At 37.6% G+C, this 72,089-nt stretch overlaps 3 protein-coding genes across 4 annotated transcripts; all 3 read right to left on the bottom strand.

Annotated features, from left to right (window-relative positions):
* Positions 1-2,947: 2,947 nt before the first annotated feature.
* Positions 2,948-4,273, bottom strand: LOC127452131 (hemoglobin embryonic subunit alpha-like). The gene is made up of 3 exons (XM_051717355.1): positions 3,569-4,273; positions 3,241-3,448; positions 2,948-3,142 (listed from the first exon to the last, which is right to left on the bottom strand). The coding sequence occupies exons 1-3, from the start codon at positions 3,661-3,663 to the stop codon at positions 3,014-3,016; spliced, it is 432 nt and encodes a 143-aa protein (XP_051573315.1). The 5' UTR covers positions 3,664-4,273; the 3' UTR covers positions 2,948-3,013.
* Positions 4,274-13,797: 9,524 nt separating this feature from the next.
* On the bottom strand, positions 13,798-15,062 carry LOC127452132 (hemoglobin embryonic subunit alpha-like). Its single transcript, XM_051717356.1, has 3 exons — positions 14,445-15,062; positions 14,155-14,362; positions 13,798-13,963 (listed from the first exon to the last, which is right to left on the bottom strand). Exons 1-3 carry the CDS (start codon positions 14,537-14,539, stop codon positions 13,835-13,837), a joined length of 432 nt encoding a protein of 143 aa, XP_051573316.1. The 5' UTR covers positions 14,540-15,062; the 3' UTR covers positions 13,798-13,834.
* A 7,769-nt stretch (positions 15,063-22,831) lies between these two features.
* On the bottom strand, positions 22,832-71,561 carry LOC127452091 (KN motif and ankyrin repeat domain-containing protein 2-like). 2 transcript variants are annotated; one of them, XM_051717270.1, is made up of 13 exons: positions 71,470-71,561; positions 45,025-45,124; positions 37,587-37,649; positions 35,967-37,355; positions 34,656-34,868; positions 34,411-34,516; positions 32,821-33,549; positions 32,618-32,705; positions 29,737-29,956; positions 29,037-29,179; positions 26,300-26,500; positions 24,905-25,003; positions 22,832-24,793 (listed from the first exon to the last, which is right to left on the bottom strand). In XM_051717270.1, the coding sequence occupies exons 3-13, from the start codon at positions 37,630-37,632 to the stop codon at positions 24,737-24,739; spliced, it is 3,291 nt and encodes a 1,096-aa protein (XP_051573230.1). In that variant the 5' UTR covers positions 37,633-37,649; positions 45,025-45,124; positions 71,470-71,561; the 3' UTR covers positions 22,832-24,736. The 2 variants fall into 2 exon arrangements, with proteins under 2 accessions (XP_051573230.1, XP_051573231.1); XM_051717271.1 differs by lacking the exons at positions 45,025-45,124; positions 71,470-71,561 and adding an exon at positions 44,112-44,263.
* Between the last annotated feature and the right edge of the window lie 528 nt (positions 71,562-72,089).

Raw genomic sequence — 72,089 nt, 5'->3', positions numbered from 1 at the left:
AGTCTCTAACTTTGATAAAATATTCACATCTACTACAAATGAAAGCAGTTAAAAAAATTACAAAGAGTGCTGTTGTTACAACCTACACAACTAACGGGGTGAGTTCAGTGGCGTATCCAGGACATTTTTACTGGGGTGGCCAAAATGGGGCACAGACCTAGTGTGGGGTGGCGATACCGGGAGAACCTTTATGAATGGCACATGATCAAAATGTGTAAATATCGCATTGCTTTGCTTCAACATCTACACATGTAGAATAAATGAATTCTTAAACTCATGTTAGCATTCACTGAATTGTTTGTATTCAATATCAGACTGTTGTTTTGACATTTGACAGTTTTCTATTCCTGTTCTATTTCAACCTGTTACAGTTTCTGGGAATCCCTGGTTATTTTAACATAACATCCATTTTTAAATCAGTAATTGTTTAGGAAAAGTCAGTTCCACATTTTTAAGAGCTATTCTCATTGTAGAGAATTAATCTGCGTATAACATCAGGTATAGTGTATAATCATAAAAAGATACAAGTACAGGTGATAACTGATTGAGGCACAATTCAATCAATCATTCAATCAATTATTTATTCATTCATTAGCTTTAACTGCACTGTCCAGCAGAAATATTGTTAAATTGGGTACAAATCAGTGTGTGAAATTGGTTATGAGGGCTTATAGGTGTCTGTCTGGAAACCCCAAAATTGCAGATTGAGCTCTGAATACAGTAAAAAACAAAACTCTATTTACAGTGTCTACTCAGGTTTATTTTCCACATGTTCTGATAGCTTCAATTACTTTGAATATTACCAAATAAAATAGTTAGTCAAATCCTTTGCGGCATTTAAGTGCAATTTGCCCTGCCTCTGCATATTTAAAATGTCAAATAAAGTATAAAAACTTTGAAGATTTTATTGGACTGACTGACCAATAATACACATAAAGAGCTCATAAATAACTCATGTAAAGATTTAAAGTACAGTCACAGCACAAACCCTTCCATTTCACACACAGGTTAGCCATATATATATAACTTTAGCTATTGAACATATACATCTGTAAAACGCTTTACACACCTCCGGCATTAAATCAGAAAACATGGCATTTCATATTTCATGTCAGTATAAAGATAACCTGCTGAATGTGGTGTAGGGTCTAGCTTACTCTTTAACCTAGCTACTGTAACAATGAAAAATTTTTTTCACATTCACATGGAAATTCGGGATAAATTAAACGTTAGATTAGATGAACATACCTCTCAAATAACAGTTTTCTTTTTGACCACAAATCGATGTCGTCAACTCATTGGATGTTGGAGGTAGACGCTAGCTCGTGTCAGCTTCGTGCTTCTGACTGACCGTTATACTCCAGACCTGGCGCCCACTGCCCACGACCTGCGGCACCTGCCTGGCCACCCGCAGCCTGCCCCTCCCCCACTGATCAAAGATCAGCTCACACAGCTTCAGTCCCACCACTACTATAATGGTCAGAAATATAAAACTGACCCTGGGTCAGTGTGGCTCTAAATCAACAAATGACCTGAGATGTCATCTTTGATTGACAGGTGTTTCTATTGGTTCTTCGTTCTTGTGTTGATGAACATGATGAACTACCAATCAGTTCTGGGGTGGCCACAGGGTGGCCAATGAGATTTCAGGGGTGGCCCAGGCCACCACAGGCCACCCCCTAACATCGCCACTGGGTGAGTTATAACAAAAGAAAACCGAGATAATTAGATTTTAAGCATGAATGTATTTACTGTTATAAATAATACTTTTAAATATAGTAGGCTTTATGAAAAGTTTGGATGGGTGTTATAACCAATATTTTCTGAAAATAGTAAGATTTAAATAAATAGTTTAAATTAGACTTATATGCTTAACTTTGCCCATTATTAACTTTGTCAGTTAATGCTAATTGTGTTTGAAATATATGAATATGTTTACTAAGATTTTACGGTTCATAATCCTCGTTATGTTTATGTAATATTTCTCTTTTTTTTTTCTTAAGTAACAATATGTGCATTATTTAAAGATTAATCAACAAGTTTGATGGACATTTTTGTAGCCTATCATTGCAATGCTTAAATCGTAAAGATACACTAAAATGTTTTTGAATGTAGCCAATATCAAATAAAACAAGAAAACCTGCTAATTCAGATGATAGTACAAGTTCTGCTATTCAACATTAATTAACATCTAATCAAATTATAAAGTACACGTAACGTGAATTATAGCCTACTTTCTTGCCTCAAAATGTTTTTGTCTTATGTATATATATATATATTTATATAATTTTTTTTTTTTTTTACAGAGACTTACAATGTCCACTGTCACCTCATAAGGGTGCTGGTCATATAAGATAGTGATTTAACCCCTGTACTTAATTTCTAAGACTGGTGGCGATACAGCTCACCCGGTTATCCAATGAAATAATAAACATAACATAATATGGCTAGGCCTGTACAAGATTGAGAGGAGGAATCAACCGGAAATCGTTATATTAAGATTTTCACTCTGAATTTTCACAATTCAAAATATATAGCCTACTGTTTAAATAATATTCCATTTATAATAATATTCATTTAGATTTGCATTCGTCGCTTCTTTTTAAAGTGGAAGAATAGCTATGATATTTATTTGAGTTTATTTGTTTGTATGTTTTAAACACCAGCCGTCAAATGATACTAAAACTGCTCAAAATTAGTATCCACACTAAAAAAAAACTAACATTTTCATGTTCATTTGACTGTTAGTTGTGCTGAATGAATAGAAAAATGTTTGTATTCTGATGTGAGACTGTGCCATATAGCTAATTTCCCTGACGTTATGACAATATGGAGATTATTTAGAACATAATTTATCGACACCTATATGGTTTTTTTATTTGCAAAAGGTATGCATTAAAGACATGCAGTCAAGTTGATATTTTCCATAATCATTTTTATTGCATCATCATAAGACAGACTGTTCATGCTGGCATTCGTCTGAGGCGTCTGAAGTGAAAACACAAGCGTGTGCTCATCGGTACTTCTCAGACAGAGCCAAAGCCAAAGCAGAGAGGAACTTGTCCATAGACACATGAGCCTCTGGAGTGAATTCGGTGGGGAACATAACAGCCAGAACCACTAGAATGTTGTGGGACAAAATCTATGGAGGAAAAGGGAAAACAAACAAGGTTACCGCGGTCACGAATATTGAACAAAAATCGGAAGTAAACATAGGAGAAACATACATTGCCAACATACCTTGAAATTTGCAGGGTCAACCCGCAGCTGGAAAGCATGCAGCTCGCTGAGGCTTAGGAGCCCACCAGTGAGGTCATCGATTTTGCTGATAGCCTCACCAACACCACCCATTACAACCGATCCGTGCTTCCTCACAGGGGCCGAGCCGGGGCTCAGGTCCTTCCAGTGAGAGAAGTAGGTTTTGGTCTGGGGATAGACCACCAACATCCTGGACAGACACAATTTAATACATTTCAGATAAATGCCGGAAGAAAAAAAAAAGAAAAAAAAAAAAAAACCATATCAGCAAATCACACCACTAAATGAGACATATTAACAATCACCTTACCTGGAAAGAGCATCCTGACCAATTTCATCAGCCTTTCCTGAGATCTTGGCCCAAAGAGCTTTGACGGTAGCTTTGTCTTTGGCGGTGAGACTCATTGTGGAAGGATGACTTTACAGCAAACCTCTGTGAGCTGGCAGCAAGGGGATTGGCTTTTTTATACAGCAGCTAGACAGAAGATAAACCCAAGACCCTCCTTGAACCCCAAAAATTGACATCAAATTTTGGGCGATTGCCAGTAACATCAACTTCCTTATCTTGTGATAGCCAATAAAACTTTTTTAAAACAGGCTTTGCTGTTTTTAACGTTTCCTCAACATGAATACACTGACAAAGTGGCAACCTGCAATTGTTACCTCAACTATTTCTATTAGATTTAACCCGGAAAAATACTTTCATCGGTGTAACCTAATTTGTCAGGTAAATTTAGTCAGATTAAATAACACGTGAAGTAATTTTTTAGGTCACCTGACAAAACCATTTTTTTACAAGTAGCAATGAATTTATTAAATAATATAATGCGGTATTCTCATAAAGTTTTTTTTTAATTTATTTCCGTATACCTAATATTTAAGTAGAAAATGCTCCTTGACAATTAGAAATTATCACTTTTTTCAGAAAGAGACATTTCAAACATTAACTACATTATTTTTCTTCATTAATAGCACTTTCAAACAGCACTCTTGATAAGTGTTTTGTTTTTCTTTCTTTCTTTTTTCTTTCTTTCTTCTTTGTGTGTTTTGTTTAAACTTCTAAAATAGTTACTTGGTTTTATCAGATGATTTCAGATGTACTTTTCTTGTTCAACATTGTATAATTCTAGTCACGCCTTGCTGAAAAAATGGGTGTACTATCTTTGCATTTTCCTGTTATCAAAAGAGGTTTTGTGGGCGGTCACTCAAGTAGATAATTCTGGTGTATAGAAAATAGCTTTTTGTAACATGATAGTTGTGTGAACTTTTATCTGTTATGTAACAAAAGTCATATTGCTTTCTAGTCCAGATACATTGGTTTATTTCAAACTCAATCAAACACACATGAACAAAATCAAGGCTCGATTGAAAATAATAGGAAGGAGGTTTGGAGGTATTGAATTAAACTCGGCAGAATGGTTGATCTCCGGGAATTAGATCGAGCACTACAGCGTAAACACTTGCTATTGAACAGACCTATCAGTAAGCTCCTTTTCCAGTCCAAGTCAATTTTGGCACATTAAAGTTCCTCGTATTAAGGCACTGATAAGTACAAAGTGAACAGTGAATTTTCAGATCGGATTAACGTCATTTGAGCAAATTTCGAACATATGTTTCGTTGGATTACAAGATGTCAGCTCTGACCAGTCTGGGCCTCGTTTCCCAGTAGCGATTGATTTTAGCGGTTAAGAGCTTTTTCTACGAGCGATTTTACGAACGTTCGTAATTTTTTACGTTAAATCATGTTTACCTGCACTTAACATGAATGATCGTGGACGCACTTTAAGTGCTACTTAAGAGAGTCGCTGTCCATAAGTGAAGTGCTGAAATGTGAATGTATAGTGCTGCGCGTCATTGCAACTTCATTATATTTGTGCGTAACTTTACAATAATTTATAATTTACCTCGCTAAAATTTGTTTTAAAATATTTTCTTAAATATCCGACCTAATTAATTGCATATTTACATATTGTTTTTAAAATAATTTTGTGCAGAACGATCTTTTTCTTTTCCACAATCTGCTTTCATAATCAGGCATGCATGTGTAATATTTAGTTTTCACAAATTTGTCTCGATATAAAAGCTTCCGGGATTAGTGAAGACAGCGGAGGCCCTGTGCATGATCCTGCTAATAACAAGCATTCAGTGAATATAACGAGCATCACCGTGTTATCACACAGCGCAAAGAAGATGCGCTTTATGGACATTCACCAATAAAGTGGAGGTCTGCTCTTTACTCCCAAAAGTTATAAAGGTGACAGCAATGCTGCATGTGTGATGACACAACTTGTAGTACTGGCGAGAGAGCCTTTAGGTGTCAAGAGAGGAAGAGGAGACGAGGATAAAAGCGTCTGCCAAATGAATAAATGTAAATGTAGCATTATGAGCAAATATACACTGGTGATGAGTTTCTAGAGAAAGCTGTTTCTTTTTTGCCATTTTTGATCTAATATTGACCTTAAGACACACCAGTCTATTGCATACTGTGGCAACTCAAAAACAAACACAAAGACAATTTTAAGCTCCATTTAACAAACCGAATAGCTTTCAGCAGTGTTTGATATAATGGCAAGTGATTTTCTAGATTATCAATTTAGCATGATTACTCAAGGATAAGGTGTTGGAGTGATGGCTGCTGGAAATGGGGCCTGTCTAGATTTGATCAAAAATTACTTTATTCAAATAGTAATGGTGCTGTTTTTTAGTAATGAAGTAATCAGTAATTTAGTAATCAGTAATGTCCTGACTATACTTTGTGATCAGCTGAATGCCACTTAAAATTAAAGTACCAATTTCCTTCTGAAACAGCAAAATCTGTACATTATTCCAAACTTTTGGCCGCCAGTGTATACGGACGATTTTCGTGCACGGCAGCAAGTTAATGACTTTTTTCTTTTCTCTCTAATATTTTTTTCTGATTAACACATTTTATTGATTCTCACAATTGACACAGAAAAGCAAAACATATATTCACAGAATCAACATTTAACCCCCATTATACTCTCCACTGCCCCTCCCCGAGAGCCCTCCACAAAGGCGAAATAGCTGCCCCACTTTTTATTTATTTTGAATCTAAGTTGCCTAGCCTTCTACATGACATTTCCTCGAATGTCGCCATCTCTGTGCACCACTCCTGAAATGAGAGCGTTCCAGCCGACTTTCATTTCCTAAGAATGATCTGTCTGTCTACCATAACACTGGCTAGGACCCAATTGTTTATGTATGTATTAATGACCGCCCCATCGCCTTTCTCTCTCTAATATTAATATATACAGTTGTCTGCATCAGTCATGCCACAACTTTGTTGTTACCAGCTAGTCCAACTAGTCCACACAAATAAATGTATTTGTTCACTGGATGTTTTTTATTTTTGGCACAACTCTGAGTAAACTCTAGAGACAGTTGTGCGTGAAAATACCAGGAGATAAGCAGTAACAGAAATACTCAAACCAGCCCGTCGGGCACCAACAATCGTGTCACAGTCGAAATCACTGAGATCAATTTTTCCCCCATTCTGATGGTGGATGTGAACATTAACTTAAGCTGCATGATTGTATGCATTGCACTGCTGCCACATGATTGGCTGATTAGATAATCGCATGAATAAGTAGGTATACCTAATCAAGTGCTCACTGTACAGTGTATACTGTATGTGCCTATTCACTCCATGATGTTGTTGTTATTTCTCTATCCACAGCTTCTTGATGACTGCCTGACTTTTGTTGTGGGCTTGCCAACTCGTTCGTGCCTTCACTCCAGATATTCAAGCCACATGCCAGAAGTTTCTGACTGTCATAATTTCTGCACTTGGAAGACAGTACGATTAACATCTGATCTTTTTGTTTTTAAATTTATGTAGCAATGTGTATGTAATGTACATATTCCGATTAATAAAAGCCAAAACAAATTTGATTAACTGAATGTTGTTGTTCTAATACATATAGGCTTAAAATGCGGAAAAAAGTAAATCGCTGCTTCAAAGCCAAACAAAATGTGCATGTTGATTTAGTTGACCTTTTGCTTAGTTCTCTGTTCCATGTTGATCAGAGGAACTTGTATAAGCAATAGGCTACTATCACACAAAGACAAAATGCAGTTCATAGTCATATGAGAATATCTTTAGTTTACCAGAGTGATTAATGGATAGATAAGGAACGTCCATTTATCTACGACCTGCTTGTTTCAGCACTGGACAGCTCCATACACAACCTGTTGGATGATATGAAACACTCTCAGTTAACATAGGAAACAAATGCTTCAAAGGAGCCAGGGGTGAAATAACCAGTCAGTAGAGTGTGTAAACATGATAGGAAGCTGTTGTGTGTGGCAGAAGCAATTAATTGTTGCATACAGTGCAACCGGAAAGTATTCATAGCACTTCACTTTTTCCACTTTTTATGTTACAGCCTTATTCCAAAATGGATTAAATTCATTATTTTCCTCAAAATTCTACAAACAGTACCCCATAATGACAACATGAAAGAAGTTTGTTTGAAATCTTTGCAAATTAATAAAAAATAAAACAAACAAACAAACAAACAAAAAAAAAATCACATGTACATAAGTATTCACAGCCTTTGCTCAATACTTTGTTGAAGCACCTTTGGCACCAATTACAGCCTCAAGTCTTTTTGAGTATGATGCTACAAGCTTGGCATACCTATTTTTGGGCAGTTTATTCCCATTCTTCTTTGCAGGACCTCTCAAGTTCCATCAGGTTGGATGGGGAGCATCGGTGCACAGCCATTTTCAGATCTCTCCAGAGATGTTCAATCGGGTTCAAGTCTGGGCTCTGGCTGGGTCACTCAAGGACATTCACAGAGTTGTCCCGGAGCCACTCCTTTGTTATCTTGGCTGTGTGCTTAGGGTCGTTGTCCTGTTGGAAGATGAACCTTCACCCCAGTCTGAGGTCCAGAGCGCTCTGGAGCAGGTTTTCATCAAGGATGTCTCTGTACATTGCTGCATTCATCTTTCCCTCGATCCTGACTTGTCTCCCAGTTCCTGCCGCTGAAAAACATCCCCACAGCATGATGCTGCCACCACCATGCTTCACTGTAGGGATGGTATTGGCCAGGTGATGAGCGGTGCCTGGTTTCCTCCAGACATGATGCTTGCCATTCAGGCCAAAGAGTTCAATCTTTGTTTCATCAGACCAGAGAATTTTGTTTCTCATGGTCTGAGAGTCCTTCAGGTGCCTTTTGCAAAGTCCAGGCGGGCTGTCATGTGCCTTTTACTGAGGAGTGGCTTCTGTCTGGCCACTCTACCATACAGGCCTGATTGGTGGAGTGCTGCAGAGATGGTTGTTCTTCTGGAAGGTTCTCCTCTCTCCACAGAGAAATGCTGGAGCTTTGTCAGAGTGACCATCGGGTTCTTGGTCACCTCACCTTGGCTCTTCTCCCCGATCACTCAGTTTGGCTGGGCGGCCACCTCTAGGAAGAGTCCTGGTGGTTCCCAACTTCTTCCATTTACGGATGATGGAGGCCACTGTGCTCATTGGGACCTTCAATGCTGCAGAAATATTTCTGTAGTCTCGGAGGACTACAGACAATTCCTTGGACTTCATGGCTTGGTTTGTGCTCTGATATGCACTGTTAACTGTGGGACCTTATATAGACAGGAGTGTGCCTTTCCAAATGTCCAATCAACTGAATTTACCACAGGTGGACTCCAATCAAGTTGTAGAACATCTCAAGGATGATCAGTGGAAACAGGATGCACCTGAGCTCAATTTTGAGTGTCATGGCAAAGGCTGTGAATACTAATGTACGTGATTTTTTTTTTTTTTTCGTTTTTTATTTTTAATAAATTTGCAAAGATTTCAAACAAACTTCTTTCATGTTGTCATTATGGGGTATTGTTTGTAGAATTTCGAGGAAAATAATGAATTTAATCCATTTTGGAATAAGGCTGTAAAATAACAAAATGTGGAAAAAGGGAAGCACTGTGAATACTTTCCGGATGCACTGTATTAGATGGAAATGATGTCCGGCGACATCATTGGCTGTAGTGAAAGTCGTAGGGATTCAAACGAGTGCAGTTGCACCATATCATACCAATTAGCCAAATTTAGAAAAGTCGTACGAGTCCTGACGATTTCGCCTTGAGAGCGTGTTTGTTTTCTCCCTTAGTTCGGTTCGTTTAGGCATATATGAGCACAGATATGCTCTCGGATCCGCACCAAAACAATAGGTTCGAGACCACCTAGAAGAGATGCTCTCAGACCAATTGCAAATGAACCCTGGAACGGTTGGCTTGTGGCGAGAATGCAATCCGACCCAAGGAACCAACAAACCAAACAATTTCCCTATAAAAAACCATGAACATAACTGATGGATCTTTGGAGAAGTAATCTGTAGGTCAGCACTTCACTGTAATTCATCATCAAAACGCATATATAGCCTTTTAGCGACCATATTAGATATATATGTTTAAAATAGGAGCTGTTTTATAATTGCTGAGATCATTTCCATATGATCGCTTCTCTTGATAGCGGCAGAACACGGGTAGGACGGAACTTTTCGACAGATAAAAAACAACAACATAATTTTCCGATTTCTCTCTGCTGTGTGTGTGTGTGTGTGTGTGTGTGTGTGTGTGTGCGTGTGTGTGTGTGTGTGTGTGTGTGTGTGTGTGTGTGTGTGTGTGCGAGCTCTGTGACCGTGAAAACAGGCACTTTTCAATGCAGAAATAATGCAAAAGCTACTAATGACGAATAAAAATAGTCATGATGCAGTCTCCGCAGTCTGCGCAAATTTACAAGACACGTAATACAGTATAACGTTATATTAGCCTTCATTGATAAGCATAATTGTAATGGCAATAGAAAGACGACATGTTCTTATTAAACAGATTATTTAAGAAGACATGTGAGTAATGTGACCACGCAATTTAAAAATTAAATAAATATGCCTTAATAAATAATTAAAATATGGATAACAGAGGAGATTAGAGCAAGAGTGTGCAATGAGTGATTCCCTCTCTCTCTTCCTCCTCCTCTTCCTCCAATGGATGTTTCAAATAGGCTCGCCTATAGTCTTTTTACAAGCCAGTAACAAATTGCATGATGCATAATGTCAGTAAGGCTACAAGTACACACTACAAGTACTTTGAACTCTAACCAGATTATATATTAATATTTAGACAGGTCCATGAGTAGTTCAATACTGATGCTCCTCATTTTAATCCTGTTCTGTGTGCATTTGTTCAGTTTCCAGCCAAAGGAACAAAACTTTAGGCTGCGAGAGCCCCTTATGAATCACATAGGGTACATTCACGTTACATGCATTTATTGTCACTTTCATTAATCATGATTGAGCATCAGTACATCTGAAACTCCGTTTTACTAAAGCCATAATTATTTCTTTAATTAAATTCTGTAATAGTTAGGTAATACATTTCACACCTCAACACGTAACAAACAACTTCCATGTTTGTTAGTATGTCCAACACACTATCATGGCGAAATCGTCAGGATTCGTACGACTTTTCTAAATTTGGCTAATTCGTAATATATTGTGGGACTGCACTCTTTTGCATCCCTAGGACTTTCATTCCACATTATTTTCAAGTTGAGAATACAAACACCTGGACATACTGGCCAAAGTGATCAGCACCTTTGGAGACAGCTCCAAGTTCAAGTTTATAATGAGCGATCTACTACATGCTGGTTTTGGCAAACAGGCCTTAGTCCATCGTAAAATAACGAGCAAAGATTATCGTAAAAGCTGCAACATTATCGGGAAACCCAGCCTTGGTTCGTTTTGATATTTTGCCATGTGAAAGCGAACCGAACCAAGAGGAAATGCAACATTGTAACAGTTTTAGCCCCTATTTCGGAACAAATCGAGCTACAGGTCTGAAATTACATTTATTTTGAAGAAACACTGCATAGTCATTTTTATTATGCCACTGATCTGATTTTACAGTATACTGATCATGAACTAAACAATGGGAAATTAGTTTTGCATAGCAGCCAAACAAATGTTTACTCAACATCGGCCTCCAGACGTAAATGTACAAAATGAAAAACATATATTGAAGTAACATTTAAAACACATACAAATGTAATATGTGTTAAGAGACGTTGTTTTGTCAAGCCATATGTTATACTCTTCTTAATGTCATAAAACACTTTTTAAATAATCAAACTAACCTTCGCCTCCACATCAGTTGCTGGGAAGAATGAGCAAATATAACTTTCTAACAGTGTGTAAGTAAAATTATAATGTAGTGGAAGATGGATCGACTCACAATTAATGGGTTTGAATACTTAGTAGCCTAATTGTATTCCCTTACTAGCCTAATAGTTTTAATACTTATCAGTAGTCACTTTAAAACAAGTTTTTTTTCAATCACTGCAGAACAAAATTTTCATTTTATCAAACGGCTAATTGTTTTCTCGCTCTGAAATGTCAGTTAATATGTTTCTCATAAGTGTAATCACATGACAGTGACGTCACTTGGTCATCTTTAGTTTTAGACTCGTTTGAACAATGAAGGTTAAGAAGATTAACAAATTTACCTGTCATATGGATGAATATGGTGTCAAGATGCCGATTCCACAAATATGCATTTTGCATGCAGTTAAAACAATTTGTGTCAGAGGCTGTTGAGGAGATGTATTGTGTCAGCCTTTCAGAATGGTTAACCAGAGAAGTAACCTCCTATCTAATAATCTCTTACAATCTTGGCACAGTATGTGTCTAATTCTGCAAAGCAATCCTTCCCCACCCTTTTAAATAAGGCATAACAAGATACATAACAAGATAGTCTCGACTCGGCAGTTACATAATATAGGCAAATGCGCGCGCGCACACACACACACACACACACACACACACACAAACACAAACATTAGTAGCTAACTTTTACTATTTGAAGAATCATTTCATTAATTACATATCATTTGATAGAATGAAACTGATAGAATTCTATTCATAATTGATAATTTACTGAACAAAAAACAGTTGTCTCGACTAAACTTTTGCATTTAATGAACAAACAAATTCAAACGGACTAAACAAAGCAATTTTACTGAAGACATTTATGAATAGAAGTTGTTGAGAGAATGCAAAAATCTGACTGCATCATGTTTTTAACTTTGCTCAACATTTCCTTTTATACAGTGTGCAGGAGTGAAACAACCTAATGGACTGAGGCTTAAATATACGAAACTTATAGATAATTAGGCAAATATAGCTGCACGTGGATGAAGAATACCCATACTGTGCAGAATAATAATAATAATAATAATAATAATAATAATAATAATAATAATAAAAACGTAATTCCACAAAAAGCAGTTGTGTCCTATGTGCACTGTCCACCTATAATTAGCTATATGAACACTGATGGTTTTAAACAACCTGGGCACTTTGGCCAAAATGGAAGGGAATTAGGCTCCATATAGCTGTTGTGTGTGAGGGAAGCAAGTAATTGTCGCATATTAGATGGACATCAGCGACGTCATTGGTTGTAGTGAAAGTCCTATGAATCCATACTAGTGCAGCCTATGATATCATACGAATTAGACAAATTTAGAAAAGTCGTATGAATCCTTACGATTTTGTTGAGAGTGTGTAGCCATATTTTACATTTTTCGTGCCATATTTCGTGCTTTCTCCCAAGATTGAGGATTTGGGGAGGGGCTTTTTAGAAAAAGGTTTTATGATCAGGTTAAATTCTATAATGATAAAGTGCTATTAAAATACAACAACTGGCGTCTGAAAGCCCCTCTAAAACTGTTCACATAAAGGTTTGTTGAATTCTCCACCAGTTTTGGATTCAGACAATCTGCATATACTCGATTTATAATGAATGGACCACAGTTTTTTGAACCCAACTATTGGTTTTATAAGAGCAGTAGGCTTGATGAATTGTAAACACGATGGTCTCCTTTAAAACGAAGCACTGATAAAAATGATGTGTTGAAATTATGTAAAATATATATATGTAGCATTTTTAGCTGATATAATGCCTAACAATTAAGTCATTAAACAATTGATTCCTTCAAGAAGTGCTGATAGAGCTGCACTCCAGAAACACATAGTTGCATGTGCGATCATATACCGAAGGGAACACTAATCACCATAATGGTGACTTTAGACAACCAATTATACTAAAAAAGATCTAAAAATCTCTCTGAAGTTGCTTTTGACCATACAAACGTGCTTAAATTATTCAAGAGCAAGGGCTTATGGGTATTCCCCACAACCTCAGTCCTGTACTTGATCATTTGAGTTAGTTGTAGCCTACTTAAAATCTTAATTTGATGGATTTTTTTTTAGACAAACAAGTTCAAAGAACTCACAATTATTCTTTTACTTTTAATACACATCAATGCAAATTAAGTAAAGCTAAAACTGTTTCTGAGTAGAAGCTATTTATTTTCTTACCCTATGGTTGTTGAGCCTATGAAATTGTTTTGGTAGTGTCAAAAGTGTCCTATATGTCACAGGTGTTTTGGTGTGTAGAAACACAACAAAGAGATTGCTTGATTTCATGAATTTCATTTTATTATTTTCATCCTCTTTAAGGCGAGTACAGTGTCGCATCAGAGATGAACACAGAGTCCACTTTAGCGGTACTTCTCAGAGAGGGCCAGGCTGACCAGAGCGAGGAACTTGTCCACAGAAACATGCACTTCAGGAGTGAAGTCATCAGGAAACATCATGGCGAGCACCACAAGGATATTGTGATTGATGATCTAACGAAAAACAAAAGTCGTCCGTTAAAAGAAAATACTCAACAACTTTCATAGTTCGAGTTCATACAAGTTCTAATAAAAACGATAATTTGATTTTATACGCGAATGTGTCTAGATTACATGTAATGAAATAAATAAATAAAATTATGTATATTGTAATAATAATAATAATTAAAAAAAAAAACCCGTACCTTGAAGTTAGCGGGGTCCACACGCAGCATGTATGCGTGCAGCTCGCTGAGAGTGAGCAGACCGGCCTTGAGATCATCGATCAGACCGACAGCGGTGAGGACTCCGGTCATTACTGTCAGCCCATGTTTTCTCACCTGAGGTGAGCCAGGGCTCAGGTCTGCCCAGTGGGAGAAGTACGTCTTCGTTTGAGGGTAAACCGACAGAGTCCTGAAAGGATTCAGAACAAAAGAGAAATAAGTTACTTTGTCATACATATCCATTTATTGATCGACAATTAAACAAACGTTACCTTGACAGAGCCTCGTTGCCGATGTCCTCAGCCTTAGAGCCAACTTTGCCAAAGAAGGTCTTCACCGCCTCTTTGTCTTTTGCAGAAAGACTCATGGTTAATCAGGTAGCTGTTAACTGCGTGCCAAAAAACTCAAGCAATCTGTGTTTTTTTGGCAGGGCCTTTTAAAGCTGAGCAGGATAATGTTTTGAATACAAATGTTGACTCCACCTTCCCAAGCTGGGGACCACTGGGGGTTGGGTCTTGTATCTAACAAGATAAGCAAGACGCATCTGGCTGTTTGATGTAAATCGTAAGAGCACTTTATGTAATTATTATTAAAAACTTTAAGAACAAGACAACTGTCCATTTCAGTGTCCTTGCTAGAATGATTCCAGAGCCTTCAGCTGTTTCGTTTATTCATGAATTTTAGACGAAACTTATCATTAAACTGGTTATAATATTTTGTACATTTTGTAAATTCTGTTGGGATTGACCTCCTCACTGTTTGGAGTACATTGTTTGCTGTACTTGTAAAAACAATAGCATTTTCAAAATTAACCTATTATTTTATTTTCAAGTGTTTTTGGTCGTTTCATTTGACTTTCATCAAGACAGTATTTAGGCTTTAACCCACTGCAAAATTCACACATTACCATAAAATATTAATACATCAACTATGCTAATAAAATTTGTTATGATTTACATGTGCTGTACGTTAATGTTTGTTTGTTTGTTTGTTTGTTCTGGCCAAAGGTACATTGTTGTTTTTTTTTTTTTGTTTTTTTTGTGAGAGTGAAAAACTTTCAAATTCACAAAAAACAAGTCATCAAAACATTACGACAAAAATATCTATTAAGCTGTTAAGACAAAAAAAAAAAAAAAAAAAAATTATATTTATATACACTATATTGCCAAAAGTATTCGCTCACCCATCAAATAATTGAATTGTTCCAATCACTTCAAAGGCCGCAGGTGTATAAAATGAAGCACCTAGGCATGCAGACTGCTTCTACAAACATTTGTGAAAGAATGGGCTGCTCTCAGGAGCTCAGTGAATTCCAGCGTGGTATTGTGATAGGATGCCACCTGTGCAACAAGTCCAGTCGTGAAATTTCCTCGCTACTAAATATTCCACAGTCAACTGTCAGTGGTATTATAACAAAGTGGAAGCGATTGGGAATGACAGCAACTCAGCCACGAAGTGGCAGGCCACAGAAAATGACAGAGCGGGGTCAGCGGATGCTGAGGCGCATAGTGCGCAGAGGTCGCCAACTTTCTGCAGAGTCAATCGCTACAGACCTCCAAAATTCATGTAGCCTTCAGATTAGCTCAAGAACAGTGCGTAGAGAGCTTCATGGAATGGGTTCCCATGGCCGAGCAGCTGCATCCAAGCCATACATCACCAAGCGCAATGCAAAGCGTCGGATGCAGTGGTGTAAAGCATGCCGCCACTGGACTCTAGAGCAGTGGAGACACGTTCTCTGGAGTGACGAATCACGCTTCTCCATCTGGCAATCTGATGGACGAGTCTGGGTTTGGCGGTTGCCAGGAGAACGGTACTTGTCTGACTGCATTGTGCCAACTGTGAAGTTTGGTGGAGGGGGGATTATGGTGTGGGGTTGTTTTTCAGGAGCTGGGCTTGGCCCCTTAGTTCCAGTGAAAGGAACTCTGAATGCTTCAGCATACCAAGAGATTTTGGACAATTCCATGCTCCCAACTTTGTGGGAACAGTTTGGGGATGGCCCCTTCCTGTTCCAACATGACTGCGCACCAGTGCACAAAGCAAGGTCCATAAAGACATGGATGAGCGAGTTTGGTGTGGAAGAACTTGACTGGCCTGCACAGAGTCCTGACCTCAACCCGACAGAGCACCTTTGGGATGAATTAGAGCGAAGACTGCGAGCCAGGCCTTCTCGTCCAACATCAGTGTCTGACCTCACAAATGCGCTTCTGGAAGAATGGTCAAAAATTCCCATAAACACACTCCTAAACCTTGTGGAAAGCCTTCCCAGAAGAGTTGAAGCTGTTATAGCTGCAAAGGGTGGGCCGACGTCATATTAAACCCTGTGGATTAAGAATGGGATGTCACTTAAGTTCATATGTGTCTAAAGGCAGATGAGCGAATACTTTTGGCAATATAGTGTATATATATATATATATATATATATATATATATATATATATATATATATATATATATATATTTGCACAGCAGTGAAACACTTTCTTAAGATGTATTACATTCATACAAGTTCATACTGTTGTCAGTGAAAAAGTAGATATGACATCAAGGAACTTTTCCTTAGGAGCTTAATGGAGAAGCTATATAATACAAGAAATGCTAACCAATGTAGCCTTTAAAATCGTGTAGGAAGCTACAAATAATATATTTTCTGCCTCATTTTATAAACAGAATACACATAGGATCAAAAAAAGGATGTTGTCAACCCGATCTCATGAAAAGTCCTACATAATTTACGAGTTGGCTATTTCCTATGGTCTTGCACAATGTTGATGCGTAAACTCGTGCAAATTCCCGGATGTCTAATGCGGAAGTAAGCGCGAGTTCCGCGCACCAGGTGTTAAGGGCATACTTATTAATATTATGCCCTTACCCAGTCAGTAGAATGTGTAAACATGATAGGAAGCTGTTGTGTGTGACAGAAGCAAGTAATTGTTGCATATTAGATGGCTGTATTTGTCGTAGGAATTCAAAAGAGTGCAGTGGCCTGAAATCATATGAATTAGGCAAATTTAGAAAGGTCGTACGAATCCTGACGATTTTGCCGTGAGCGTGTTTTGAATGTTGTTGTGTACACTCTGTGGGGTTTTGAAGATTGGAGCAGCAAAAATAGTTAACCTTGTATAAATTGTCATGTAAACATTTAGCTTAATGCTAAGCTAAAATGTTATTTCTTGCCTTTACATGTATTTGTTTATATTTTGCGATTATATTTTATAATGAATTCAATGACGAAAATTCACGATGGAGCATAACTTGTTTTCTCTAGTAAGACCTTTGATATTAGAGCAATGATGTACTGCAAAAATGAGAATTTAAATATTGTTTTTCTGTAAAAATATCTAGGGCTGGTTTGAGTATTTCTGTAACTGCTGATCTCCTGGGATTTTCACGCACAACAGTCTCTAGAATTTACTCTGAATGGTGCCAGAAACAAAAAACATCCAGTGAGCGGCAGTTCTGTGGACTGAAATGCCTTGCTGATGAGAGAGATCAACAGAGAATGGTCAGACTGGTTCGAACTGACAAAGTCTATGGTAACTCAGATAACCGCTCTGTACAATTGTGGTGAGAAGAATAGCTATTCTAAAATAAAATATAATAAAAATGCTATTCTGAGATGCGGGTTGGCGCTGTTTTGATAGCACGAGGGGGACCTACACAATATTAGGCAGGTTTCAATGTTGTGACTGATCGGTATATATATATATATATATACTGTATATATATATATATATATATATATATAATTATTATTATTATTTTTGTAAACCAAACTTAAGGTATTCAAGGCTTTCTAATGAATTCAGCAGTTCAATGGCATTTTTCTCAATTAACTAAAAAATAACTGCACTTTATTAAAAAATATTGAAAATAGGTTGGGTCTTCGTAAATTTAGCTTTGTGTGTAAAGAAAATCCCAAACAATATGTGTTTACATTCTTGCATAGGCATTTCAATAAGTCTTAAACCGCTTCATAACATCCTTCATAAAAACCTGAACATCTGGTCATGAAAAAAATGCTGTACATGTATGGCGAATGATGAATTTACACTTCTTGTTTGCATAAAATAAATAAATAACAGAACAAATATATGTATGTTATTCAGGATAGCAAGGCTATAGTCATATTTGTGTTTGGGGACAATCTAACCCAGCATGAACACACACACACACACACACACAAAATAGACCAAAACTAAACCACTAGACCACCACATATACAGAAGTTTCAGTGAGTATTATCATGTGACAATTATTTGCATTTACTAACATTTTATACCTGAGGTCTCAAAAGTACAAAAGTAATGTACCTAAAATTGTTTTTAAAAGTGAGGGGAAAAGTCACATGATACGTCACAGTTAAGCCTGTTTTGAGCTGGGGCTTGAGGTCTCTCGAACCCCAAACAGAACATAGAGATTAAGATTGCTTGTATAGCTCTGATGGCACTAAACCCCTTGTTTAAATAATGGTGCAGTGATTTGAAATCATATATTAACATTTAATTACAGACTTCACAGACTGCCTGGATGTGATAAAACTACTGGCATTAATATTTGGTCAAACATGCCTTTATTTCTGTAGAGAAAAGGGTTGGATTTCAAGCCTTATCTACTGGAAACATGAACACATTTTATCAAGTTCAGCAGGAGTTCCACCCATTGCTGGCACTGATCCTGATAACGACAAATTTGACAAGGGGTAGTAAGTCCTGCTAGATGTCAAGATGTTTGATTATGAATGGGGTGTAACTTAGATGGCAAGCTGTGCTATACTAGTACATGTTACGTTCATACATGTCGTTTCTAAACTTTTTTTTTTAGATGAATTAGTACTTTGCATTAATGTTCATAAACTGCAAACAATTCAAACTATATATATATATATATATATATATATATATATATATATATATATATAGCAAACAATTCAAACTATATGTGTATATATATATATATATATATATATATATATATATATATATATATATATATATATATATATATACCCAATTGCACTCAAATTTTTGATTTACAAAGGTAAGCTTTTCTGATGACCCAGAATTTGTAAAGACATCTATATCAGTTGAGTGACACATTCAAAGTCATAGTGTGAATATATGACCTAATATTTCTAAATAGCAGGATTTTTTAAAAATACAGCCATGTCATAATAATTCACCCCTGAATGTAGCTGTTTCTTAAATATGTAAGGCTACACGATTAATTGTTTTAAAACAAAATTAAGTCATCAATCTGCAATGGCACTTATTTAAGTTTTAAACTTTAAGTTTAGCGTTGTAAGCAAAAATGTATTACGATGCAAAAAATGCAATTAAAAATAAGCTGTCTCAAAAGCTAATAGAGGAGATTATTTCATTACACAAGAAAAGACTATGGCTAAAAGTAAATTTCCAAGGAACTTAAATTTCCAATAGACAAAGTTGGCAGCACCATTCATACATTTTAAAAATATGGTACAACAGCAACCTTCTTGGGGTGTGGAAGAAAGCAAACCTTCACCAAGCGAAATGTTGACTTGAACATTCAAAAAGTAATTAGGAAAGACCTGTGGAGTCCCGGAAGAAGGTTTTATAGACGTATGACACTAAACTGAAATTTAGTTTTAGACCCATGGCTCAGCAGTATGTCTGGAGTAAGATGACAATGTGATGACAAGAAGGACACCATCCACACAGTCAAGCATGGAGGTGGGTCAATCCAGTTATGGGGGTGTTTTGCGGCTGCAGGAAATGGCTATCCTGACTATATGACTGACACCATGGATTCTTTCAGGTATCAGGCCATTTTGGCATGAAAAATGTGATGCCTTCAGTGTGTAAATTGAAGCTCGGTGATCACTGGAATTTCCAGCAAGACAATAACACCAGGGATACATCCAAGTTGTCTAAAATCTGGTTCAGGGATAGGTCGTGGAATGTCCTGGAATGGCCCTTTCAGTCCATCATTAAACTCCCATTGAAAATCTTTGTTGGGATTTCAAGGAAGCAGTGGCAGCACAGAAACCAAAGAATGTCAATGAGCTGGAAGCTTTTGCTTATGAGAAATGTGTAAAAATTACAATAGAACACTTACCTAAAACATTTATTTGCTGTTATTAAGGATAAAGGACGCTCCACAAATGATTGACTTTGGGGGTTGAATATTTTTGACGACATTTGTGGAGAGAATTATTTATTATTTATTTTAAAATTTGGGTAAACTGAACTCTTTGTTCTCAAAATCACTCAAATGTGTATTAAAAACTTACTTGGACTGTTTACTGAGGTTTTAGTAATGTGTTTTAATTCACATCACCAGAATGTATTGCTGGTCAGGGGGGTTGAATAATTTTGATTGCAACTGTATATATATATATATATATATATATGAAACCTCTTCAAAATGTTTAATCTATGTTCTAAATATGTAAAGATCTGACCATGGCCTTTATCAACTTTAAAGTATAGTACAGTATTTTTTGTGTAATGTAAACTGGTGTGGATTTTTGATATTGTGTGTAATTGATATACATTTTACTTAGCAAACGTTTCTGAGAATATAAAGTAGCAAATACTGGTTTTGTAATGACACTTAAAATAGCTACTCTCATGATGTAAAAGTCTTTGAAATCCATTACATTTATCTTTGAATTGACATGCTGCTGCTCTGCTCCACTGCCTCTTCTCATTTTCGTAAACCAAATATAAAAGTTTTTTGGAAAACTCAGTTGTTCTCTAAAATGCGTGGTGTGATGAAAATAACAACAAGGATTCTTTGTCAAATAAATTCAAATAAAAAATTGACAGAAATACCAAATGCCAATTATTAAAGTTCTTAGAAAAAAACTGCAAAGCAGAATTTTCCTGATTGTTACATTTTTCTTACATTTACTGGGAGAAATTCAAAAAGTCTCAGCTGGGGATAAACCCAAAATGTAACATTTCAAAATGTAATTAAAGAGGCACAGTAAAAAGTTTCCATTTATTATATTATCTTACATCCATCCTTTAAAACTAGAATGATTGTTTTTATGAGTAGTTGTGGTATAATGTGCCACACTACATTTGCTCATTTCTTTATCATTATTACACATGCAGCTTTATGACCTCATGGTATATTTGTACTTTTAAAATTAATTTGTCACAATTTAGGACCATTTAAAATGAAGTAGTGAGCAAAAAGTTGATTTAAATGGTGAAAAACTTAAAAGAAAGATACATTTAGCATTAAACGTTCATGTACACTTTAACCTAAATTCCTGATGTTGATAAAAAAATTAAAGGTTCATGGACATGTAATTCATCAACTACCTATATGTATGTTTTACATACATACATATTGTACCTATACTGTATATTTTAATGCCTAAACCTGATCCCATTTGAACAACTTTAAGATGAATTAGAACAGCAAGCCAGCCCAATCACCCAACATCACTGCCTGACCTCCCTGATGACCTTCATTGTGTCTAGCTGAACTTTTTAATTTCAAAAGCATTCCCTTTGCTAAAGCTTTCATACAGCTTCCACTTTTCTGGGATGGCTTTACACTATATGTTGGAACATCTAGTTGGTGCAAGCATTTCTATCTTGTAGAATTGAGCCAAACCTGTTCATTAGAAGGGGGTGTCCACATACTTTTGGCCATATATTGCCTTTTGTTGTTTACATTTTATAAGCATGATTGCTTATAACCTTCATTGTTAATAACATTTTAAAATAATAATAGTAAAACATATTAATATAAAGCATTCCAGAGAGATGTGTAATAAATATAGGCCTAGACCTACAAAATAAACACTGATATATAGGCCTATTATGCATTTATAGCCTACTTGTTGAGCTTCGATAATAATTAAACTCCATCTTGTCTTACGACGACTGCAACAGACTTTTGTTAAAAGTCCTGTCTGGATTTGATTTTATAAATGATTTAGCCACAGTTAAGAAACAATTATGCTGGGGGCCTGGGTAGCTCAGCGAGTATTGATGCTGACTACCACCCCTGGAGTCACGAGTCGAATCCAGGGTGTGCTGAGTGACTCCAGCCAGGTCTCCTAAGCCACCAAATTGGCCCGGTTGCTAGGGAGGGTAGTGTCACATGGGGTAACCTCCTCGTGGTCACGATTAGTGGTTCTCGCTCTCAATGGGGTGCGTGGTAAGTTGTGCGTGGATCGTGGAGAGTAGCATGAACCTCCACATGCTGGGAGTCTCCGCGGTGTCATGCACAACGAGCCACGGATGCACGGATTGACGGTCTCAGAAGCAGAGGCAACTGGGACTTGTCCTCCGCCACCCAGATTGAGGTGAGTAACCGCACCACCACAAGGACCTACTAAGTAGTGGGAATTGGGCATTCCAAATTGGGGAGAAAAGGGGATAAAAAAAAAAAGAAGAAAAAAAAAAGAAACAATTATGCTACATAATGTAACTTACACTTAAGAAGATTAAACGTCTCTATGCCTGTGCAACACATTAGAAATGGTATACTCAACCCTATACTCGGCTGAAAGAAGAAGAGGGGACCATCGTTGTATTATTGCACCCTGGTGTATAAAAGGAAAGTCTGCACATTGGAAAAATGTCTTTTTAAAGTGGCTGCGTTCTACTATAATTCCATATTGCCTACAGGTTTAATAAATACTATGTTCCATGCGACACATTTTCACATATCTATATTTATTTATTTATTTTTTCAAAACCGAGGGAAAACAAAACAAACCAATTTCAATGTGAGCACTTTACATAAAGGTACATGGCAGGCAAATATGCCAAAAGATATACAAAGCTGTGAAAATATATTACAAATTTAAAGATATTCAAAGAGAGTTAAATAAATCAAATACAAAAGAGTATAAAACTAATTAGTTACTAAACTGGTTATAAGAATGCATGTTTACAAATTGGGTAAACAAAACAAGTCAAACTGTCTTTCAAATTAAACAAAGTGTTCCATTTAAAATGTTAAAATCCAACAATCTGTGTGGTTAAAAAAGTTACACAAAATTCTATAGTATTTGCAGTAAAACTTTGGAGATTATATATATTATTCTCATTTTGGAAAACATCTTACATTCGTCATAGACAATTCTAAGCCTTTCTCCCCACATTCTGGACCCAAAACCACCAGCCACTGAGCAAAAACAAACCAAATCTAATGTTTTGTAGTGCTCAGTGAACCTGTGCCAGTACCAATCTATTCACATATTACTCATACTCGACTCTCTAGACAACATTTGGTCTCATCCGCCAAATCTTGAAGCGTCTTCCTGTAAAACTTGCGTACCGTCATATTACCTTCAATGCAAAAGATTCAGGTATTACCACCTGAGAACTCTCATTATTTATTTGTATGCTCGTAAAATGTCTTCGAAGAGCAATTGTTCAATAAAGTTTCAATACAAGTCATTGTCTACACTCTGAAGAACACTATATTAACCGCTGCAGTCTTTATATCATCACAATGGCAACACTCCTCTACAAATCAGGCCAAACAAAGTACATTCTCAATAGACTTTACAATACTGCACTGGCTGTGAAAGAATCTATGGTGTGAGTCTGTCCATTAGGGCAATAGCCAGATGATTTACACAAAAACAAGCCCAGCAATTCAATAGAAATACTATAGCATGTGGAAGTCTCACAATGTATATCCATTCAATAAAAATGCTAAAATATTTGTCACAAATGTATTACTGCTTGTAAAAGATAGCATTATAAATCTCCTAGAGAAGTGAATTGACCACTATGTTTCTCTTTCTAGGGTGAGACAACTGCACTGTATAATCAAAGTTAGTATATTATCATCACAAACTGAAAATCACTACGTAAAGGTTATCAAATTGCATGTAGTGAAAACAGCTGGTGTGTAAACACTGATACATCTTGTTCTTATGGATTCCAGAGTCAAAACTCAGAAAGTGTAATACTTATTTTACTGAGAATTGTAAAACTATGAAAGGACACTTGATCAAGATACATGATTTTATAGTTGTTTTACACATTTAATCAGTTGCTGTGTGACTAAGATTGGATGATTTGATTGTTAATATTGCTGGACAGTTAAAAGTAAATGCACTTATATCATTTAACTATATAATGTAACACTAGTTTCATCACAAAAAAATGGACTGATCAACGAACGATATTGCTATTACACGCTTGTTTTTGTTTTGATATTCTTACTCAAATCTCATGTACTTAAAAGAGATTTTCTTCTGCAGATACAAGTGAAATTAATGTGATAACTGAAAACTAACATGTAATGTAGAAAAAAATATTTTTGTACTGTCAAATTTGAAAAGAACTTATAGAACAAAAGTAAAGACCAATAGTGTCAAGTGCTAATTTTCTAAAAGAGTCTTAAGACTCATGAGTGCACATTTGAATAATCTCTGAACGTCACGCAATTGTACATGCAAAAATGTATTATGTGGGTACCCATACTGTACACATGTATACAGACGTACACAAAAACTCACAAGCACACACAGATAGTGGAATGAACCAGAAACTTCTGCTGGAAGAGTTGACATCAATTTCATGACATCCATTTGATTAAGGTGTCACTTCAATTCCGAGGAGGGAGGAGAAGATCCCAAAATTGGACACTTTGGTGACACCTGTTGAAAATGATAAAACTTGTTGATTTTGCCAATTTTTTTTTTTTTTGCACAAATCTGCCATTTGTTCATTTTGGCCATTAAGTGATAATATTTAAGAAGAGCACTTACAGGGGAAGGCGGCTTTGCAAAATTGAGGTGTGCATAAAGAAGCACAGCAATGTCATTCTGACTGGCCTCCAGTGCAATGGAGAGAGCTGTGCTGCCATCCTGTGGAACAGCAATAGAAAATTAAGATACTGTCACAAACCATAATAAACCTTTTAGTGAGAGCTAACCAAATTGAAATATGAAATACTTTGTGCACAAATCTGCCATTTGCCAGTGGGGTCCAAAAGTTCAATGCATCATTCAAACTTTTGCATTTTTATAATGTAATAAAATGTAAAATAATGTACAGTTGCAAGAACACGCATGTGAACCATTTTGAATTACCTGCATTTATGTATAAATTTGTCTTAAAATCTGGTTTGATCTTCTTTTAAGTTACAATAATAAACAAACACAATCTGTTTTAACTAATAACACACAAATTATTGTATTGTTCTTGTACACACCGAATACATCATTCAAGCATTCACAGTGTAGGTTAGAAAAAGTATGTGTACCCCTAGACTAATGATGTCAACAAAAGCTTACGAGATTGGAGGTGTGGGTTAGAGCTACTTTGACTTATAAAAAGCACTCAAACATTTTGAGTTTGATATTCACTAGAAGCATCTGCTGTCCTGGACCATGCCTCACAAAAGAGAGATCTCAAAAGACCTATGATCAAGAATTGTTGCATAAAGCTGGAAAGGGTTACAAAGTTCTCTTGAAGAGCGATCGACCTGTTAATAAATCCAAGGGTTCACTTACCTTTTCCACAGCACTGAGAATGTTTAATGGGATGTGTTAAAAAAATACATGAAATATTATAATTATTTGTATGTTTTTAGCTTAAGCACATTGTGTTTGTTTATACTTGTGACTTTGATGAAGATGAGATACAATTTTATGACCAATTAATAGTTCACATACATTTTCTTGCCACAGTATTTTTATAACATACAATTTTTTGTTTACAAATCACTTTAATGACAACATACACAAAATTGTTTAAAACCTGATGATTCACACTATTCGGCATGTGTCCTCATGCATTTAAGTATATTTCAAACAGTGTAAGCAAGGAAACCTTTTGTACAATAGAGTTAATATACTCATTGTCACAAATTTGCTTATTGATTAGTGACCATGACATTTCATATTAATTTTACATCACAAAATTTCTTTTAAAAATCATAAAACTTTATTAATTTCAATGGTGAAATTATATCTAGTATCCCAGATTTTCAGTGTGGTCTTAGACTTCTGGACCTCACTGTAGTACAGTCAATGCACACAGGATAAAACTTCTAAAAAGTGCACAAGTGGCAGATATGCCAGAAATGTCGAAAATAATTGAATTGATGGAGGGGAAATAAAAATGACTGAATCAGGCTTGAGAAATAGAGAGATACTCACATTATCAGTGAGTGTGGCATCACAGCCTGGCATGGACAGTAGCTGGCGCACAATGTCCACATGCCCATGCTCACAGGCACACATGAGTGCTGTGGATCCATCATCATCACGCAGGTTCACCTGGGCTCCACAGGACAGCAGAGCTTTCACCATGTCCCCTCTTCCGTGACTAACCGCCAGCATCAGTGCTGTCTGCCCTGCCTGCAACATACATGCACAAGTGTAATGCAGATTAAAATACAGATTATATACTGCCTGGCCAAAAAAAAAAGTTGCATACTCTAATATTTCGTTGGAATTGATTACGACGCGCATTCGTCGTGGCATTGTTTCGACAACCTTATGCAACTTCACAACATTTATTTGTGTACAGAGTTGATTTAATTTTTGTCCGAGATCTTGTTTTGATGACGGGAGAGTCGAACCACTCTGTAAAGTCTTCTCCAACACATCCCAAAGACTTTCAATGGGGTTAAGGTCAGGAATCTGTGGTGACCAGTTCCTGTGTGAAAATGATTCCTCATGCTCGTTGAACCGCTCTTTCACAACTTGAGCCCGATGGGTCTTGACATTGTCGTCCTGGAATATGCCTGTGCCATCAGGGAATAAAAATCCTTTGATGGGATAACCTGGTCATTCAGTACATTCAGGTAGTCAGTTGACTTCATTTTATTGACACATAACGTTGCTGAGCCTAGACCTGACCAACTGAAGCAACACCAGATCATAACACTTCCTCCAGAGGCTTGTACAGTGGGCACTATGCATGATGGGTGCATCACTTCATGTGCTTCCCTTTTTACCCTGATGCGCCCATCGCTTTGGAATAGGGTAAATCTGGACTCATTAGACCATATGACCTTTTTCCATTGCTCCACAGTCCAATCTTTATGCTCCCTAGCAAATTGAAGTAGTTTTTTCCGATTAGCCTCACTAACAAGTGGCTTTCTTGTGGCCACACAGCTGTTTAGTACCAATCCTGTAAATTCTTGTCACATTGTGCATGTGGAAATGCTCTTACTTTCACTATTAAACATAGCCGTGAGTTCTACTGTGGATTTTTTTTTTAACGATGTGACTTGACTAGGCGTTTTAGTGATCTCCGATTACGATCATTCAAGATTTTTTCTGACCACATTTCTTCCGTGAAGCTGATGGTTCACCACTATCCTTCCAGGTTTTAATAATGCGTTGGACAGTTCTTAAACCAATTCTAGTGATTTCAGCAATCTCCTTAGTTGTTTTCTTTGCCAATAATTTGCCCCTTCTGAAACACAGTAACATCTTTTCCACGACCACCACGGGATATGTCTTCTGGCATGTTTGTTTAAGAAATGAGAAGCTACACACTGCATCAGTTAGGGTTAAAATAATTGTTGCCAGCTGAAACATATTAATCACTGCAATAATGATCCAATCATAGGCTCTTAAATATCTGTTTATTTAAATCTAAACGGCAACATTTTGTTTTTGGCCAGGCAGTGCATATTGACTGCCAGTGGCCGGTTGCACCAGCTATACGTACGTTACAACTTAGCCTAGCTGTGGCGTAAATGGGCACTAAGTCACAATTTACGCACTACTGAATATTTGAACGTTGCACCATGAAATTTAGGTAGGACATAACCCTACGTATGAACTAAATATTTAAGGAAGCCTCTGACCAGGAGTAACGGATGGAATAAAAAAAGCAGACTCACTTAATGACATCAATGAGCTCATGTTTTGCGTGACAGGCTTCAGTCCTTTCGACATATATGATGATGTTGGCACTTGTTTACATTTATGGGAGAACACATTATGTAAAAACTTACTGTACTGCTTCAGCATGATTCAACCAATCTAACGGTGCACTTTCCTGTGTACTCCGTCCGATGTCAAGTTTCAACATATACTAAATATATAGAATATTAAAATGAATAAATGTCTATTTGTCCAGCCTGTTTTATTAGTATTTATTTATTATCTCTTATTAATTTTAGATACAGTTATTGAATATTGTTATTTACATAAGCTAAATAGCCTATATCATTAATGAAATCTTGTATTTTAATGGGGATATAATTTATTACAGCTGACAGTTACGTGAACAAACAAGTTTTGAACATCAACCGTAACAAGATTAAATTTAAATTCACAGTTTTTTAACACTTCTGTGTACAGATTTGAAGGCTGCTTATTGGATAAATACAGGTAAACGTCATATTATGCGACTACGCTTTACTTTACGGAGAGTTTACGACCTGCTAGTTAAGTCTTGCCTTAAGAACAGATGGTGCAACCAAATTAAGCACTGACTTAGTTACAAACTAACTAGTAGTTACTAAGCCCTTAGTGTGAACTTTACGTCTCAACTTAAGTGAGACCTTACGCACAGCTGGTGCAACCCTACCCAGAAGAGTAATGTCCATTAAAACAGAGAGCACGATCCCCTTCAGATTTTTGAGCAAAGCTGATTTTTTATGGAAATTCCAAAATAATTATTTTTATCATAGGTAAAAAGAGATGCCTAAAACACTATGGCAGAAATCACGCCAAACTGAGTTGCACCTTCCGCAGTGTTCCACAATCATTCCATAAATGATTAGACCATCCCATCTTACACTTTGAAGAAAAAATCCTAAGATAATACTTTCTAAGTTAAAAAGTGTTTTTTATCTTTTGGTCATGGTCACAGTTTGGGTTTTTATAATTTTGTACATTATTAAATATACTGGTTGACCAGAAGGGGGCACACCTGGCTGGCCTTGGCATTGACGTCTCCGGTGCGGAGCAGCTGTAGGACGGTTTGAAGGTCACTGTCAGAATTAAAGGCAGCCAGAGCTGTCAACATGATAGCCGTGTAACCAGCCTTGTTCTGCTTGTCGGCATTACAGAGACCTGCGGAACAAGGACACAGCTGATAAGGTACAGATATAGCTTTGTCACATGCACAAAAAAAAAAAAAAAAGAAAAAGAAAAAAAAGGAAAAGAAAAAAGGTCTCTGGTCATATTGGTAACCTAAGAAAAGCTTTTATTTTACGTCATGGAGTGGGTTGCCTCATGGTGGTCGACATGTTGAGATCACATAACCAGCCAATTACTACTTATAATATCCAACTTTTGCTTATGGAAGAAATGATTAATGGCTGACTACGAATAGCATATTTCTCCTGTGGGTAACTGAAACGATTGCTTTTGTGTGTTTTGCTGTATCCACTCCTCTGGGTGTCAGTATAAGGCCAAGACGATTGCCATTTTGGCTAGCGTGACAAAATGGGATTTGGAAATGACACAGGCCAGACTTGTGGTGCCCACATAAGTACTACCATGCAACGTGCTAGAGCATGTGCACAACCCAAAAGCCAACATCTCCTATCATTGGTATGAAGTTTTGATAACATACAAAGATAATTTTCCAGCACTGAGCATTGCTCAGAGTTATAAGGGTCACTAACCAGTATCCAGCAGCAGTTTGACAACAGGGAAGTTAGAGTGAGAGACAGTATAGTGCAGAGCTGTGTTTCCGTTGCCGTCAGCCATGTTGATGATAAACTCTAGTAGCTGAGGGGAAATGGAGGCAAAGGTGTCCATGTATGCCTTAACTACTGCAGTGTCAGCAGCCTTGTGACAGGACACTCGTAGCCACTCCTGTAATACTGTGGTGTAGGCTGTCCTCTGTGGACAGAAAGAGAAATGGAAACGTGTTCTTAGCACTACATGTAAAATCAACAGATCTACTAGCAGATCCTTCAAGGAATATTCCAGGTTCAATACAAGTTAAGCTCAATTGACAGCATCTGTGGCATCATTTTGATTTCTCCTTTTCTTTAAAAAAAAGCAAAAATCTCAGTTACAGTGAAACACTTACAATGGAAGTGAATGGTGTACTTTTTTGGAGGGAAATGTGAAGCTTATAATTCTATAACTACATTCAATTTGTTTGATATCTGTATATATAGTGTCTAATAATACATTGGCAGTGTACACTTAAGTTTATCTTGCCAATAAAGCTTGATATGATTTGAATCTGCCCACACTGATTTTATGGCATGTACATATACAATCACTTGTATCAAAGATTTCCCTGTAAAAATGTGTCTAATTAACTCTATCCGCAAAAATCGGACTATATTTAAATAATTAAAATAATTAATGACTAACCAATTTCTTGTAGGTTCTTTGAGACAAAGTATAAAGTATGTGTACGTATGATTAGATTTTATTGTATGTTTTAATCTCCTGAGACCCTGTTGTGTGCATTTTCCTTTTCCCTTTTTGTAACTAGTAGCACTTAATAAACATGCAAATAAATAAAATAAAGTAATAAAAACTAAAAACAATTCTATAGCAAATAGTTTTCCATAAAAATGATGTCCTCATATGTGTACAGCGGGACTAAGTTGTAAAATGTTAAATAATACCAAGCTATAGAAAGTCAGATTTAATCAAATTGCTTATTATGTTTCCAGGAGTGTTGGTTATTTGTGTTTTTGAGACGTTACAGATACTACATCAGCAATTTGCATAATTAATTCTGATTCAAAGTAATGGCTAACATCATCCAGTCACTGTCAACCATGTTAAAATAAAATTATACATTTTGAATCTATGTACTGATTATCATTGTCCGATGTCTGCCAAACACATTGAGTGGTCAAATATAATCTGCAGCGTGAAGCTCTTAGCTGCATAGAGAAATATAGGATGCTCCCTTGCTCTCTGTTTAGTGAATGACTTAACCTCCAGTGTGCTGTCTGTCTGCACTGGTCTCAGAACAGTTCGAAATGCACCTTATTTTCATCCTAACTCCATATAAAAAAAAAAAAAATTCAGCTTTTGGATGAACTCATTGATTCTCAATGTGAAAATGCACAGTAAATATAGGATTTCTAAGGAAAAATAGCGCTTAAGTACATATTAGTGTACATCGTGTTTAGCAGCGTGGCGTTTCATGATAAATCACTCAAATTTTAAAAATGGCATATCGGATGAAACTAGAGACTCTAATCTTTCAACTCAAACAGTTTTCAATGTAAAAAAATTATTAGGTTTCTTACCAGATGCAGTTTTGTTGGTGTTTCTCCCAAAGACAAAGCAGCATGTTATTTTGTCTCATGACTCTGTGTGTCGAAAGTTTAACCCTTTACTGACCGCAGAGTCTCCTGAACTGAGATCAGTCTAAATAAATGTAAATTATGTGTTGTGTATAGCAACAAGTTTAATGTACCATGTTGCACGATTAATCGAGATTAATCCCAGAAAACTGTGCGATTAATTAGTTAAAAATAAAAAGATTCACGATTCACAGCCCTAGTCTATACTTTTGAAATAGTGATTATTTTAACGTTTACAGATTGGCCCCATTCACTTCCATTGCAAGTGCCTCACTGTAACACAGATTGAGCTTTTTTTTAAAGAATAGGAGTCAAAATTATTTTTTGTGCTGTCGATTGAGCTTTACTTCCTTTAATAGGATAGAATAACATATTTTTTTATAAATATTATTTTAAAGGTGAAGTGTGTATTGTTGCCGCTGCCAATTGGAATCACAAAATTAATACATTACATTTTCGGAAGAAAACATGAGTGGTTCTTGCTCATGCAAAACATGGAGCTGGCATGACAACTTTCCCAATATTTGCTAAGGAGTGGTTTCTACACATTGCAAGGTTATTCTGAGTGATTTCTATAGTGTTGCTAGGGTGTTCAGAGTAGTTGCCAGGACATTTCCGGGTGATTACTTAATAGCATTTCAAGTAAACAGAACTTGCCCTGAAGTCTCTATAATTTTCTGATTTTAGATATGTGAGGGCCCCATTTTCAATTTAAGTCTATGGGACTTTTTTGCTTATTTCATCCGGCATATGAAAACTGTATGTCTGATGGCTTAGAAAAATAATAGCACACCAGACATGTCTCCCAAATACTCCTACAGACCTTTCTGCTGCCTGTCTTGTTCAGAAAAATGTCTTGTCCCAAACTTATGGCATTGGTTGAGCTAGAATTTTACATATCGGACCACTTAAAGAGAGCAACATTTTGAAGGTGCCACAGTGTTTTCCCCGCATTCATACTGACAACAGTTTGCAACAACAAAGTGACTGTAACTCATTCATTTTTAATGAGAGCTGGCAATTGGAGCCGGCATGAGTAACCGCTGTCAGTGTGAACACCCCTTTACTGGTGGGACAGGAGAAAATTTTAAACCAAAATAATTACACACTTCACCTTTAAAGAAACCTCATTACATTAAAGTGTTATTCAGTGGCAGATCTATGCTATCTATGATATATAAAATGTCACAAGATATCAGCTTTTCATAACTGATAAACATACTGCTTCTTGATGGCTAAATGCATTTGGTTCACTGAGTGCTTTTTGCAAGGTATGAAGAGCTGCCACGAGACTGCCACTCAATTCCAGTCTGAAAAAAAATTAATAATAATAATTAAATGCCTGTCTGTCAGCATTTACACCAAAACAAATCAAATCTGAATTTTGTATTAACTTGTGTCACTCATTTGTTTTAGTCAACTTACTTGCTGTCTTGTTTATTAGTTAGGTTTGCAGCTGGATTGTTGTTGGAGGATATGGCTATGTCCTGTTTTGCTGAGGCATCAGTAGATTGTGTCTGCGTATCTCCTTGTTGGTCAGTGGTTTTTGATTGGCTAGCATCTTTTTGAGGTTTGGCACCTGTGGATCGTGATCGAGTGGTCGTTTGCTGAGCATCAAGACCTGACACCTCTAGCTGGTTTGGACTTTGCTGGACATTTGAATCAGTGGCTTTGGATTGAACCATCGCATTCTGTAGTACAGTGCTGGTGGCTGATAACTGGACAGAATTTTGTTCTGTGGCTGTGCTTTGAGAGGTATGCATTTGAAGAACGAGTTTTGCCTCTGTGGATTGAATAACACCCTCTGGATGCACCGCGGGAGTAACTGTTGATTGGCTGGCACAGTGCTGTATGTCTTCCTCTGCTGCTGGTGATTGGGTAACCTGTTGCTGGGTAGCTGCATCCGTGGCTTGTGATTGGCTGGTGCTTTGCTGTGGTGCAGTATCATTGGCTGGTGACTGGGCAGTGCTGTGCTGAGGTGTTAGTGAAGCTGCTGTCTCACTGGATTTGGGAGAAGCAGGTCTGCAGGGGGTCACCTGGGGCTGCTGAGCTGCAGATTCCGGAAGTTTCTCTGTAGCCTCGTGGTATTCGCTTGCATCACTCTCATCCTCCGAACTTTCCGAGCTGCTTTCCTCAGAGGATGTCGACTCGTAACTGCAGGGCACATTAGTGCTTCTATTTACCAGATTGTTGCAAGAAAAAAAATACCCACATACAACAGTGCTCTGATCTCATGAAATGAATACCAATCATCTAATCGTCTTCAGTACGACTCAAGTACCCTTTAACAACGTAAACAAGAAATTTGTTCTTGTTAACACACTATACTATACGTCAATCTGCATTACCATTCATATTATTAAAATCACTAAGCACATACATTCACTGAGCACTTTATTAGGAACACTAAGGTGCTGATAAAGTTCCCTACGTTCTTCTGCTGTTGTAGCCCATCTGCCTCAAGGTTTTGACGTGTTGTGCATTCTGAGATTCTATTCTACCCACTACAACTGTACAGAGCGGTTATCTGAGTTACTGTAGCCTTTCTGTCAGCTCGAACCAGTCTGACCATTCTCTGTTAACCTCTCTCATCAACAAGGCATTTCCATCCGCAGAACTGCCGCTCACTGGAAGTTTTTTGTTTTTGGCACCATTCTGTGTATACTCTAGAAACTGATTGCAATGAAAATCCCAGGAGATAAGCTCAAACCAGCCCATCCGACACCAACAATCATGCCATGCTCTAAATCACTGAGATCACATTTTTACCCCATTCTGATAGTTGATGTGAACATTAGCTGAAGCTCCTGACCCATATCTGAAAGATTTTATGCATTGCACTGCTGCCACATGATTAGATGATCAGAAAATTGCATGAATAAGTAGGTGTACAGGTGTTCCAAATAAAGTGCTCAGTGAGTGTATATTCTGCTAAGAGTCATCAACAGAAATGATAAGTTAAAAACACATTATATTTAATTATATTAACAATGTTATCACAAATTCTGCATTTACCCTCCATTGGCTCCAGTAAACTGCAGGTTCTTTTTAGTGTACGGAGAACCAGGCTCCCCATCAGCCTTTCTTTTCATGATTGACCTCAGGGTGGACTGAGGAGAGGCTAAAAAATAGAGAGAAAAAAAAAAAGGTCAGAGTGAGTATCACTGATTGAAAAATTAATGTTCGAAGATTTAATAAATATGTGGAAGACATCTGATTAACTGTTATCATCAGATACTCCAAAAAAACAATGGACTAACCTGGTTTCGTGGCATCTCTTTGGAAGGTTTCTTTTGATGACTGCTGGCTAATCTCTCCCTCTTTTAGCCACTGGCAGACAGGAGCCACTTGGCTGCACTTTGTCTCCATGACAGTTGCCTGGTTGGTCACTGGCACTGATTTGGACACTTCGCTTTTCAAGACCTCTCGCACCTGCTTAGAGCTTATCGCAATGGGAAACTCGCGTGGTGATTCTGATGGCCAAAAAGAAAGGTCTAAATTAGCTCTAATGCTAAAACATTTTTTAAAAGGAATAATTCACCCAAAATTGAAAATTCTGACATCCTTTACTGACCTATGTTGCTTCAAATCCATATGACTTACAGCTGAGGAACACAAAAGGGGATGTTCATTCGGCTCTTATAACGCTCTTTTTACAATTTGTCAAAAAGCATCATAAAAGCATCATAGCAGTAGTCCATAAGACTCGTGCACCATATTCCAAGACTTTTGATCCATGACATAGTTTTGTTTGAGGAACAGACTGAAGTTTTACCGCATATTCAAACCAGCACGTTGAGATTGGATACATCACATGTGAAAACCAATGAGTTCTGGCATCATTGCTGTCAAGCCTAGCGTTCCAAATATGGCATCTTCCCGCACCGTATTTGAATATACCTGAACGCAAATGAGATTTAAGAACGGTGGTGAATGGAAGCATTTTCGGTGAATAACTTAAATTTCAGTCTGTCCCTTGTTTGGAAAAAAGCAACGTGAATATTCTGCCCAACATTTCCTTTTGTGTTTGACAGAGGAAAGAAAGTCAAACAGGTTTGGAACAACAAGTTAATGAGACAGAATTTTCATTTTTGTTTGAACTAATCCCCATATAATTTTTTTTTACATTTTATGTGTCCACATATTTCACATGCTGAAAACAACATGAACTTAACACTATGAACTTAATTAGAGACTCTTTAGGTGCTTTTCCTCCATTGGGCTGAAAGGTTCTCGCTGCGGAACTGTGCCATTCCGTACCGATCAGGGCTCATTGACTGGGTTATAGGTTCTTTTTCCGCTGTGATGCTGCAAAATCAGGATCAGAATGGACTGACTAAGTGAGTGACCAATTGTGAGTAGCCACGTCACTAATGCCGTTCCACCATCACAATTCCCTGTCCTGAGCATGGTAGGCAAATTGTTCAGAGAAATTCGGGACAAGAACAGTTTGTGATCGTACCGTACCGAACTATGTTTAAGTGGAAATGTGCTACTGAAACCGTTACTCACTGTGCTAGTAACCATTTAGCCCAATGGTGGAAAAGCTCTTTTTAACGTTTCTTACACACCCTCTGTTCCTAGGGACTCTGCATGTCTTCTGTGGGGCCCCTCCAGTGCGCCTGCAGACATGGGCTGAGCAGGAGAACTGCAACCCTGGGCTCTCAGCAGTGTCCCCACACCCACAACTGTGGGTTGCTCCAATGTGTACACCTGGATCCCTACGGTCCTCTGCTGATGGGGCTGCTGGGTGAAACTGACAACGGTTTGCAGGCCTGCACCAGCCTGCCCCTGCTGTTCCTGCCAGCCCAGACTGGTGGCCTTCACCGCATGGTCCACCTGAGGAAGAGCATGCCTCTCTCTCTGTGCTGCTTCTACTTGCTGCTGAGCACTCTGCAGTTCCTGCATAGTCTTCCTTAGCTGAACCTCTAAAATCCCCACCTTAGTCTTTAGAGCTTCGGCTTCAGGCAGCACCCCCAAGTCCTCCTCTTGCACCCCTACGCCTACTTGACAATAGCCTCTTTCCTCCACCTCTGGCCCCACACCTACGGTTCGCACCTCCCTCCTTGTACCTGGACGTGCTCCACCGACAATTACCGTCTCCTCAATTTCACAGCCTGAGTCCTGGAGGGAGCCTGGGGTGGTAGGAGAAAGGCTTCCTGCAGCTCTGTTTGTGGCTCCTGCACCATTTCCCACATCCTCCTCGGGTATGTCGATGTAGAGCTCTCCGCGTGGACGGCTCCGACTGAACCCAAGCTTGTGGCCCAGGAACTTCTGACTCTTGAGCTGTACACTGAGTTGCCTCTTCTCCTCCTGGAGGACAGAGATCTTCACTTGCAGCACTGGGATGGTCTTCACCTGCTCCTCAAGCTCCCGGATTTTCCGTAGAGCAACAGCCATCTGCTCTCGTACGTGCTGTAAATGGGCGGGTGTGGGTGACACGGGTGTGGACAAGCCAGAGCTTACTGGCGTATAGGAGCCACCTCCCTGAGCACGATTAAAGCTGTGCGCACTGGAAAGGGAGGTGTTGGATCCGGCGATGCTGCTGTGCATGCTGCCCAGGTTGGAGAAGCGGCGGCCATCCTTCTCTTCCTCCAGCTTGCGACGGGCGTCCAACAAGGTCTTCTCCACTCGTGCCGAACTGAAGTTGGGCAGCTGTGTGCTGTGGAAGCCTGGTGCACAATAGGAGTACGATGAGTGACGGCTGTCCATGCTGGCATTGGAGCACAGTGACTCAGTGGAGGTCCACCAGGAGCCCGTAAAGCCGTAGCTACGTGGAAGTGAGCCATAACGTGGGCGCCGTTGTACAGGCACCTTTTTAATAGTGTTGCCTTTCTCAATATCATTGACGTACTTGAGGAAGTCCAGGTCCAGACGATATCCATAAGGGGTCTCGACTGAATATGGAGCCTCTTGGTCCTTTCTGTGCAAGGAGGGGGGTGCCGGGGGGTTAATCTTCCCTATGGACAGTGGAAACAACTTTAAATTTCAGGAAATCTAGTCTAATCTCTAAATCAGACAAGAGAGAAAATAAGTACCTTCAGGCTATGACCAGCTCAGGCTTTACTTTACTAGCTAATCTCTTTAGATTTCTCTAAAAAAATATTTAGGTAGGGATGGACCAGGGAAAGAATCACAGTATGTAAACATTACAAGTATCTGTAGCTTTGGAGTTAAAATTGGGACAGTACCTGGAAAACTGGTGTCCATATGTAGCACCTGAGCCATGATTGTCATTCACCAGCCAGTTTCTCCTAGACAAGAGAGATACCATAAGTGATCATACACACAAACCCTCTTCAATTTCTCCATTGATTTAATGAGATCGAAGGCCAGCTACCAAACCTATAATGAACAGTCCTCATTCAAAAATCTTTAAATCAGAAGTTAAGTATCTGGATGTACAGACAAAATCCTCAAACCAGCAAAGGAAAGAGCTCTTATCAGGGCAAAAGTTTAAAATCTTAAGTACAGTCTGTTGCACACGCTTTATCCCAGCAAATTATATAGTGGGTGGGTCAACTTTTTAAAGGAATTCCTATGGCAATTTTCAGGGTGCAATCTGTTGAGGTTCGTCTCGTGAACTGTCAAATTGTTTTTTGGTGCCCCTAGCACAGTTAGGCCAAAGACAAAAGTGATAATAACAGCATTTGTGTTTTGTCGATGTACTATTAGATTCAGATCCTAAAATGTAAAACGATTAGGAAATGTGGTGGTTATTGCGATGGCTACCTCCTCAAGCAAAATTATGCATTCTGGCTAAGTTTATTTTGCTCCTTATGAAATATTAAGAATAAAAATGTATTTGAATATATACTTTTTCAAACTTGCAAACCTTGAAGGAAGTAAGATTTTGACTTCCATAAGGAGTTCAATTAGAGGGACCCTGAATTAGGGTCAAACCCCCTGGTAATTCATAACCTGCTTTATCCTCTACTAGAGCTTGGCTGTTTGGTTTCTGTTTGTTTCTGGTTCTCTTGTTTGGAGGAGAGAAAAAAAGAACAAAGTAATCTGGCAGTCGACTACAAGAGAAAGAGCATCTAGTTACAGCCTTATTAGGAATCATCTGAATACACTCTCTGTGGTTCTCAGAATTGAGGTACTGTAAAAAAGGCAGACACAGGCACTAGCTCTCCCTTTCTCTCCCACACTTTTTCCATGCTTTCTATCTCCCTTTTTCTCCCTTATTTTTTCCCCACTCTGTCAGCTGATGATCAGGAGATAGCAGCTGACTGCTCTTCCTTCTTCCGCTCCCTCAGTTACCAATTTCAACTGAAGCAAAGCATTCCAGCCTTAAATCAATTAGGTAAAATGAACCCAGGGCATTCAACGTATATGGACCTTACTCTAACAATCTTTCTCTCTTTTCATCAGGTGCTCTATCTGTCTTTTGCTTTCAGGCTGCTTTCTTTTGTCAATGTGCATCACATCTTTCTCAGCTAGTGTGCCTTTTTGCTAAATATTAACTTTCTAGGTCGTATGTCAGTGAAAAGAGTGGTGCTGCTGTATGCTTTAGCAATCTCAACACTGGCAGTGCCACGGGCTATCTCTGTTCCCAACATTAACAGCATTTTAGACAACCGAGGTTTTTAAGTTAGGCTTGAACTTCACAGAGAGAGCAAAAAGAACTGCTGACTGCTCTGGTCATTTCGGTTCATACTCGGAAATGGCTTCTTCTTGTTGCCTTTTTTCCTCCTCTTTCTAATCTCATGACCCTCTGAGTCGGTTTATGTTCTAGTCTGTTTCAGGGAAAGTAGGGCATTTGGAAACACTGACTGAACTGATTTGGTATTTTGTAGACCTTAAGTCGACTAAATGAGCTCTCTTGCCAGTTATATCCATGCTGTGTCTGTTTTTGCTTACTTAAGTTAATCCTCATGCTCTTCTGAGACTGACTTCTTTTATGTTTAGGGTCCCCAGATGCCCAAATGATGTATAAATAAAAATAACAATATTATTCATTTTGAAATTAACCTCTTATTTTCCCTTTAAATTATTTTAATGTGTTCCTCTGACATAATCAAAGCCCAGTGGGCAGATATTATGGCAGATTTCACCTCTCTGTATCAAAAATGTGACAGCAGTTTTCAAATTAACCCCAGCAAAAACACACTGTAGAAAAACAGAATAAAACAAATTAAACCAATTTTAACATATGTTGAAAAAAGAAAACTGGCAGGAGTGCCCTCCTATACTGTGTACACCAATCAGAGAATCCTGAAAAGTGAGAATCCATTGCATTTATTCACGTTTACATATCTGGGGTCTCTGATACTCCAAACATGAGCAGATTAAACTCTTTCATGGAGGACATTTGAAGCTTGCTATCAAGTTTAAATTCTGTTTAAAATCAGTTATCATCAGATTAGGAAAAGTCATGGAGTATCAACCTGATACCTCAATGTTTAGTGTGATTTTTAATCTATTAAAATAGCTATGGGGTTTCTCAGACCCTGAACAGAAAACAGACAATGAGGCCACACAACATTTTATTAAAACATACCAAGTTGCTGAAGTCAATATCATCATAATTAGTGTTGTTCTTATTCCTCTACCACAGCTCAAAGATTGAAGAATGTTGAGAGCGCTTGAGAAAATGTTTGTCTGTGAGAATGTGAACGCACAGATTTGTGTGTATGTGTGAAAAAGTCAGCGTCAGTGCTGTGGAGAGTGTCGACAGGGGGACAGTTGATGAGCCATAATTAGAGATTCCAGTAAAGGCACACAGCATGTTTTCATCCCAGCCTGTTCTCTCTCTCTCCATCCCATTAATACCCTCATTAAGTATTAACTTCAGCCTTTAACTTGTCCCACATGTTTGTGCGTCAGACATGAATGATGGTACATTGATTAATAAGGTTGTCTGAGGTGGTGAAAATTAGAAATCTTTTACAAATCTATTTTAAAACATTTTAAACTGTTAATCTTTGAGTCCACATTGGTTTCACAAAAAAAAAAAAAAAAAAAAAAAAAAAAAAAAACATTATTTATAATAGCATTATTATTTTCTACAAATAAAATGTATTTAGTGACTTTTAAAATGTCATGTCACACAACTTAATCATTAATTTAAAAACCTTTCAAACATATTTTTCAAGGTATTTATTTATTCTTTACAAATATCATGATTTTTGAGTCAAGAATTTCAAGATGTTTTCTCAGGTTTACTCCATCTGACCTGAACAAAATGTGCCTTTTCATAAACATTTCTAAATACTGATAATAAATATGACATATTAATGATTTTTAAAACTTCACAAACAGTCTTGAGGGTCTAAACAGGTCCTTTCCTTTATGTTTTTTCACATCACAACAAAATGGCTTCCGAAACAGTGGTTAAACCACCTGACTTTGATTTGGTGAACAAAAGTGTTTCAAATATTAATCATAATTAAAAATAAAATGGTTTGAAAACTTCAAAAACGACTTAAATTTAAGGTAGACTACCTCAAATATCTTTGCATTGTTTATCCTGATGGAGTCTAAGCGGTCTGTGACAGCCAATCAAATCACGCTGTAGAGCTACATCACAACGTGCCCCCTTCAGAGGATTTTTTGAAGGGTTTTGTGCAGGGGCGGACTGGGACTAAAAAGTGGCCCTGGACTTTCTGGCCCAGAGCAGCCCACCAAACCCAGCCCACAACACACCACACCATAACACACCGGCTCATTGATTTCATTTTCTGGCTCAATTTCAAATCTTTGTGTTAAAAAAAAAAAAAAAAAAAGACATTTCTATTGACTGCTAGTCATGACAATGGGCCCCACCAGTGCAACAACTGTCAAAACTTTAAAACATATTAAACCACTGTAAATGTGATGAGTGGATTTTTTTAGAGAAATAACATGTCCGAAAACTTTTTTCCCAACATACAGATGTTATGTTAAAATGTACATGAAAGTACAAAGGAAAGTGTGCACTTTAGGTGCTGTGACAAAGCAGCATTTCTTCAAAGTTTTTAAAGATCTTAATCACCTTTGAACTCAGGGCCTGAAATTTATTTCTGAAAATGAGGGGGAATTCACCACTTACACGGCTCATATATTTGGGGGGGAGGTATTTATGACAAACTCACCTAAATCTCACAGGGGAGCAACTTTTCTTAATTGCCGTTTAGGTCAGATGGAACCAGGGTCAGATATCTACCTTTTAAAGGGCAATATTTGACTTACAGGGGCATTTTTTTACCTTTACAAGGGCATTTTTCTTTCTATTCTAACCATATAAATATGTTTTATTTAACATCAAGGCTATTTATCCAGATATTATTTTTATTAATATTATTATTAACTACATTGTAGCATTTGGTTGCATTATATTTTGTTCTCTCAAACCTGATTAACTTCATTAATATATAACATCTATCCGTCCCACACTTTTGGCTTCTAGCTGGTGAGGAGGCTTTTCAAACAGACAGACGCATATGAGCCGAGTGGCATGGAAGTAGGCTATAGCATAGGGAGTGATAGTGTTACTCACTAGGGCAGTATATATATATTTTTTTTTATTTTCTCCCCTTTTTCTCCCCAATTTGGAATGCCCAATTCCCAATGTGCTCCAAGTCCTCGTGGTGGCGTAGTGACTCACCTCAATCCGGGTGGCGGAGGAAGAATCTTAGTTGCCTCCGTGTCTGAGACCGTCAATCCATGCATTTTATCACGTAGCATGTTGAGCGTAGCATGTGTGGAGGCCCACGCTATTCTCTGTGGCATCCATGCACAACTCACCACGTGCCCCACCGAGAGCAAGAACCACACATTATAGCGACCACGAGGAGGTTATTCCTTGTGACTCTACCCATCCTAGCAACTGGGCCAGTTTAGTTGCTTAGGAGACCTGGCTGGAGTCACTCAGCACACCCTGGATTCGAACTCATGACTCCAGGGGTGGTAGTCAGCATCAATACAGTATATTTTGAATAAAAGGACCGAACAGTCACGTAAATTAGTGCGTGAGTACGACACTGAACTGATGCGGAGCGTGAGAAGTGGCACAACAGATAGCACGAAACAAAGTTCAGCGAAAATTCAAATGAAGATCACGATGTATGAATTTGGACTAGGCCAATATCAGATTTTATCAGTAAAACAATAGGAACTCTTTGTGGGGGCATTTTTTGCCACCATATTTTAAATTTAGAGGGCATTTTTGCTCAGAGCCCCCGTAAATTTCCAACTCTGGATGGAACACTAGAGAGATAAAGATAAGAGATTTAACAGGTGTTTAAATGTCTCTGTTCACCATGCAGCTGGTACACAAAGCATTTTTGCTATTTCTGCCTTTTTTGTCAAATGTGCTGCGTCAAAACTATAGATCGCTCCAACGTCACGTGCTTGCAGTGTTGCAGCTCTGTTAATTATAAACAGAAGTGATAGTTTTATTGCGTCGGTCGCTAACGGAAATGCAGTATAACAACATTTGCTTGTTGAAATATCAGGTTTAGAAAAGTTTATGCATCTGTAACATCTTAAATTCAGTAACTATGACAAAGTACTCCCTCACTGTGCGTGCTTGCACTGAACTCAACAAGCGCTCAACGTGCTGCTGACAGCTGCTCTTGAAAGAGAAGGAGAGATAGAGCGGAAATACTTGAGCATCTTCTGGAGTTACAGTTTGATACAAAAACAAGTTTATTGATCTGATTTGTTCAGCTGTATCTATTGGTTTAATAATTAGCAGCTGTACTGTAAAGTGAATAAAAGTGTGCGGGAATGTCCCACGCTATGAACGTGGAACTTGCGGGAATAATTAAAATTGTGCGCTATACCAGCAATCCGGCGCCGAATTTCAGGCCCTGAATTTAAACTTTTTTCTAGAAGTGCAAATAAACTATTGTCTTAGTTAATATGAGGTTGTGGAAAAAACAAGTATAATAATAATATTTTATATATGAATATACTGTATAGCTAGCTATACAAGATCATAAAATGTTGTTTAAAACAGTTAGATGAAAAAGTGTCACAGCAGGACACTGATGACATTGCTTTAAATTTCATATCCATTTCTCACATAACTATGTGTAATGAATCAATGAAAACAAATATGTACATATATAAATATAAATAAATATATGTAAAAAATAATAATAAACATACCTCTTAAAGTGTGGATCTTTGCAGATATTTAGCAGATTATTTGCTCATATTTTCACTCTCTGTGAGTTTGTTGCATCTTTATATCTGCAGTGTTTTAATTCCTTCCCCAGATAATTCTTGAGAATAAGTGTAAAGCCCTATGCTTTGACAAGCACTGTTTCTGCTGTCCTTTAAACAAAGTAAGCTTCAAAGACTCAAATAGCCACAAAGCAGTCTTTTTCATGACTTATTTTCTGCATTTTTATCAAGCGTAAGCATTATTCAGCAAGCCGCACTTCAGCTCCCTGCGGTGTGAATAAATTATGCAAATGACTATGTACTGCTTGTAGCTTTACTGTTTGTGTGTAAATGTAATTTGTAATGTATTTTTGAATAATTTAATAGATCTGGACAAAAAATTTGTGTCACGTCATTGATCCTGCTACCTTGTTGAACCCTAACCCTAACCACACAGAATTTCCTAGCAACACCATAGCAACCACCCAGAACACCCTATAAACCACATAGTAACATGGTAAACCACTCAGAACACCTAAACAACCATACAGTATAGCATTGCCCTGAAAACCACCCGCAACACCAAAGCACTGTAGAAGTTTTGCACAGCAAACACCACTCACATTATATTCAGAAAATCTTCAGAAAATGTTTCTTCTTGTATCCTCTTTTCTTGTTTTACCGCTTTGCCTCATGCTCCCGAACAACCCCCTTTCCCAGCCCACTGCATCCAAGTAAAGAACAGGGCAGCACTGGCTACTACTGTGTAAAGGCATGTATACATGTGTGGCTGTGACCTTCCTCCCTCTTTGTCTGCTCATAAACAGTGTTCCATTGAGATGACAGTGAACAGAGCACAGAGTGCCCCCCTCCCCTTTAGTGGTCTGCCCTTTCTCAGTGGCATGCCTGCAGACCTTTCTCCAGCACAGCAAGCCTCAACCCTCCTCCAGAAGGAATGCTTTGCCCTAAATCCAAACGCCCTCGTACCTCTCTCCCAGTTTCCCCTCGCTTTATATTCCAGAACAGTGGAAGTTGACATCTACTGCCTCCAGGGTCTCCCCCACCCACTGGCAAATTATTAAGATTAGCAATCAAGGGAAAGAGGATGTAAAGAATCTTATATCGCTGAAATGCCGGTGTTAAATTGGAAGCTTGTAGTAATAATTTTGGGGCAGAGGGTTTTTTGAGAAGTTTGGATTAAAACATGAAAAGAGAATACAGAATTTTGTTTCATATTATGAAAACATGTTGGGGAGTTTCATTTCACTGCATTGAGCTTTCTGAGAATCTGATAAATTTCAAGGGGTGGTTAGTTTTGAAACTTGGTCATGTTCAAAGGTCCCGTTATCACTGTGCGAAATTCAAGGTCCATTCGCAACAAGCTGTTTCATTTTTCTTGGCTTTGACAAGGAATTTTGGGTTCTTATCTACAAACAAGAAATAAACCGACTCCTTAAACACAGTGCAACTGATACTGTAATTTGTATCTTGTCTATAGCAGTCAGAATCTTGCTTAAATAAAGACTTGTAACTCACTGTGCTGCAATGATAGTCTCTTTTCCCTGACCTCCTCGCTCAGGGTTCTCCTCTCTCCTCTTCTGATATCTGCGTCTCTCTTAAGGTAGCCACCTAAACCCTGAAGGAAAGAAAATATAACTCTTTATTTACAGAACCAAACTCAAATTATGACTAAAATTGGCAGGTTCTTTGTATGATTTTGGCAACACCCTTCATTTCAGATGCTCGTCCTCGTCTCAATCATCATGGAAGCCACTCCTAAAGACTGCCTTTTCTGTGAGAGACTAATTTGTCTTGGCTCTCTATCATCATTGCTTACCACCACAACACACCCCTCTTCTCCCTCAACCACAACAACATGTTACTTGGCAAATCCCCTTGAGCCTGGGAAAGCGCTGCACTGTGAGCAATGTTTTCTGTTTCAGAGTTCTACGGAGATATCCGCCTAAACCCGGAGAAACAGACACACCCCTGATGGACACGAAGACTCAGTTGCAACAAACCCCTTAGGTTAAGAAAAGCCTTAATTATCTAACAATTTCTTTAACTTTAAGGGATATTTCACACAAAAATTTAAATTCTGTTGCCATTTACTCACACTTATGTCATTCCAAACCCATATGACTTACTTTCTCCTTTTTTTGAAACACAAGAAATATTTTAAATGTTGACTATGCTCTTTCCCATACAATGAAATTAAATGGTGACTGAGGTTTTTAGCAGTGTTGGGTTAGCTACACAAGTTGGGTTAGCTACATGCTACTGATAACTTAAAGTAGCTAAATTACAATCAAGCTACTCTTTCAACAATTAAAAAATGTTGTAAGCTACGCTACAAGCTACTATCAAAAACTGCACTGAAGCCATTAAAAGAGAAAAATCTATTTAGTTATATATATATATATAATCTATCTATATCTTTCTATCTGTTCATATATTTATACAAGTTCCGGTCCTCAAATCTGATTGGACGAGAGGCGTTCCATGAGCGCTGATAATTCAGACCATCAGCACTGGGACGCTTCACTGTTTGTATCACTCCACTTGTGCTTATGGTGTTCCAAACGTGTAAGAGCAGCTAAATTTTCATTCATCCCTGTGACATAAAGATTTGAGCTTGCAGGTGGTGACAAAAGACCGTCTTGTGTGTGCTATGAGCAAGTTGAGCTTATGTTGACAAACTGTGGTGTCAGTCAGTGTGCAAATTTCTTTGAAGTCATCGGGAAATGTCTCTCACTCCATGAACATTTGGATTACTACTACACTACAGCTGAGAAATAGAGTTAAACTAACAGCTCCAGTATTCCTGCCGAACACAGCCTAAAGTCGCGACAGATGGAGTAATCAAACACGCTCAGGTCGCCTACCCTGATACAAGTTCGAGTTGGGAGGAGACGTAAACTTTCAACATGGCGGAGGATTTAACGCTTTCTGTGTCTGTCAAAATAAAACTTCCCCAAAAAATATACAAGAATTAAACTGGCATCCTCCACGTTTTCTCCCCAACAACAAAACACTTAAACATGAGTGAAATACTCAGATAGCACATAAGGCAGCAACACTCCATGATCAGAGCACTGTAAACCTGAATAAGTTAGCAGAACTAAAAAATCTGAGGTAATCAGTTGCATCAAAATTTTTAAGTTAATAAATTACAACTTTAAGTAAGCAGAACTGTCAGATTTTGTACTACTGTGTTGATTTTTTTTCTTAACTTGAAATATTGAGTAAGCTAATTCATGCATTTTAATGGTACTTTATATGTAACTCTTTGGCTGAACTTAAAATCATCATGTAGGCTCAACTTAAATATGTCAAGTAAAGGGAACCTAGCTAGCTAGTACTAGTTAGAATAAGCTAGTACAGTGAAAGTTAATTGGATAAAACATGCTTTGATTAGCATAGCAATTGCTCAACAAGTATATCAATATACTGTAGAACGATCTAATTTTGTACCTGTCCTCAAGCTCCACTATTCACCATAGTGGTAACCCCCCAAAAACTTTAACATGACAGAAACTCTTCCAAACAACACAACAAAACATTAAACACTAACAAGTATCTCCCTTTACATTCATCTTGCACAAAGACTATATAACACTTAATTTTAACATTTACTCTCCCTGTTGAGTGACGTAAAGAATGCTGGGAAATAAAAAAAACCTTCCCAGTTTTAGTTAAATTTAAGTTCATGTAAATGTAAAGAGACAAGTTCATTAAACTCAAAACATTAAACAATTCAGGTTACTTAGTTATTAAAATTTTTTATTGATTCCATTCAACAAATTAAATAAACATCACAGAAAATGCGGAATCAAATTATGTACAATTAAACCCTTCCCCCCGAACACCCCCACCCAACATAAACACTCACCCCAGTGGTCATAAATATTTGAAGAAAAAAAAAAAAAACACAAAACACACACACACACACACACACACAATAAATAATAAATAAAAGCATATTTTCAAAAAACAATCAAATTGCACACACATATTTAAAACTAGAGATCCCTCTCTACTACACTCCAAAAAGGCCAAATATCTGCCCCATTTCCTATCAAATAACCCCAGATTTCCCAGCCTTCTATACATCCCTTCCTCAAAGGCCGCCACCCTCCCCATCTCCGAGTACCACTCATGAAATGAGGGCACTCCAACCGACCTCCAACCCCTTAAAATAACCTGTCTGTCGATCATGACGCTCATTAGGACCCAACTCTTTATGTGCCAATTCTCAAAGTCGATGACCACCCCATCGCCCAAAATACAGAGTCTGGGGCAAAGTGAAAGCTGAGTGCCCAATACATCACATATAAGACTCTGAACTTTCAACCAGAACTCCTGGATCTCAACACCCCCCCCAAAAGACATGAGTTATGTCTCCAACCTCTGATTGACATCATCAGCAGGTGGGTGTGTCTTTAAGACCAAGCCTATATAATCTGGAGGGGGTCCAATAAAATCGATGTAAAATCTTAAATTGCATAATGCGAACCCTTGCATCTCTAGATGCAGACATGACATTTTTTAGGATCCTAGCCCACACCCCCTCCTCCAATGTCAAGTTTAGATATGGGGGGGGGGCGTGCGTGCCACTCCCAAAAACAGTGCAGAGTAGGTGGCGCAGCTGTAAATACTTTTAAAACTGAGATCTGGGAATGCCAAAGTGTTGAACTAAATTTTCAAAAGGTCTCAATACTCCACTCTCATATAGGTCACCAAGTGTATTAACCCCCCTCACAATCCAGTCTGACCAACAGAAAGGGGACTTATTAATACATAGTTTAAGGTTCAGCCATATGCTCGAGGCTATGTTTAAATAAATATCAGAATTAAACACTCTGGACACTTTTGTCCATAACGAGTGCAAATGCAAAATAACGGGGTGCGACTTAACCTCTCAGGCTAGTTTAATCGAAAGGCTTTGCAGTGGCGAGATAGGGGCAAGAACTTCCTTTTCAATACAAAACCAGGGAGGGGCTCTCTCAGGTGGAAGCGACCAATGAGCCAAATGTCTAAGACCGAATGCATAATAATAAAACAAAATCATGGGTAGGCCTAACCCACATTTGTCAATCGGCCTATGTAACTTATTGAAATTTAACCTGGGACGCTTACCATCCCAAATGAAGGACTTCGCTATGCTATCAAATTGCTTGAAATAAGAGAGGGGGACATCTACAGGAAGAGACTGTAGCAGGTAGTTGAATTTTGGAATACAATTCATTTTAATAACATTAACCTTCCCAATCATCGATAAATGTAATAAAGCCCACCTGTCCACATCATTCGAAAACCTTTTTATTAAGGGATCAAAATTAACTCTGACTAAATCAGACAAATTTGCTGGGAATAAAATTCACAAATACTTAATTCCCTGTTTGGGCCACTGGAAGGCACCCGGCTGGAAGGCCATTACTGGACAGTACGCTGTCAAAGCCAAAGCTTCGGATTTAGACCAATTGACTTTGTATCCTGAGAACTTGGAAAAGGAGTTAATAATTCTGTGGAGGCAAGGCATAGATCTAGTAGGGTCGGAGACGAATAATAAAATATCATCTGCGTAAAGCAGAAGCTTATGCGCCACACCTCCTGCAATCACCCCTGGAAAATCATCCTCCTTTCTTATCGTGGCTGCTAATGGTTCCAGGGCAAGACAACAATAATGGGGAAAGAGGGCAACCCTGTCGGGTGCCCCTATCCAGAATAAAATAATCTGAAATTAATCCGTTTGTTTGTACCGCTGCTACAGGGTGTCTATAAAGTAACTTAATCCGACCAATAAATGTATTCCCGAACCCATACATTTCCAAAATCTTAAAAAGATAATCCCATTCTACCATATCAAATGCCTCAAGTGAGATGGCAGCGACCGGAGACTGATCATTCGCTCCTGTTTGATGAGACGCCTAATATTATCAGAAGAGCTACGGCCCCGAATAAACCTCACCTGATCTATATGTATAAGTGATGTCATAACTTTACTTAATCGATTAGCCAGAATTTTTGACAAAATTTTTACATCTAATTGGATCAAGGAAATTGGGCGGTAACTTTGTCCTTTTTAAGAATCAGACTGATCCGGGCTTGTGTCATGGTTGGCGGAAGCTTTCCATTCTTTAATGATTCCGTATAAACTTCTATCAAATGTGGAGCCAGTTCTGTAGCATAAGATTTGAAAAACTCAGAGGAAAAGCCATCAGGCCCCGTAGCTTTGCCTGTAGGCAAGGCCTTAATTACCTCATCAAGCTCCTCCAAGTTTATCTCAGAATCAAGAGAATTTTTTTGCTCAGTCATTAGTTTAGGGAGATCTAATGGTTCCACAAAGTTCCTAATATCTTCATCAGTAGATGAAGACGTGGAACTATAGAGATCAAAGTAGAATTCTTTCAAAGCATTATTAATATCAATGGCCTAGGTAAATATTTCACCACCCGCAGATTTCACAGAGGGAATGGTAGAAAAAGACTCTCTCTGCTTTATATATCTAGCCAAAAGCTTCCCTGCTTTGTCCCCTGACTCAAAGTATGACTGTCTTGCCCTGAATAACCAAAACTCCACTTTCCGCGACAAAATAGTATTATATCTATATTTCAATCGGGTCAATTCTCTGAGGCCATCAGATGACATACAGCGCTTCAGCTCTGCCTCAGCACTTTTAATATTTCCTTCCAACTCCACAAGTTCTTGTGCTTTGGATTTTTTGGAACAATTCAGGTTACTTAAAAGGTGTACATTTTGTGAACTCAAAATAAAGATAAAGTTCTAAATACTCATCAAGGTTAATTTATTTGAACTAATTTGTATGATTTAATTTAACAATTAATTATTTTGAGCATTAGGGTTTACAGTACAGCTGAGGAATAGAGTTAAAGGAATATTCCAGGTTCAAATTAAGCACATTCGACAGCATTTGTGGCATTATGCTGATTACTACAAATAATCATTTTGACTCATCCCTCCTTTTCTTTAAAAAAATCAAAAATTGAAATGGAAATGAATGTGGCCAATTTTTGTTGGGTTTAATGGAAGTGTGAAGCTTATAATTTTATAAAAGCACTTACATTATTTCTTCTGTTATTTTAGCTGCAAAGTTGTTTAAATCATAATTTTTACAATCATTTTAGGGTTTGCTGACATTACATCATCATGGCAACAAAGTTTTAAAATTGGCTATAACTTTCTACAGAATAGTTTTGCTTTTTTTTAAAGAAAAGGAGGGACCAGTTGAACTTATTTTTTGTGGTAATCACCATTATGCCACAAATACTGTCGATTGAGCTTAACTTTTATTAAACCCGGAATATTCCTTTGAACTAACAACTGCAGCATTAATGTTCAACACTGCAAGTTAATCACACGCTCAATCTCTCTCTCATACACAAATCCTTGTTTCTCCAGCAAATTGTTAGAAACAGCCTAAGCTGTTGGTACTAGTTCTAAAGTGTGGTTTTCAAATTAGTAACGGAGGCTTAGGCGCATCTTCTGAATGCAATGGCAGATCCTGTTTCGTGTTGTTAGAAAGTAGTCCCACACATGTGCGTTTTTTGGGACAGTCCTTAATTCCCTACTTATTTATTTACATGCTCATTGAACTGTTGTATAAAAGCAATATCACACTCGCAATCATGCTGTATTGTCAATCTATCAGTGTCTACGGGCGAATCACAGCCATGCACACTCTTGCTTGTGTGATATTGCTTTCAAATATATATATCTCAGATGATATTATTTAATTCCACAATCAGAAGTTCTGAATATTTATATATTTAACTAGAGTTACATTCCCTTATGAAAATTAACCATGGTTTTACTAGAGCAACCATAGTTTAACCATGGCATGTGTAAAGTAAAATATAGAAAAAAAACCATGGTTTCCACCCCAAACCCCCCGCCCCCCCCCAAACATGTTTAATACAGTCATGGTTATTACACTATAGTAACTATAGTAAAACCATGGTTCATTTTCTAAGGGTTAACCAAACAGCGTGACAACATTAAATTAAACGTAAATGTACACTTAATATAAACTAACAAAACGAGAAACCACCCTATTTTATATAACTGATTCGAAATATAGCGATACACCGCAGCAATTAATTAGATATTTTGTTTCAAAAAAGAAGGCAAAGTCCCTTTAATGCTGTGTGGGGCTTAAGAGCATTAGTGAATCATTTATGTGACCTGCAGTAATTTATTTACATTAACCGTTTGAAAGAACTGACTTACCAAAACGAATCAGCTAAATATAAGGGAAATGTTTTATTTTAACCGGTTTATTTTTATGAACTGCCAAAAAAAAAAAAAAAAAAAAAAAAAAACAATATTTAGTTTTTCCAGCGCTACATGAGACTTTCAACATGGCGGAGGATTTAAAGCTTTCTGTGTCTGTGTCAAAATAAAAGTTCACCAAGAAATATACAAGAATTAAACTGGCATCCTCCATGTTTTCTCCTCGACAACAAAACACTTAAACGTGAGTGAAATACTCTGATGGCACATAAGGCAGCATCACTCCACGATCAGAGCACTGGAAACCTGAATAAGTTAGCAGAACTCAAAAATTTGAGGTAATCAGTTGTATCAAATTTTTTAAGTTAATAAATTACAAGTTTAAGTAAGCAGAACTGTCAGATTTTGATTTTGTACTATTCATGCGTGTTGATTTTTTTCTTAACTTGAAATATTGAGTAAGCTAATTCATGCATTTTAATGGTACTTTATATGTAACTAATATGTAAATATGTAATGAATTCCGTTTTTCCAGCGCTACATGTGAAAGTGAGAGGATGGTTTAGGTGAGCGTGTTTGATCACTCCCTCGGCTCCATTGCTGCGTTTGCAACACAATGTGACAAATGTGGCATTTTTTTCAATGCAAAAGCTACACTATTGGGAAAATAGCGGAGCTATTTTGTTAATGTTGTTAAGTAGTGTCACTACTTTTAGTTAACTACTCCAGTCCCCAACAATGGTTGTTGTCCCAAACATTCAGCTAATCACCTTATTTTGAGCTCCATGGTAAAAAGAAAGCCATAGGGATTTGGAGTGACGTTAAGGTGAGTAAATAACTACAGAATTTTCATTTCTGATTGAACCATCCCTTTAAGGTTTGTTGCAACTGGACCCCGAGGAACAAGGCAACCAGAACTCTCACACTGACCTCCACAAACACTCTTGGATTTCCTCAGATCCTGAGCTCACTTTACTAACAAACCTTCTATGGTCATTTATTCTGGGTTAGACAACTGGAAAATTATCCTCAAAAACTCTCACAAAGATTTAATAGAAATCCATTTCTGGTCATCTAACATACGATTTAAACTTACCATCTACCATCTGAAGTGTCGAGTGCACATTCTTCTATAGAAAACACATTTATGCCATCTTAGTGGTGAATTAATATGTTTTTATTGCGTAACAATGTCATAGTGGGAACATTAGGTTACATTGTTCTAACGCTTTTGTCATGCCAATATCTAGAGAGAGAAAGAAACAGAGCTTTATACAGGAGTGACAGCCAAATCACAAAGAGCCATTCATTCAGCCCTAAACTCCACAGCTGGTTTTAATATAGAGCTGGGAGGAGCAGAGAGAGAAGAGAGAGAAAGAAAGATGCCTTTAAAACACACGCAATGGTTCACCAACTGCTGATAAAGTTCTATTCTTTCTGAAAAACAAAAAGAAGAGTTTACCGTAATTATTAGCTGGTTATGCGAGCAGTTCCTAATTGTGGGTGTATTAACCATGGTTTAGGAGTAAACATGCAACATGGAGGTGACATTTCATTTATTTTGATGAAATAATATTACATTACATAATGTACATATACACTGCACTACACACTGTATACTGACATTTATGAACATTTATGTAAAAAGCATGTGGATGGTAATAAAATTAGAATAGGCCAAAGCAGGCACATAAAACAATTGCTAACTTTTTTTACTGACACCCCAAAAATGGACCCTAAGACTACAGAATGAAGGGCCCAAAATACAGATGTCCACTTCCAATCACACATGGAGCTAGAGGTCGACTGATTGTGGATTTTGCCGATAACAATAACTAGGTGGTGGAAAAGGCCAATAACTGATTAATCAGCTGATAATTCTTAAAATCGATTTATTGAATATTAAAAATGTTCTTAGTCTTCCCTTACACTAATGGGCACAGACATAGAGGCTGCAAGAGTCCAAAAACCTCAGGACTTTTAATTATAAACTAGCCCGAAATACACTTGGGACTCTTATTTTGAAATATCTGTGCTTTCAGATCACACAAACACAGAACGGAAAAAAAAACATGCACTCTTCCAATCATCTACAATGTACTACAATAGAATCACTATAAAGTAAACATTGTCATATGGGCTAATAAAAACTGTATGAGCAGTGGCTACTTAATCATCAGTAGATCATCAATCATCAGTAATGGATCATTAGCTATTGCTTGTCAATTGTCATGTGTTTTTGTTTTTTATAAAATTTTGCATTAATAATCGTGTATTAGTCCAAAAACTAGTGGTCCACTGATATATCGCCGAGGCAGATGAATCTGCCGATATTTCGATTTTTTAAACTATCGGAATTGGCCGATACATTTTCCTGTTTGGCCGATTTGTTTCTTAAGGCCACAAGGGTGCCGAGAATCGCCTGCATGCATGTGAAGCATCTGAGACATGTAAACGACCAGTTTGTTTTTTGTTACATGCCATCGTGTTACTACAATAATAGACCGGCGTGCAACACAGTCTCATTTAAACGGCCCCATTTCAGAGCATGATGTTAAAATGCTCGCATGTTTCACTCTCCCTCTCTTTTCAACAGTTCCCTGTAACCTGACTAATGATAAAAAGGCAAATATCAATAAAACTAATATCATAAACTGTCTGCAAATATGCAGATCTAAATATCTCATTTTAAACAGATGAAATTCATGAACCTCACAAAACTTGAGCAGATCCAGTGTCATGTGGCACGCTCATATTTCTTCTTCTAAATTACGTATTCTATCAGCCTCTCAGCAGGTCCCTGGTATTTTTAACTTTATTGTCTAATGATAAAAAGGCAAATATCATATTTCTGTATACTGTACCATCTGCAAATATGCAGATATCTCATTTAAACAGATATAATTCACAAACCTCACATAAATCCAGCGTTTTCTTCCTGTCGAGCACTCATATGATATCTTCATCTGAAGTAGGGCTGAAACGATTAGTCGACGTTATCGACAACGTCGACAATAAAAAATTGTAGACAAAAATTTTCATTGTCGAATAGTCGTTTGATCTAATTTAACATAACATGAGATCACATTAAACTCTAATGATGATGCGCTAGAGCAGCACTGCAGTTTACGCCTGACTGAGTAGAGGAAGAATTACACATCTCACAGTCCAGATGCACTATAACTTTCCAAACAGCTTCAGGTGATGTTGATCGCAAAGTATGAGGGAATTATAATGCAAAAATACAAAATAAGTAAATACAGAAGCGCTCTTTTTGTGGAATAAGCGGAGCTGCCGCTCTGCTGAAGCAAAACTTGCATGTCGAGTGTCTTTTATTTATTTTTTATCCCTTTTTCTCCCTATTTGGAATGCCCAATTCCCACTACTTAGTAGGTCCTCGTGGTGGCGCGGTTACTCACCTCAATCCGGGTGGCGGAGGACAAGTCTCAGTTGCCTCCGCTTCTGAGACTGTCAATCTGCGCATCTTATCACGTGGCTTGTTGTGCATGACACCGTGGAGACTCCCAGCATGTGGAGGCTCATGCTACTCTCCACGATCCATGCACAACTTAACATGCGCCCCATTGAGAGCGAGAACCACTAATCATGACCATGAGGAGGTTACGCCATGTGACTCTACCCTCCCTAGCAACCGGGCCAATTTGGTTGCTTAGGAGACCTGGCTGGAGTCACTCAGCACACCCTGGATTCGATCTTGCGACTCCAGAGGTGGTTGTCAGCGTCAATACTCGCTGAGCTACCCAGGCCACGCGTGTCGCGCGTCTTTAAAGGAAACACCCCGGCATTACATCTTAAATGCAGTTATATTTAATGCGTTATAGCTTTATTAAAGTTCAAATAATAAGGAAGCAGATCATGTAAATAACTACAAACTCTGAAACTGCCATTTCTCTGTGCGGTCAGCGCCTCTTCTATGAGTTAAGTGAAGTGTCCCGATCTAAGGGGGAGAAATTAAAAATGCACCCGGCTGATGCACACTCTGTCGCAGGGATGCTCATCCCTCGAGTGTGCACGCTTAATGCAGCTAGATTATAACGTGATGGCTCGTGACTTATTGTATCATAATATGTGTGTCACTGTGCATTTCTTATCGTGAACAAAACTGGCAATACGCAGCTTTATTAATAACAGAGAGTTTGTTTTTTTGAGAGTTAAAGATGTATTGAAGTGAACAAAAAGGTGAGAGAGGGTAGTCTTCACCCCATTATACACTGCAACAAAATACATTTTTTATTTGTTTTTGATTTGGCTTGTTTTCCAAAACTAATTTAAAACAATGTACATTTTCTTTAGCAGCTATACTGCAGAATATCTAATAATCCTTTAAAAAAAGATGCATTCACCTGAGAAGCAGCATATAAGATAACATATATTAGACTTGCTTTTAGAGAATAGATCTTGAATATAAGTATATTTGTCTTCACTCACAGAAGTTTAACCAAGTGAAAAAATACACTTATATAAAAAATACACTTATATATAAGATACATTCTCTTAAAGCAAGTCTAAATATCTTATATGTTGCTTCTCAAGTAAATGTATCTTGTTTTAAGGATTTTGTCAATTTTAAATGGTAAACAAGACAAACACTTAATAACACTAGGATTTTTTGCAGTGAATTTCTTTACTGAATTAAACTTGATAAAAAAGTATTTTTTTCCTTTAATTCAGTGAATGTCATTTAGAGGTTTTTTTAAAAGATGATTTTGTCCTCTGTATTGTTAGCAAGCATGTTTAATACAACCGGGGCACAAGCTGAATAGTCGGTTTAGAGCTAATGATTAATCATTGCAATAATTGCCGAATAGTCGAATAATCATTCTAATAATCGTTTGATTAGTCGATTATCAAAATAATCATTAGTTGCAGCCTTACTCTCAAGTGCGTATTCTACCAGTCTGAATCAAAACAAAGTTCCTCTGATTTACGAATGTTACATGACGGTCAGTCCGTGACAATCCAAGCATTGTAGACAGATCCGGGCCGTGTAAACTGTTTGCTGCTTGCTTGATCCGTACGAGCGAGGGAGACCAACTTCAAAGTAAAAGCGCTTCACGTGCGCTATAAGTGTCATATTCACTGTGTGCTGTATGTGCAATTAGTTTGATTCTGTCTTTTGTGAGAAAATGTGATTGCTAATGCGCATATGCCATCCGTGATTGCTGGCCTACTGGGTGCACTGTTATTTCCTTCTTCCTAATATATTACCAATTTATTAATGTGCAAATAAATTACTAAAATTGGATGACTAAACAGAAATCAGATGAAACTGCTATCTACCATTTAAAACAAAACATTTTAAAGATTATTTTTTTTTGTGTGAATTTTGAGTAAAGTTTGTGCTAAATAAGAGTTTATTCATTTTTTAAGCAATTGACATTAAACATATGTTATTTACTATATAAAAGTGTGTAATATATCTGCATTATATTGGCCTATCTGCAACCCTGCTCTCTGTATATTGGCATCAGCCATTAAAAAACACATATCTGTCGATAGTGATAGTGAAATATTCAATAAAAAAATTTTTTGCCTATATTTTCACCAGATAAAGGGTTCTGCCCACAGAAGAACATGGAGGAATAAAAAATTAAAAAAAGAACTTTTGGCAACTATCAGCGTTGATTTTTGCAGATAACCAATTGTTAAAAAAAAATATCAGCACCGATATATCGTCGACCTCTACATGGAGCCATATTTTGTCAAGCAAACTCACAACAAAAGTTCATGACCTTCTGAGATGGGGATGATACTGTGCTCCTAACTACATTAGGGTAGGTTTGAGGGTAATGGTCCATTGAAAACAAGTGTGTGCATGTGTATGTACAGTGTATGAGTTCAGGTTCAGAAGGAGTTACAGGAAAGGGAGCTGCAGCTCCCCAAAGATCAAGGAACTAGTCGGTCACTTCCTTCCAGCCGGGGAGAAGGGGAAACTTAAAAATAAGGGAGGGATTAGAGAGTGAGGGAGAGAGACAAAGAGAAACAATAACAGAAAAGACAAAAAATCTGGCAAATTTAGCAGGAAGGAGAGCAAATAGAGACAAAAGGGTGTAGGTTTAGAAAATAAAAGGAAGGAGAGGCAAAAACAGCAGAAGGTGGTATTTAAATGGAAAAAGTCTACAGCAAAAATACTTTCGTGGCAAAACAGGGCTCCAGACTGCTTTTGGATTAAGAAAGCCCTAAGTGTGTCATTGCAAATACCATTGGCTTTACATTTTGCAGTCTTTGCTTACTATATGCTGCAAAAAAAAAAAAAAAAAAAAAAAAAAAAGCACAGCAGGACAAGATGACACTTAAGGGAAGTGTAGTTAAATCTTGGGGCAACAGGGAGAGAAATGCTCTGATCGCAACAGAGTCTCTACACAGATTAAAAGGGCTTGCCAGTCAAGATTGTGATCATTTTCTGTGCATTCCTCTGACCGCTCAAGAAAACCGACAGACAAAGAGAGAACTGTGCCGTGTCTTTAAACTAAGGAAGTTAAAGAATTTGACTTACTCCGGATGGTTGAAATAATGTATATGGGCCTAATAATGTATATTTTTACATACTGTTTGCTTACAAAATATTAATCCATTTCATAATATGAATGCAAAGTAGTAATATAAATCTGACATTTGATTAGTAAAAATAATTCCCACAGCAAAAAGAACCTATTCTGATGGGAATACCTCACTGTTGGTGGTCCAAAGCCATTGTAGTGATAACAGATCTTGTCAATATCCAATTAAAAGAGACTGAGTGATCCATTAAACATCAAACGTATGCTGTTGTGCACAGGCAAAATTGAGTTTTAACTAAAATCTTGTCACTTAGACCATTATTTGTCCTGTGCCAGATGTGTTTGACTCAACTGCACTTAGATTGAAAATTGCAGTACTACATACTCCATCCTAAAATCAAGTCAAACTAGAGTCCTTAGAGTTTTTTAAGGTAATACAATGGCATACTAAAGTATCTGCATTTGGGGGTCATAAGAACATAGGTAAAGGTGTTTACATGCAGAGTGAAATTGGGGTAATGGGCAAAACACTACATGTGCCAATTGGTTATTTGTTTTTAACCGTTTATGATCTTACCCAGTTAAAGGTCAACAGTTTAAGGCCTTTACATTACTTTACACGTTGTCGGATAACTAAACATAATCAGTGTGAGAACATGAATGTAAACGAACTCAGTGTTGGCATAGTTTCTGCATTTTGCCTTTGTAGGGCAGCACGAAACAGTAAATGCTCAGATGTTCTTTGTTTGCTTCTAAGTACTTCTAAGGACATTTCTGCTAATGACTGTACTTCTGAGTTAGATATTATGTAAGAGACCCGCTAGCTTCTTTTAAGCTGTTGAACCATTTCAGACAAGACCTTACGAAATTATGACAAGCACTGGAAACTGTCCTGCTCTGAAGTCAGCATGGCCAGCACATATGGTGCTGTTTTTTACATTAGGGAGTGGTATGGAGCAAAAGACTGCATCTACAGAAACAGTATGGGCTGAAGCCAGAGCTTAAGGCCAAGGGAGGGGCCTCTCGCTACTCATGTTACCGCCCAAGCAGGAGAAGAACAAACACACCGCAACGCCATTGGTCATCGTGCTGACCTCTGACAGGAAATGGCCTACGGGGTGTAGCTGGGCAACAGGAATCACCACAGACATCCAAATGTACTCCTCTAAAACATAATTAAAAGCAAATTCCTGAGAGAATGGGGATTACAGTGATAGTTCACACAAAAATGAAATTTCAGTCAACACCATCCACTTCCATTGCATCTTTTTTTTCACACACACAATGAACATGAATGAGGATTGGCTAACGTTCTGCCTAACGTCTTCTTTTGTGTTCCACAGAAGAAAGAGAAGTAATTCGTGCTTGGAATAACATGAGGGTTAGTGAATTTAAGGGTGATGAACAGCATAGAGAGGCTGAGTGGTGATATAAATGCTCAGAAGTGGAATGAGAGTAACAAGAGACATGTTGTCAGTGTAGTGTCATGCAGCAGCAATACGGTCACGAGTTTGTTAGGGGTGCCAATGCATCACTGCGGTCAGAGCAGCTGTAGAGGGGAGACTTTAGGGTTTAGTCAGACTCTGCTTGGTAAGGTAAACAAAGAGTAAGGAAAGCAGATTTCATGGCTACAGCTGGGGAACATTCACAGCCGTGGCCATTTCCAGGTTTCAGCCCTCTTGTGTGGAAACCAAAACTTTTCCAGAGTGCAACTTTAATCATATATGCTCTTTTTAAAATCCTATCCCAACAGAGTTGAATATAAAGTTACCATAAAACTATGATCATGCGTACCACCCTGCAAAGGCAATATTCAAAAACTACGCCAACACTGCAACTTCAAACGGGTTCAAAGTTTGGTTTGCATTGGTTTTAGTCTGGATTTTGTAGTTACTGCAATTTTCACATTTCGTTTTCACTGAATCTGAGTGTGCTTGAGCCAAACCTGTTTGTGTCAACACAGATCATACTCAAATAGACCAGATTTCATCATAAATGTGTAGTTACCACATTTTGCATTTGCAAGACGGCATACAACTTGGTGTCATGATAAGTCGTAATAATTAGTATGAGATAGCAAAATTGCAAGAACTGAGTTGGCTCATACAAATACGAACAACTTTTACTCCCACTGAGAAAAATTAATGAACCAACAGGGACTAGAAACAGTTTAAGTCCCTTTAAATTGTTTCACAGTTAAAAAGTTAACTCAGTAATTTTTCCTCATTAAAAAAATTGTACACCTAAAAAAAGAATTGTAATTTTGAGACATATGAATGAAATCATGAGCACTCACATTTAAATTAAAACTCCAGTCATATCAGAAACCTTATAAAAGCTGTTTTATTCTACATGGAAAGGGTCCGCACATGGGGGCTGCCATTATACAATCACATGACCAGCCGAAAACTACTCACTTAATCTCAGTAACCATCCTGTTATTTGATACTTTCACCCACTGATTAAAGTATTCATGGCTGACTGTGAATACTACATTTCTACAATGGCATCTGAAACTGAAAACTATTGATTTTAAATGATGCTGCATCCAAGCTGCTAGATGTCAATGTCCAAGTCCAAGATGACACAAAGACAAAAGTTACTGAGTGCACCATTAAATGTTGGTAACCATATTATTTTGCTCCAATAATTTATTAATGAAACCAAAGACAGGGTTGCTGCAGAGTTTTTAAAATAAAATATAAGACTTTTTAAGACCTGAACAAATCAAATTAGTACAGTATGTCCATACAGAACAAACCCACACAATCACAAAATAAATCATGTATCATAGATTCTTTTACTTAAGCAGGATGGAGCACACAATCAACAAGGCCTTAGAACTTGTAACATTGCTTTTCAGAAAAACAGGGTATCTGCAGGTTTAAAATACTCAGGACATGTTTTCCACATCTATAACACATCATATTAAAATGAATTTATGTACCAATATATTAAAACATATGAATTAGAGGTTGATCGATATTGGATTTTGCTGATAACCATAATAATGCGTTGGAAGAAAGGGAATAATCTAAATGCTTAGTTTCTACCATGTGTGATCTGTGCAAATGACAATAAACTGGCTTAAGACATATGACTATAGTTTTTAAAATGTTCCGAATGTGTTCATAAAATGTTCTTAATATTTTCTTACTGTAACAGGGCAGGTCAGACAGAGGCTACAAGAGTCCAAATTGAATTAAATCCCAGAAACAAAATACCAAAATACCAATAATACCCCCCCCCCCCCAGACACACACACACACACATACAAAAAAAAAAAAAAAAGACATGGGACTTTTGAAAATACACCGAAGACTCTTATTTTGAAATGTCTGTGCTTCGCTGCTTCCAGCTGCTCATTCAAACAGATAAGGGAAATAAAATATGCACTCTTACGTTCAGCATTTACAATACAAACACTATAAACACTATCATAATTCATCAACAGTAGATCACCAGCGATCGCTTGTCATAAATGTATTCATTGTATTCATTGATTGTGAAATGCTCTGAAGATGCTGGAATTATTGAACATCAAGTTCCCCGCATGCTTTTCACTTTAAAGTCTGCAATGCACACAGACGATATGTTTATTAAAATCTTAGCCTTTTAAAGTTTAATAATCACATTAGGGCCATGTTGCAATTCTGGTCTTTAGGTCCCCAAATTGAATAACTCTTTAAATGATAATTAAGACTTTTCTTATACCGTTATGACTTTTTATGACCTTAAATTTCAGATTACTTAAGGACCCACGGGAACCCTGAAAGACCAAAGGGAATATTACAGTACACCACTTCCTGTTGCCTGAAAAAAAATTCTTTGCTTATGTTGGTGAGGCATGTTGCTTATTTTGAACATGTTTTTCCAGAGCAGGTTAGTTGTTTATCTTGAGAGATCTGGCAACACCACAACTGGTATATCACCCACCCTTAGCACAGAGTACTGTCATTTTAAAAACAATGTTTTTAACCGTTCTTTGATTTGGAAAGGAGGCCGCATAATGCCAGAATGAAAAATACTGTTTCTGATCTGAATGAACTGAAATGAAAAACATTTAGTTTTTAATCCTTGTGAACCAACGAATGATGCTATTATGATTTTTCTAAAGTTTAACCCCTAACGTATACCTAAAACTGACCATAAAGGCTAACCCCTTACCCAAACCTACCCATGATTTTAATTGGAAAATAATTTTAGTGTATCACTAAAGAAAAGAAAACATCAGGTTTGGAATGAGATGAGCGGTTATTGACATACATCAGTCATTTGTATTGCAATAAATAAATAAATAAAGAACAAATTTGTTCACTTATGTTTCCTTTCTTAACATAAAGTATTGGATAGTAAGCAACCTAAAATCTGATGCCTGTTTTGTATCGATTTGAAATTCTGTTTGTTGATTGGTTTGTCTCTATGGGAATAAAGTTGTATGATATCTTACGATTTCGCCACCTCGTACGAGTTATTACAAGCTGTTTTAAGACTATGTTGGCAGCATACTGGAACACGAACAAGAAGTTTGTTCAAGTTTTGCGCACTACCTTTGCTAAAAAGCTCATTGAGCAGTTCAAGACTAGATGTGCAGCACAAACCCCAGAACACATGCACTACACATGAAGCAGACAAATACTGAGACACGCATTCACTCATGGGACTGGTGTCTGTTCTAAAATTTCCATTCTCCCCTTCAGATTTATGTCACATCCAGATTAGACGGGTTTTGGTGGAAGGTAACAGCTCTCTACATACTGGTCCACCAAATGGCAAAATAAGGCAAATACAGCAAGCAGGAATGCAGTAATGGCAAGCCCCTTCAAACTGCATGAGACTTTAGGAGTGTTAATAGATTTTATACTATTATAGTTTATTGTGCCTATCAAATAGACACCTATGTGCACTGAAACTAAATCAGTTCGAAACTATAGCTGAATGAACAGGATGATGGTGACTCTTTGTATCCTTGATTATTGTTGGCATTTTGTAGCCTGCATTGAACATCACATTTAACGTGACAGACACACTTATATATACCTATCAAGCAGAATATTGGACGCTGAGAAGGATAAGGTAAAGTGAAGATGACATTCCATTAAAACTGCTGAGAGTTCATGTTTATCGATGAAAGGCTGCCCACTGTCACACAGACTAATTTAATTGCTCAGAGGTTGCTCTTTCATTGCTCAGCCGACTTACATTTTAGTTTGTTTCTTACCCAAAACCGATTGTATCACTTCATTGAATTTAACCACTTGAGTCTGTCTTTATATCCTTTTTGGAGATTGAAAGTTTTGAACCCCAGTGACTTAGCTACATTGGGCATAAACACATCATTCATTTATCAATATACATTATATGGCCAAAAATATGTGGACACCCCTTCTAATTAAAGAGTTTGGTTACTCCGTTAATACCAGTGAAGATAAATCATAATTCTACTCCAAACAATGGCATTCTATGGCATTCGGTGCTTCCAACTTTGACAACAGTTTGGGGATAGCCCTTTTCTATTCCAGCATGAAAATGCCCCTGTGCACAAAGCAAAGTCCATAAAGAAATGGTTTACTGTGTTTGATGTGGAAGAAATTGACTGGCCTGCACAAAGCCCAGACTTGAACTCCACTGAACACCTTTGGGGTGAATTGGAACACCAACTGAAAGCCAGGCCCCATTGCCCAACATCAGTGCCGGACCTCAGTGATGCACTTGTGTTTGAATGAGAGCAAATCCCTGCAGCCATGTCACTACATACAGTATAGTGGAAAGCCTTCCCAGAAGAGTGGAAGTTGTTACTGCACCAAAGGGGGGAATTGGTTTTGAAATTGAAGGTTCATCAAGCACATACGGTGTCCACAAACTACTGGCCACATAGTGTATCTTAGTTTTTGTTCCACAAAAGAAAGTCAGCATATGGGTGAGTAAATGATGAGAGAATTATCATTTTTGGGTTCCTTTAATGGGGTTCTTTGTTATGTTTCATATTAGAATCAACAATGTCTCAAATGTTTTTCCTAAAATACCAATAAAAATTAGATAATTGTTGACATACAGTTAAAGAGCTATTAAATTAATGTGGATGGAAGAATTTGATGCGAAATCTTTATATCAAAATCTCTGACCTAATTTGATTTTGACTGGAATCTTTGCAAATCTGAGCACATTGATGAGGTATATTCTGAAACTCTAGTCTAGAAAATTCACGTGAGATAACTGGGTTTTTTTCCTCAAAAAAAGAAAGAAGAAAAAGAGAAACATCAGAAGAGCACACTCAATAAATAGCTCTCTGGCTGAACTTGATTTAATCATGAACAGTGGTTCCACATGTTTGAAATGAGTTTTTTTTTTTTTTTTTTTACTTAAAATTACTATTTAAACCCAACACATACACTTTGTGTAGACAGAACCTAGTTAAATAGGGTAAACCCATCAAAAACCCAACACATCCAGTGTCAAGGAGTACGTTCACATGGGCAGTTACAATCTAACTACCAGGGGTTTTTGCATTGTCGAGCAAACAGTCTTCATCTCTCTACCCACGTATACATGACACTATGCGCAATCGAATAGGTGAAGAAAGGATGTCAGCTGAGAAAGTGATGTAAACGTTTTCCGGTTGACCTTTTGCGTCATAGTAGCACGTCGAAGAAGTCAGCTACAGCGAGACCCAAACAACAGTCACAACAACATGAAAAACTTTACAGCCACATGCATTTCTTACATTCTTTGCACACTGATTTTGGTGCAGATCAGATGTAGTTTATCCGTTGTGCTTATGGTGATGTCCGAAGACAACACTGTTTGCTCCTGGATTGTTTGAAGGGGACTTTGAAGGAAGAACAATTATGATAGTCATGCTGTAAGGAAGCTTCAAACAGAATTTCCAATAAAAATGACTTAAAAATGAGTTCTGAATAAACATTATGTTTGAGCCCCACACATTTCAGCCCCCCAAAGCTCTCACAGTGGATGGTAAAGTCTTCGAAGGGAATTGGGCACAGGGATGATCACTTCTGAATGAAACGCACACATGTTATTGCTTTTCTTCTTTTCTGCTTTGTGTTGCTTTCGACTTCCGGGTTAAATACACATCTCGCGGCACCTCTGTTTCTTGGAGCATGCGCATAACGTCGAGGCCTATTGCAGTTCGATAAACGTGTATACATGCTGGACGGAACCAATCTACAGTCGCATTATCTAGGTCTGTTAGTTCGATTTTACAGAAATGGGACTGATACAATTTAAATCGGAGTAACACGTTTACATGACATTTTAAAAAGAAGAATTATTGCTTTAGTCTGACTTTTAAAGTGCATGTAAACACACACTCAATGTAACTCAAATAAATTTATTTTACTTCTTTATGTATTAACTAGTGAAAGTGAATGTTAGCATGCTAAATACACACTGGTTGGAAGCACTACAGAGTGTAGTATAGTAACTATGCTATGGTTAGCACAGCATTTGCTCAACATAGCAAGCAATGAATTTCATGTGTGACATCTACCTGTCCTCATCGTTAGCTCAAGCTCCACTCTTCACCGTAATAGGCCTTTTTCACAGACTGCGATAATGCATTTCTGTCTTATTTAGCAGCATAAATCTTGCAACTTTTTTTATATTATACATTTTTAAAATACTGAGTGTACATTTATAACATTATTCTTTGTGTTATATTACCCTGGAATAAGTTTTAAAAAACGAATTACCACAGCTGCGAGGGGGTTTCGATCACAGCTGCTGAGAGTGTGACAGTAAATTTGGCATCTTCTCCCATCATAATCCATTGCTCTCTATATTTTTTTTTTTTCTCTTTTGAAAGTCAGTCAAATGTAATAGTGGATTTTTTCTTTTGGTCTTGGAGCAAATGGGTAAGTGAAAATAATATTTGCTGTGATCTCCCATTCACCACTGTCGAAGTTTACCCTGCAAACGTTTACTTCCACGCACCAAAACCCGGAGTGTGAAAAAGGCCTATGATAACCCCCAAAACTCAAACATAACAGAAACTCTTTTAAATTTCATTAAACACTACCAAGTATCCCACTTTATATTCATCTTGCAGAAAAACACATAAAATAACACTTAATTCTAACAATTAATCACCCTATTGAGTTTCAAGTAGTGTTGGGGTCGAGTCCACCTTAGTCAAGTTCAAGTCAAGTCCAAGTCTTTAAACAATCGAGTCCGAGTTGATTTCGAGTCCAAAAGGGGCTGAGTCAGACTCAAGACCGAGTCCAAATGAATCTGTTTATGAATCTGAATTAAAATTGTAACCGTAAACTCAACATCAATATTTTAAGCTTCTTTTAAACTTCACAACTAAGAAAAACAGTTTGTCAATATAAATGTAACAAAAACACCTCTGTTGCCTTTCATGTATATATTTTATTATTAGTTTCCTGCTGAACAAACTTCAAAGTGGTTTCAGAAAGAAAGTATATGCTTTAGGTATATGAAGACAAAATTGTCCTTCAACACAATTTTTATTGAAAAAAAGAAAATTGGACCTCCACAAGTCTTGTTTATCCTTGGGAGCAGTTTCCAAATGCCTGAAGGTACCACGTTCATCTGTACAAACAACAGTACGCAAGTATAAACACCATGGGACTACGCAGCCATCATACTGCTCAGGAAGGAGATGCATTCTGTCTCCTAGAGATGAACGTAGTTTGGTGCGAAAAGTGCAAATCAATCCCAGAACAACAGCAAAGGACCTTGTGAAGATGCTGGAGGAAACAGGTAGTCAAGTATCTATATCCACAGTAAAACGAGTTCTATATCAATATAACCTGAAAGGCTGCTCAGCAAAGAAGAAGCCACTGCTCCAAAACCACCATAAAAAAGCCAGACTACAGTTTGGAAGTGCACATGGGGACAAAGATCTTACTTTTTGGATAAATGTCCTCTGGTCTAATGAAACAAAAATTTTACTGTTTGGCCATAATGACCATTGTTATGTTTGAAAGAAAAAGGGTGAGGCCTGCAAGCCGAAGAACACCATCTCAGCCGTGAAGCATGGGGTGGCAATATCATACTGTGGGGGTGCTTTGCTGCAGGAGGGACTGGTGCACTTCACAAAATAGATGGCATCATGAGGAATTAAAATTATATGGATATATTGAAGCAAAATCTCAAGACATCAGCCAGGAAGTTAAAGCTCGGTCGCAAATGGGTCTTCCAAATGGACAATGACCCCAAGCATACCTCCAAAGTTGTGGCAAAATGGCTTAAGGACAACAAAGTCAAGGTATTGGAGTGGCAATCACAAAGCCCTGACCTCAATCCGATAGAAAATTTGTGGGCAGAACTGAAAAAGTGTGTGCAAGCAAGGACGCCTACAAACCTGACTCTGTTACACCAGTTCTGTCTGGAGGAATGGACCAAAATTCCAGCAACTTATTGTGAGAAGCTTGTGGAAGACTACCCAAAATGTTTGACCCAAGTTAAACAATGTAAAGGCAATGCTACCAAATACTAACAAAATGTGTGTAAACTTCTCACCCACTGGGAATGTGATGAAAGAAATAAAAGCTGAAATAAATCATACTCTCTACTATTATTCTGACATTTCACATTCTTGAAATAAAGTAGTGATCCTAACTGACCTATGACAGGGAATATTTTCTATGATTAAATGTCAGAAATTGTGAAAAACTGAGTTTAAATGTATTTGGCTAAAGTGTATGTAAACTTCTGACTACAACTGTAGACTAAAGAAAGTGAAAGCTGCGTTAGTCATTACAACCAAGATTATTATGTTTTGAATTTTAATTTAGTTTTTATTTCTACTTCATTTTCAATTTGTCAATTCAATTTAGTTTAGTCTTATTTAAAATGATCCCTATCTAAAGAAATAATAGTCTATACTGATATTTCTTTCTGAATCTTTTTTTCTCTATCTGCCGACTGATTTGGGAAAATACAGCACATACAAATGAGTCAACACAGTAGTAATTAGCACTCGCTGAGATGTTACGTCTCATAATTTGACTGCAAATGCTACATCCATAAACACTGGAAAAGCCCACTGATAATATCAGGGCCATGTCATCACGGACATGATTTTCTAGTTAATTTGTGGGAAACCGCACAATGCAGGGCAGTTCTGCATGCCTAAATCCCTGATGTGTCCGTGTGCGTCTCGCAGCAGCTGCCGCAGAAGATAAAAAAAAAATAATAATTGATATTTGCTTAAGCGGCAGCTGCGTTGGTCTGCAATCAGTCTGAAATCTTTACATACCAACCAAAGAAAATTTAATTGAGCTCTTCTTTAACTGCATAAACATGGAGAATAATAATTTTGAGTCATAAATTTAACAGAATTGTCCTTCAAAAGTCAGAGGTATAGGCTAAAAAAAGACGTGCATAAGTTACCCTGTGGTTTACAATAAAAATAAAATAAAAATGTAAAATAAAAACATCATAACCAACGAAATTCATCTGTAACATGAAGTTTAGCTTCATACACAAACTCTGCCATTGAATAATAAACTTTATTAATTAAATGATAAACAAAACATTTCACTGCCCAAAATATACTAATATTTTATTGTGCATGGTTGAATGTTGTGAATGGTGGACAAATGCTGTAAAATAATGTATTTTAAGCAGCTCGTCAATGCTTTGAAAATAGTAAATCAATAATAAACAGGTGCTGTTTCGAGTTGCTGTCTGCTTTAGCAATAACGCTGTATTTCCCCCCAACTATTTAAAAAGTTACACAGTTAATTCATCAAGCTATTATGGACCAGTTCAATCTGACAACACTGCATGGACCACAAGAGACTACAGAAGCCTACATGTGTAGATACATTATGCCTAAAAAGACTTAATATCCAATATTAATACAATTTTTATGTATTTTTATTTCGATATGCTGTTTTTAGTAAACTGTGAGAGACATGATGTGGGTGACTTGACTCAGTTAAGTTCTTGATTTGAAGTTTTTAACCACAATGAAACCGCAATGCGAGCACCGTCTTGGCTGCACAAATGGAACATGTACTTTTACCAGTTATCAGGTCCCAAGTTTCTATTACATTGGATACATACCTGTCTTTATGTTTTCGTCGTGCCAGCCACCTCGGTAGTCAGTGTTATACAGTAGTCTCTGTAGTAACATTCAAGCGTATTGGTTGACTGATGAGCGTGCCTGTGCGTATGTGTGTTTGCTTAAACACAGTGAAACAACTCAGGCTACGTCTACGACTTCAGGGGCTAATACAGCTGCATGCAGACAGAGATGTTCATTAATTTCTGTTTTGTTATTTATTTATTTTATCATTGCATAACAAATGTCATGGACTCGGTTGCACTCTGAAAAAAAATCCAGAGTCCCAAAGTCTCAAGTCCGAGTCAAGTCCAAGTAAAAACGCAGCCGAGTCCATTCAAAATGGACTCGTGACTCGAGTCCGAGTCCAAACTCGAGTACCCCAACTGTAGTTTCAAGCAAAGCATGCTGGGAAATGGAAGTCCCCTGGCCAGTTTCATCAATGATACATAATCACCACAAAAAATATTCATGCAGCCCCAACTCAAAAGGATTGCGTAAACTTCCATTTTACACATTTAAATGGATAGAACTCAATGGAATCAAGTTGTGACAAAATGTTCTAGAACTGTGTTGCTGTAGTTCACTTCAATTAAGTAAATTGAACAAGCAGCAAAATCCCTTTTTTTGAGTGCAGAAGACTGAAGCAGAAGTCCCAATTTGCCCTCCATTTAATCTCACTGCGGTCTAGCAGAAACAATGGAGATATTATAGAGATCTCATTTGTGATTTGGGGGTTGAGGATGTCAGTCATTAAGTGACACGCTGAGAAACAGCAACAATTCAAACTAATTAAAAGCGTTTGAGATAGATTCACGTAGCCCTTGTCTTGCAAACAATATTTCAATGCCCAGCGTGTGGCCCACCGTACAAATGGGGTTTATAACCACGCATTCCAGCGCAAGCAATTCCACGACTTCACCTCTCGCGCCAAATGACACATTCCACTACCACGCGCATGATGAGCGTCAGTACTACGAGTATGTGCCAGTGTTGTAAGTCACTTTACACCTACACTGGCTGTTTGTTCCCCCCCACACACACACTTAGCTACAAGCAGGGGCGTAGACTCCAGGGGGGATGGGGGTACGTAACCCTCAGAATAATCAAAACAAACAAGTACAACCCACCCAATATTTATACAATGTTCAATATCATTGTATAAATGATACGCTCTTGGCTACAAGTGGAAAAAGTAAACTAAACAAGGAAACAAACAAAATATTAGTGTAATATAAGACCTTGAACAGATCTGATTATTTATCTTCCTTCTTTCCCACCCTTTTTTACGAGTTCTCTACAATATTTGAGGAGGTGTTTCATAATCAATAGACAGACTTACACAAAGAAAACAATCATGCGCACGTGTTAAACCCGACCATTACTGACCAGCAAAGTCAAGGCAGGACGAAGCCAATGAATTCAAACCACTGCAGCAAAGTGATGAACATCTGGAAGTCATGAAGAAGTCCAGCAGTCCCACCCTCTCCCCAGAGTCACGGGGTCTTAATTCAAACCGCCATTAGCACTCATTTAACCGTCATTTATACATATGATATGATTACAATAGCAATAATCACCAATAAAATGCATTCAAATGTGCTTTCTTTCCTGACTGGACTATCCCAAGAAGTGCGCGCGCCCGCAAATTAACCCAGCTGTTCATTAAAATATAATGATAGCTTTTCATTAATCACAGCTGACACTATTATTATTTATTAATATATTATATATTATTTTTTTTTTATTATTAATTAAATTCTACACGGGTGTATTTGAACACTCGAGATCACACTAGCTAATAAAGGCATTGTGCGCACGGCACGCCCCCCCATGAAAGATGCCAAATAATCATCAAATGGCAATGATAGTCATATATAAGCCATTCAATTAATATAAGCCATGCTTTTCAAATGAATGCAATTTTACCCCCAGGAATAAGTCGCGTAGTAGCAAAGGTTGAAATAAGTCCATTTTAAATGGTGAATCCCCATCGTGGTCCGTTACTTTGAAACTTAATGTAAAATCGAGCAATAAAAACCGAGTGAAGCAAATGGGAAAACGACAATACACATGTCTAATGTATAACTGCACACGTGAGTTTCATAAAAAGCACAAGGTTGACCATAAAACGTGTGTAATGTCACCTACCCTCTCTCAGTCCCTCAATAAGGCCAACAGCAGTCTCACTGACAGCCGAGACAAAAACACCGCAACCAAACCATGACCCGACACCCCCTTCTGCTCTTAAAGACACAGCGCATTTATACACTGCCTCATAATATGTGCACTTCTTATTTACACCGCACATTCTAGTGCAAATGCATAAACAGTCTGGTTCAGCAGGCTATCACAGACGACAACTTTACATGTTTGCTCATAATTATTCATTTTAATAGGTCTATGGACAAATATTGAATCATAAATCAGAGTGACAATTTAGCGTTAATAGCGACCTTTGTTTCAAAAGCTATCATGCATTGTACAATATACTTTGAAGTTACTGTTCAGGTTTTTAATTCATATGCCATGACGTCATGATGCGCCTACGTCATACATAAACCACTCTGTGGAAATTGTGAGTTTACGCATGTTCCTCATGGGCTGTAAAGTGGCATTTGGATCAAATTGATTAGTTATTAGGTCGCAGATGGACAGGCGAAAGTAGTCACATTTCAAAGACACATTGACCATATGGAGGTCGTTTTGTGCAGCAGACAATAACCAAGTCGTGACTGTGTGATGTATGTGAAGAGAAACGAGGTTCCGAG

Source organism: Myxocyprinus asiaticus, chromosome 14 (genome assembly GCF_019703515.2).
Source record: "Myxocyprinus asiaticus isolate MX2 ecotype Aquarium Trade chromosome 14, UBuf_Myxa_2, whole genome shotgun sequence".
Taxonomy (NCBI): Eukaryota; Metazoa; Chordata; class Actinopteri; order Cypriniformes; family Catostomidae; genus Myxocyprinus; species Myxocyprinus asiaticus.
The sequence above is the reverse complement of the archived record's forward strand: the minus strand, read 5'-3'. Positions and strand labels throughout refer to the sequence as shown.

Excerpts from the sequence above, each read along its gene's own strand:
- LOC127452131 (XM_051717355.1), bottom strand. The coding sequence starts at position 3,663 with ATGAGTCTCACCGCCAAAGACAAAGCTACCGTCAAAGCTCTTTGGGCC. Across the intron at positions 3,449-3,568 it reads GGTCAGGATGCTCTTTCCAG|GATGTTGGTGGTCTATCCCC; the intron begins GTAAGGTGATTG and ends GTGTCTGTCCAG. Across the intron at positions 3,143-3,240 it reads TTGACCCTGCAAATTTCAAG|ATTTTGTCCCACAACATTCT; the intron begins GTATGTTGGCAA and ends TTTCCTCCATAG.
- LOC127452132 (XM_051717356.1), bottom strand. The coding sequence starts at position 14,539 with ATGAGTCTTTCTGCAAAAGACAAAGAGGCGGTGAAGACCTTCTTTGGC. Across the intron at positions 14,363-14,444 it reads GGCAACGAGGCTCTGTCAAG|GACTCTGTCGGTTTACCCTC; the intron begins GTAACGTTTGTT and ends GAATCCTTTCAG. Across the intron at positions 13,964-14,154 it reads TGGACCCCGCTAACTTCAAG|ATCATCAATCACAATATCCT; the intron begins GTACGGGTTTTT and ends GTTTTTCGTTAG.
- LOC127452091 (XM_051717270.1), bottom strand. The coding sequence starts at position 37,632 with ATGACAATCATGGCTCAGGTGCTACATATGGACACCAGTTTTCCAG. Across the intron at positions 33,550-34,410 it reads TTTACTGGAGCCAATGGAGG|TTACGAGTCGACATCCTCTG; the intron begins GTAAATGCAGAA and ends TGTGCCCTGCAG. Across the intron at positions 32,706-32,820 it reads ACTAATAAACAAGACAGCAA|ACTGGAATTGAGTGGCAGTC; the intron begins GTAAGTTGACTA and ends ATTTTTTTTCAG.